This window comes from Triturus cristatus, chromosome 6, assembly GCF_964204655.1.
Source record: "Triturus cristatus chromosome 6, aTriCri1.1, whole genome shotgun sequence".
Lineage (NCBI taxonomy): Eukaryota > Metazoa > Chordata > Amphibia > Caudata > Salamandridae > Triturus > Triturus cristatus.
The window spans coordinates 154,938,642-155,010,730 of NC_140589.1; the positions used below are offsets into that span (position 1 = coordinate 154,938,642).

At 49.6% G+C, this 72,089-nt stretch overlaps 2 pseudogenes; one reads left to right on the forward strand and one right to left on the reverse strand.

The window, feature by feature from the left end:
• Window positions 1-18,249: 18,249 nt before the first annotated feature.
• Window positions 18,250-19,895, reverse strand: LOC146816550 (uncharacterized; annotated as a pseudogene).
• Window positions 19,896-21,598: 1,703 nt separating this feature from the next.
• On the forward strand, window positions 21,599-23,413 carry LOC146816551 (uncharacterized; annotated as a pseudogene).
• Window positions 23,414-72,089: the final 48,676 nt, after the last annotated feature.

The window sequence follows — 72,089 nt, forward strand, 5'->3', positions numbered from 1 at the left end:
GGAATGCCTTTACCTGGATTGAATTGGCAACAGATCATACATGTTCTGACTTTTTGTTTCGCTGCTGCACGCAGGTGCTTGTTGAACCAGATATTCTGTAAGCTGTCTAGCATTGCTTTCTCTCCTAAGTGTGCAGGACTATGTGCGGTATTTATGATCACTTGTACCATCGAATCAGGAAGAAACCATGTTGCTTTGCCCTTAGTCATCCAACCCTGATCAGTCAGTACCCCTCCTTGTTCCGACCATTTCTTTAATTCGTCTAGAGTAGCATGTGTCTGTATGTCTTGTACATCCCTGGAAGGATCCCTTACTGTCATGGCTTTGGTCATTGATGGTATCTGTGAGTTCGTCATGTCTAGTGGGGTCTGAGCTGTCTGTTTAGCAGTTCGGTCTGCCAGATCATTGCCTTGAGAAATGGTATCTGTGGCTTTAGTATGTGCTTTGCATTTCAGGATAGCTATGGCTGTCGGTAAATGTATTGCTTCCAGAAGGGCTTGTATAAGGGGGCCATGCTGTATCTTGGCCCCGTGAGAGGTCAAGAAACCTCTTTCTCTCCATAGTACTCCAAAATCGTGAACTACCCCGAATGCATATTGTGAATCGGTGTAAATGTTTACTCTCAAGTGCTTAGCTCTTATGCATGCTTGTGTCAGAGCGATGAGCTCTGCTGCTTGTGCTGACAGTATGTCTATTCTTTTAGTCTCTATGATTTCAGTAGCAGTGGTCACTGCATACGCTGCCACTAATTCTCCCGCCCCCGTCCTCATGCATGAGCCATCAACATAGAGTGTTAGGTCAGGGTCTGGGAGTGCAACATCTGTCAAGTCTTGTCTTGGTTTAGTCACGGTATGTATCACTTCAACACAGTCATGTGGTGGAACGTTTTCTGTACTAGAGGGCAAAAGAGTAGCAGGATTCAGTATGTTGCATCGTCTGATCTCTATGTGTTGTTGAAATAACGTCAGCTCATAACCTGTCAGTCTCGCTATAGTCAGGTGTTGGGTTTGTGTCCGGTTCAAGAGAACCTCCACTGCGTGCGGTACTTGTACTGTCAGGGGGTGGCCCAGCACTATCGAGTCACTTTGTCTTATGGCTAAGGCCGTTGCTGCAACAGATTTTAGGCACGCAGGCAAAGCCTGGGCTACTGGGTCCAATGTACTAGAAAAATAAGCGCAGGGCTTGTGTTTTCCTGCATGATCTTGTGTGAGGACAGATAGTGCTGTTCCATCCTGCTCTGTCACAAAAAGCATAAAAGATTTGTTGTAATCAGGGGTCGCTAAAACTGGTGCTTGACATAAAGCTCTTTTTAATTCTTCAAATGCCACAGTGTGTTCTTGTGTCCAAGGGAGGACATTAGTAGAAGCTGCCTCCTGTGTCGTCAACTGTATTAGGGGCCTGGCTATGTAAGCATACTGGGGAATCCACTGCCTGCAATATGAAGTGAGGCCAATGAATGCACGTACCTCCTTTTGTGTCTTGGGCTGTGAAAGGCCAGAAATCAATTGAATACGTTCCGGTGTCAGTCGCCTACCCTCCTTGGATAGCAAGTGCCCAAGGTACGCCACTTGCTGTTCACAGAATTGTAACTTCGAAGGGGACACTTTGTGCCCCTTGTCAGCCAGAAAGTGTAAAACCGTGAGTGATGCATCTTCGCAGTCAGTTTCTGATCTTGCTGTGATGAGGATGTCATCTACGTACTGTATCAGTGCTGTAGTGGTAGGCATATGAATACTGTCTAGTTGTCGTTTGAGTGCCTGACTGTAGATGCTAGGACTCTCTGTGAAGCCCTGTGGTGCTCTTGTGAATCTGAAGCTGCGGCCTTTTAAACTGAAACCAAAAAGATATTGACTGTCTGGATGTATTGGGATACTGAAAAATGCGTTCTTCAGATCGATAACTGTAAAGAACGTAGCCTCTGCATCAATAGCAGTCAATAATGAAGAAATGTCCGGGACCACCGGGTACTGTGGGACTACACATTTGTTCAATTCTCGCAGGTCCACAACTAATCTATAGACAGGTGGTGCTTTGGGATCAGTTCGCTTAAGAATAGGAAGAACAGGTGAGTTGCATACGTTTGAATCAGTCTCCACCACCACCCCTTGTGCAATGAGTTCGTCGATTAATTTCAGTAACCCTACTTCAGCCTCAGGTGGGATCTTGTATTGTCGTATCCGTGGCAGCACTACTCCTGCTTTGAGGGTGACCTGGTGTGGTGTAATGTTCATGAAACCTACGTCAGTCGGACCTTGTGCCCATAGGTGCTGTGGTACAGTTTGGAGCCTGATGTCAAAATCTTTTATTACAAAATGTCCCTTGAAATCACGTAAATACAGTCGCACTCCTTCTGGCGAGCAACAGATAATTGCTCCCAGTTCCTTTAATGTCTTTATACCAAGTAAGTTTTCTGGACATGATTTAGTAAGCAGTAAGTCTGTTGTATGTATCAGTGGACCAACTCCTAAAGAGACTGGTTCCGAAACCTCATTAATAATTGGCTTTCCTGAAAAACCCAGGGATATGCTCTTTGAGCCCGAGAGGGGTGCCCCTGGAACCTCGGAATGACTGATGGTAGTTCTACTCGCCCCAGTGTCAATCAAAAACTTTTTATCCTGTCCCAGTAAACATGCATGTACATAGGGACCCTCTTGGTCCACAGGAACTGGAATAAGGGGCAAGTCGAATTCCCTCTCTAGGCTGCTTCATGAATATGCTTGGTATTCTGGATAGTTATGTTGAGCGTGCTGATACATTTGTGCTGTAGCGTGGGTGGGTGCAGGTGCATGGACTGGCGGTGGCGGCGGTGGAAACGTATCTGATGTCTGATGCGTGTTATTATCCTTGGGAGGAGATGGACGTGGCTTTGTTTTACCTGTAGCTATATTGTGTTTCAGGACTGCACATTCATTTACGTAGTGGCCTGGCTTCTTACAATGATTACAGTTCCCTTTAACTGGTGTCGCGCTACTTTTGTTCGTGTTTGTGTTTGCCGGTGCCGATTGGGCCACCAGCATCTTCATCTTTGTGTCTTTCATGCGTCTCTTTTCCTGCTCGTGTTCTTTTCTAATTCTGTTCTGGTGATATTGTAACATTTGTAACATTTGTGAAGGGCTGTTTGCTTGCCAAGTACTCTCAACCTTCAGTACCCTATACTTAATCTCGGGTAGGGAATTTTCTACTAGTTTGCTCACGAAGAGATGGGGATATGATTCGCTACCGGGCTTAAGGCCACTATTGATAGTAAAACATTTCTCAAACCTAGAGTAAAAATCGCTTGTGTCCTCGTCTGGTTTCTGCTTACAGGCTGAAATAGCATCCCAGTCTTCCTTTTTAGTAACTAATAATCTAGGCAAAACTTGTACAAGGAGTTCAGGTAATTCTTTAGCTCGGGGACCCAGACCAACCCCCGGGGCTCTGGCTGTATCCTCTCTTTCCAACACATCCCAGCTAATCTTTTTCTCTCCCACCTCCCAGTCCTTTTCTTTAAGCTTCTCGTAAATACCAGCAGGCAATAGTACTTTCAATAATTTTAGAATGTCAGCATATGTATACTCTCCTAAGCGGAGAATGTCTTTTAGTTTTCGGTGAAAACCCCCCGGGTCTTTATCATGGGAGGGCAACATCTTTTTCATTTCCAGTATCTCTAATTTCGACAAGGGGGTGTAGACATACACCCGTTGTAGAACATTGTTTGTATCTTTTACAGGATGAACTTCTCGTAGGGGGTTCAGCTTGTCGTATAACTGTCGCCTATCATGGGGTGGAGCGGGAAGCAGGGACCTAGTCATGAATTCTATATATTTGTGTCGCTGATCTAGGATGACATTAATCAATTCAGTACCCATGTTCGTCCACCTTTCTAGTACTATGTCGTCCAGCAACTTATACAATAGACCGGGATCAGAATATTGACTCTCATACAATGTAATCAAATGTTGGACCATGTAAACACCAGCTATGCGCTGTTCGTTTGGTGGGAGGCTCAAGAACGTTTGGGCTACTATATCATTATTATATGTATCATATTGGGACACCCACAGGGTGGCTGACCGTGCTAATTCTTGTTCGGTCGGGGTGAGGGGCTGGTCGTTACCTATCCATCTATTCAGGGCCTTTTCGGTAGTTTGGAATAAACTTTCAAGGGAATATCTTTCTTTTATAGCCGTTCCCTGTTTACTGTAATTGAGGCCCTTGGGCCTCTCGAACCGTCGGGCATGGCCCACGTATAGTACTTTGTCTTTGTCCCCGGCTTCGTCATCAGAGGATGACTCAGCCTTTCCGTCCGGTCCTGCTTCGTGTGAGGCTATTATTGCCTTTTGGATTTTGGTCAACATGCTGTCTGTCTGTCCTGATTTATCATGCTGACCGGCATCTATGTGATCACTCCAACCTATATAACAAGGGTGTACGTCCCCGTCACCTTCATCTTTTTCCCTGATCAGACAGTTAATTAGGAAACGAAGGATATAGTTCTTAACAATTACTTTTCGGTTTTGTGTGGCCTCTGCTATGCACTCAGGACCCTCCCCTGTTCTTATGAAATTGTACATTTTCTTTAGGTGTTTATCCATATCTGGTAATTTTTCCAAATATGCGACTGCTTGTCTAAGTCTTAATGAAATCATGAGCATATTGCCCTTTCCTGGATCTGGATCGTATATACATTCGGAGATGTCTACTTTTACAGTCAGCCCCCCTCCTGATGCTGTCCCGGATCCCTCCCCGCCGTCCTCGAGCTCCTGGAGCTGGGCCTGTGTTGGGGGTGCAGGGAAAGATCCGTCTAGGTATGCTGGTGGGGATTCCTCTAGGTAGGCGATAACAAACGCTTCGGATGCTGTTGGTCTTATTTTTCGGGGTACTTGTGGTGGCACTCTAACGGGTCTTTCTACTGGGGTGTCAAGAATTCCTGTCATGCGAGGGGAGGAAAACGGTAACCAGCGAAAACGGACTACATCTCCCAGGATGCTTAGCGGTTGAGAGGTTATGTAAACAGGAGAGCTGTTACATAACTCAAGGAAAACACGCCCTTATGTAAACAGGAGAGCTGTTACATAACTCAAGGAAAACACGCCCTTATGTAAACAGGAGAGCTGTTACATAACTCAAGGAAACACGCCCTTATGTAAACAGGAGAGCTGTTACATAACTCAAGGAAAACACGCCCTTATGTAAACAGGAGAGCTGTTACATAACTCAAGGAAAACACGCCCTATAAAGGGAGGAACCGGGAGGTACAACGCTGTCGGATATTGTGTTTACACTGACGTACCTGCTTAGTGAAGAGCAGTGTTCCGGAGTGGTGCTCCAGTAAGGCAAGAACGGAGGTAGGTCGAGTCGTTACTCCCTGGGCCGTGTCTTGCCCCATCGTCACCTGTGAAGGACCCGGAAGCTCTACCGGATAACCATTGAGCTTCGCTTTTTGACTCGGCTGAGTCAAAGCGCAGTGGCGCTTTTGCTGGTTGGAGTCGTAACTCCCAGCCCGACCAGAGATACAGGGACTGCCAGCTGTAACGCACACCAGGAGGTGTTTGCCGCGTTACAAACTCGGAAGTCCACAGGATCGATCGAGCGGCTGCTCTCGGTTCAGTCTTCTTTGCTTGTGATTGGGGTATCGGTGACGCATCACCAGGAGGTGACTCCGCGTCCCGGTGCAGTCTGAGGAAGAGGTTGAGCGGCTGCTCCCTTCAGGTAGAGACCCCGGCTGGGTGTTTCCCTGACTCCTCGATTCTCCCCAACACTCTTCGTGCCCCTCACAGCCTACCGATTGGCATTGTCGGCCATTTCATTTCTGCCCTCTGTTGGCATACGCCGGGATCGGCGTATATGCAGAGGACGGTTAGGACCATCCGTGCTGTGGGCTGGTAACGTACTTAGCCTGGAGGATTCCAGTGACTATAACCTTTGTTTATTCCTTGTATTATTTTTGCCTTCATTAAAATAACTAAACCTTCACAAGTGGTTGCGTTCTCATTATCGTGTCTGTTAACGATCCTGAGACGTTCAGGGCGTTACAAAATATCCGACCTTAATAACACTAACTGTCTCCCGGTCGATAACAGACATGGCAACACTTGATGATGTGCTGGCTGCTTTAGCGACCGTGCAAATTGAATTGGCTGCCTCCAGGCAAGAAACAGCCGATGTAAAAGCCAGACTGGATGCTATCCAATTGGACCCGCTCACGCCCAGCACCTCCCTCACGAACCAGACCCCTGCGGTAGTAGTGGAAATGCCGGTAGCCGTCCCCTTGGCAACACCAGAGAGGTACAGTGGGGATCCTAACACAGTGCAGGTATTCCTCACACAAGTGGCGCTACATTTATCGTGCAAACCAAGGGCGTTCCCCACGAGTCAGGCTCGTGTGGCTTTCCTTATCTCCTATTTGGCTGGAAACGCGGCACAATGGGCCGTACCTCTGGTGAGCAGGGACGACCCCATCTTATGTGATTGGGGTGCTTTTCGCGAGGAATTCCTGAAAGTCTCCGGCCGCCTCGCCACTCTTCTTCATCCCGAAGGCTAATGGGGAGCTGAGAGCCTGTGTGGACTTTAGGGCATTGAATGCGATAACCGTAAAGAATCGGTACCCCTTGCCTCTCATCAGTGTACTTCTGGAACAGGTCAAGAAAGCTCGTATCTACACCAAGTTGGATTTGAAAGGGGCATACCATCTGGTGCGCATGAGGGACGGAGACGAGTGGAAGACCGCCTTTAAGACCAGGTTCGGCCTTTTTGAGTACCTCGTCATGCCGTTCGGTCTGTGCAACGCCCCGGCAGCCTTTCAGTACTTTTTGAATGAGGTATTCAGAGAGGAGTTGGATATCTACGTGGTCGTATATATCGACGACATCCTCATCTATTCGTCCAGTGTGGAGGAGCACGTATACCACGTCAAGGCTGTGCTCCAAAAGCTGAGGGAAAACATGCTGTTTTGTAAACTCAGCAAGTGTGACTTCCACGTCACATCCGTGGAATTCCTCGGAGTGATGCTGAGTCCAGAGGGACAGGAGATGGCAGAACGAAAGATCAAGGCGGTGAAAGAATGGCCGGTGCCCCAAAGCGTGAAGGACGTCCAAAGTTTCATTGGCTTCGCCAACTTTTACAGGCGGTTTATAGATGGATTTTCAGGATTGGTGGCCCCAATCACACAGCTACTGAAGAAGTCCAAGGAGTTTGTCTGGTCCCCTGAAGCGAACAAAGCCATTGAGGCCCTGAAAAGCGCCTTTGGTAAGGCGCCGGTGTTGGCTCACCCCGATCCGGATCTCCCCTACGTGGTGGAAGCGGACGCATCGGATGTGGCGCTGGGGGCTATCTTGTCCCAACGCAACCACGACACAGGGGTGCTTCATCCCGTTGCGTACATGTCCCGCAAACTCAACGACGCCGAACGCAACTACCATATTGCGGAGAAGGAGCTTCTCGCAATCAAGGACGCCTTCACCGAATGGAGGCATTGGTTGATGGGGGCAAGACATGTGGTATCGGTGTACACGGACCATCGGAACCTACAGTTCATGACGGCCACAAGACACCTTTCTCCCAGACAGCTGCGGTGGATGATCTTCTTTGCGGGGTTCAACTTCCGCATCACATATCGGCCGGGGACGGAAAACCGGAAGGCGGACGCCCTGTCCCGTCAATCTGCAGTTAAGGAACCATTGCCTGCGACCGAGCATTCCATCATTTCCCCGAGGATGGTATTGGGGGTTATCCAACCGGATACTTTCCTGAGGGGAATAAAGAGAGGGATCAGGTCATTCGCATGGCGGAGGTGGCTCCTCAGTCACAGAGAATGGCAGCTGAAGGACGGGATACCCCTGAAGGGCAGGTGCCTATTAATACCCACGCCTAGGCTAAGGAAACAAGCATTCATCTGGTGCCATGACTCTCCATGCGCAGGTCATTTGGGCTTTGAAAAAACGGTGGCTAGCATGGGACGGCATTTCTGGTGGCCAACCATGAGAGTGGATGTCAGGAGGTGGGGACAGGAGTGTCCTACGTGTGCTACCATGAAGGCCGACCATGGCCGAACCCAAGGACTCTTACATCCACTTCCGACCCCGGATAGACCATGGGATAGCATATCACTGGACTTCGTGGTGGGCCTACCGGTAGACCAGGGGATGACGGCAATACTGGTGGTGGTGGATTACTTGACGAAAATGGGGCACTTCATCCCCTGCAAGAGAGTCCCTACGGCCGGGGAATTGGCGTCACTACTCCTAAAGAATGTGGTACGACTGCATGGATTACCTGGGGTGATCGTGTCGGACCGGGGGTCGCAGTTTACTGCGCAATTCTGGAAGACTTGGTGCACTGCGCTGCATGTTAAGACCGCCCTGTCCACCAGCTACCACCCTCAAACGGACGGCCAAACCGAGCGCCTGAACCAAACGCTCAAACAGTATCTGCGATGTTTTGTGGACCAGGGCAGGGAAGAATGGGTCGACTTGCTATGGGTTGCAGAGATAGCCTATAACAACGCCACTCACAGCTCCACACAGTCATCTCCGTTCTATAGCAACTATGGCCAACATCCCAGGTTCTTGCCATTTCTACATCCGTTCAGAGAGGACAGGATTCCCGCCACAGCGGACAGGGTGGCACACATAAAAGACACGTTGATGCGCTCAAGGGCTGTCCTAATAGAGGCCAAGAGAAGATACAAGGCTGCGGCAGACAGGAAGAGAAGGCCCGGGCCACTGTACCGCACTGGAGACTACGTCTGGATATCCACAAGAAACATGAGGTTTCGAAAGAACAGTGTGTTCCATCCCAAGTACATGGGCCCCTATCGAATTACCAAGTGTATGGGTCCCGTGAACGTGAAGGTGTGCTTGCCCCAGTCATTGCGGATACACCCTGTCTTTCATGTATCATTGCTCAAACCAGCACCCTCCAAGCCGTCTGGGACACCTAGGCCGGTATGCGTGGAGTCGGAGGTGGAGTATGAAGTGTCGGGCATACGGGCGTCCAAATGGCGCAGGGGGAAGCTGTGGTACCTGGTTGCGTGGAAAGGCTATGGCCCGGAGGAGCAGTCATGGGAACCGGCTGAAGGGGTTCATGCTCCGCGCTTGGTCTCCTTGTTCCATCGGCGTTTTCCTGCCAGCGCTGGACCCGTGGGGAGCCGCTGAGAGGGAGGATGTACTGTCAAGAATTCCTGTCATGCGAGGGGAGGAAAACGGTAACCAGCGAAAACGGACTACATCTCCCAGGATGCTTAGCGGTTGAGAGGTTATGTAAACAGGAGAGCTGTTACATAACTCAAGGAAAACACGCCCTTATGTAAACAGGAGAGCTGTTACATAACTCAAGGAAAACACGCCCTTATGTAAACAGGAGAGCTGTTACATAACTCAAGGAAACACGCCCTTATGTAAACAGGTGAGCTGTTACATAACTCAAGGAAAACACGCCCTTATGTAAACAGGAGAGCTGTTACATAACTCAAGGAAAACACGCCCTATAAAGGGAGGAACCGGGAGGTACAACGCTGTCGGATATTGTGTTTACACCGACGTACCTGCTTAGTGAAGAGCAGTGTTCCGGAGTGGTGCTCCAGTAAGGCAAGAACGGAGGTAGGTCGAGTCGTTACTCCCTGGGCCGTGTCTTGCCCCATCGTCACCTGTGAAGGACCCGGAAGCTCTACCGGATAACCATTGAGCTTCGCTTTTTGACTCGGCTGAGTCAAAGCGCAGTGGCGCTTTTGCTGGTTGGAGTCGTAACTCCCAGCCCGACCAGAGATACAGGGACTGCCAGCTGTAACGCACACCAGGAGGTGTTTGCCGCGTTACAGACTCGGAAGTCCACAGGATCGATCGAGCGGCTGCTCTCGGTTCAGTCTTCTTTGCTTGTGATTGGGGTATCGGTGACGCATCACCAGGAGGTGACTCCGCGTCCCGGTGCAGTCTGAGGAAGAGGTTGAGCGGCTGCTCCCTTCAGGTAGAGACCCCGGCTGGGTGTTTCCCTGACTCCTCGATTCTCCCCAACACTCTTCGTGCCCCTCACAGCCTACCGATTGGCATTGTCGGCCATTTCATTTCTGCCCTCTGTTGGCATACGCCGGGATCGGCGTATATGCAGAGGACGGTTAGGACCATCCGTGCTGTGGGCTGGTAACGTACTTAGCCTGGAGGATTCCAGTGACTATAACCTTTGTTTATTCCTTGTATTATTTTTGCCTTCATTAAAATAACTAAACCTTCACAAGTGGTTGCGTTCTCATTATCGTGTCTGTTAAACGATCCTGAGACGTTCAGGGCGTTACATGGGGCCACTCTTGCTAGTTCCTCTGAAAGGACGGGATAAATACCAGCAACGACAGTATTTCTTTTTCTTTCAGCCTGTTCTCTTTCTACCCGCTCCCCTTCCTCCTGTAACTTCTTTTCTTTGGCTTTTTCAGACTCCTGTCTACTTCTCTCTGCTTTGTGGAACTCTTTCTCTGTTCTTCTATGTGACTCCTTGCGCCAAAACTCAATGGCATCCTTCTGAGCAGGTCTACATTTTCTCTTCCATATCTCTTCCTCCACCTTCATAATGCATTCAGCATCCCGCGTTCCCGTGATAGGCCATCTATACTGTATCCCTAAATCCTTCGTGTAATCCACCCATAGCTCTAAAAACAACACGGCATCTAAACCATGTTTACAGTACATGAAATGTCCAGGTGTGTCTCTAGGCGGAATGTTAACTGATTTCTCTAATACACCTTTCCTAGTACCTATTTTACGCAGTTTTGAAAATAACGACATGTTGAAATGTAACCAAAAACAAAATCACAATGAAACAATCTTACATACAAACCTGACACATTCAAACCTAACTGAACCTGACTAAGACAATAACATTCATACAGTTGAATCGGTGCACCTGAATACTTGAATACTTGAATACTTGAATGACTCTATGCATGCACTTGTATACTTGAATACTTGAAAACTCTATGCACTGGAATACAGCACAACCATACCGGTCTCACAAGTGAGACACGTCTTTACCGTGTTCATTAAATGAACCCGTCTTTTATGCAACCCCCATAAAACTCACCGGGAAGCAGAACTTGAAGGCCTCGGACACTCGACGCTGCGCATGCGCGGGAATGGCGTATTTTTGGCGGATCTCTAGAAACCTCGGACACAGCTCTCTCGCAGGGTGGGCTCTGGGTCGGGACGATCCGCAATCCTCACCGCCTCGTATGGATGCCTGGTCGCAGTCCGTCTCCTCCGTTGGCCTGAGGGAGTTGGCGGGAAAACCCGCGACGCGTGTACACTTGAAGTCCGTCACGGCTGTAGAAGGGGGCAAAACTGGACCTTCATCTCCGGCGCGTGGGGAAGGGGATTTGTCCCTGTTCGGGCGCCATATAATGTCGTAAATAAAGTATTACGCACTCATAATTTCTATAGGTATCAATAGGATCATGCATAAAGCAAGAGGCTGAGTCCGTGGTATCAGGTTCAAAAGGGCTTTATTCCAATAACTCGAGTTATAGGGAGAATGGTTCCATCACCACAAGGGATCAGGAAGGGTCTTCTGCAACTTTATTCACAGAGTACAGTATATATACATCCCATATTATACGTAAGCAGGAGCGCTTCAGGCAGAGCAAGAGAGAATGAGATAAGAGCATGTGGGCGTGTAAGTAGGCGTGAAGGTGGGTGTCCATGTGGGCGTCCTCTTGATGAGTCATAGGTGAGTGTCATAGGTGGGTGGGTACCTGGAGGGGGTTGCGTGATCAGCTGGAACTTTACTGGAACTTTGCCTTACTTGTGCTCAACTCGAGCATGACGTGTAACTGACGTATAACTGGGGGAAGGTTGCTGTGCAGCCGGGGAGTCTGGAAGAGAGGCCTTCAGTGTCAGGACGACCAGCACATCTTGTATTATCTGATATCTAAAGTCCGGAGCAGGAACTGATCTGTGACATAGGTTGCCCATCACCAAGAGCCGATGTGGCTTCTATTTCTTTATTCACTGCGTGGGCCTTACATGGGGGCTATGGGTTTTTCACTGACGTGAGCTTTGCAATCACTGAAAGGGAGACAGGAAGGCTAGGCTCTATCCTTTGCAGGCGGGTTTTGTTTATTCCTCCTTTTCCAGGCAGGAATGTGATTCAGTAGGAGTAAGCAGATAACCGTGCTCAATACTATCTCGGCACCCCGGACTGGGTCCCTTTGGCTGAGGCCCAAGTGTGCGAGGCCAAGGATACGCAGCTGCAGCTCTCAGAGCGTCTGAGGCCTGAAACCTCTTTTCAGGCTCCGGCTGAGCCACAAAATGGGCTTTCATGAAAATGGCACGAGTGCAGGAAAACATAATGCAAAACGTGTAGGCCTCAGTGCAGATTTGTCGTTTCTCTCATGGGAGACTTGATGGCAGGCCACGTTATAGCATAGGCATCATGGTTGACAGGCCATGGAGGGAAAATGCATGGCGTACATGCATGTACACGAAACGTTGGGGAACACATAGGGGACACATAGGGCTTGTCATAATCTTTATTTTCTCAGAGCCACAGCCAGCATTGCAGACCGAACTGCAATTTAAGCCCGAGAAGAAAAGAAACTCGGTACGTGCGTCACCCCCATTAAATTCGGGGACACACATAGGTTGGCGGGTGTGGCCAGGTCCCATTTAAAATAGTGGCCGGAGTTTGTCTGGCCCCACACACCTCGCCACACTTCAGGCAACGACGACGACGAGACTACGACCAGACGACGACCGCCGGTGTTCTAAGGCCTAGTTTGAACCATCCAAGGTAAGTGTTGGGAGCCTGGCTAACGTGAGGGTGGGCACCGGGGAGAGAGGCGGCACGCGCAAGTTTGTTGTGTGTGTCATGTGTTTTAAATATTTATATGAGCAAGGAAGGGACAGAACAACACGAGGCCCCCTGCCTGACTAACGTGAGGGTGGGCACCAGGGAGAGAGGTGGCACACGCAAGTTTGTTGTGTGTTTGTTTAGAAAATATTTTTAACTCTGCGTGATGCGGCCTGTGAGCAAGGAAGGGCCAGAGTAACACCAGGCCCCCTGCCTGGCTAACGTGAGGGTGGGCACCGGGGAGAGAGGCGGCACGTGCAAGTTTGTTGTGTGTGTCATGTGTTTAAATATTTTTATATCTGCATAATGCGGCCCGTGAGCAAGGAAGGGCCAGAGCAACACCAGGCCCCCTGCCTGGCTAACGTGAGGGTGGGCACCGGGGAGAGAGGCGGCACGCGCAAGTTTGTTGTGTGTGTCATGTGTTTAAATATTTTTATATCTGCATAATGCGGCCCGTGAGCAAGGAAGGGCCAGAGCAACACCAGGCCCCCTGCCTGGCTAACGTGAGGGTGGGCACCAGGGAGAGAGGTGGCACACGCAAGTTTGTTGTGTGTTTGTTTAGAAAATATTTTTAACTCTGCTTGATGCGGCCTGTGAGCAAGGAAGGGCCAGAGCAACTCCAGGCCCCCTGCCTGGCTAACGTGAGGGTGGGCACCGGGGAGAGAGGCGGCACACGCAAGTTTGTTGTGTGTCGTGTGTTTAAATATTTTTATATCCGCATAATGCGGCCCATGAGCAAGGAAGGGCCAGAGCAACAACAGACCCCCTGCCTGGCTAACGTGAGGGCGGGCACCGGGGAGAGAAGCGGCACGCACAAGTTTGTTGTGTGTTTGTTTAGAAAATATTTTTAACTGCGTGATGCGGCCCGTGAGCAACGGAGGGCCAGAGCAACACCAGGCCCCCTGCCTGGTTAACGTGGGGGAGAGGAGCTGTTGTGGTCTGCCAATTGTCTGCATTCGGCCGCACCCGATTAATTCACAAGTCTTTAAAAAGACCATTTGCTTAACAAATCTTTGTTCGTGCACCCCTTCGTAGAGCCCCTACAGTATAATAGCATGGTCGCCATCGCTAATTCTGGTTCCTGTGTCCTTTGACCACATAGATCATGAAGTGCAGTCAGTTCTATTTCAGACTGCAAGGTTAGTTTTATAAGCGCTTGCCATCTGTAATGTATTGTTACGGGACCCTTGGGCCGGTTCTTCGCCCCCTTTGTTTCTAAGAAGGATTCTCACTGCTTTATGAAGAGGTACTCTCTATTTTATTGTTCGGCGTATGTTAGCTTCACATGCGCTGAATACAAGAAATGGAATCAGTCTGATGAAGGCCACCAGGAGAGGACTGGAAGCTTCTTGCTCGGCTACTGTCGACTTCTCTGGGCGCCAGGTTCCTTCTTCTCTCAGTGTCAGGCACTCGAGGACCCAAATAAAGGAAAACAAAAAAAATAGGAGACACTTAGGCTGTTTCTAAGGCTCAGAACGCAGGGGGGGAAGTGTATACCGTCACCAAAGCCTTACTGTTGGTGCCGTGCCTAATGTGCAGGGGATGTTTGTGCGCTATTCGTGGGTGCCCTTCATGCGTGTCCACAGCCCCTTTATTAAAGAAGAATAAATGCCCGGCACTTGCCTCCTTCCACGACCCTTCTGGGCCGTGGCGTGGGGAGACCCAGTCTCCTCGTAGTCCGGGAGAGCAGTGGTCCCGTGGGCAGCGCTCCTCGAGCTGTCGCTGTCTTCTTCGTCTTCCTCCCAATCAGGAGGCCGGTCCCACTGGTTGTTTCCTCCGCAGCCGGCGCTGGTTTCTTCCTTCCCGCTCTCTGGTCCGTTCGCTCTCCACTCTTCGACTCCTCTCGTCTCCGACTCCCATACTCCGCGCTCCCTTTCCTCTTCCCGGCAGTCCTCTTTAGCGGTCACGTCCGCCCAGCCTCCCGAGTCAGCTAGACCGCTGACTCCACTTCCTGGTGTGTCGGTGGCGGCCATTTTGGATTGGTCGCCGCCGCCGTCGGATGGTCGTGCATCAACACTCTGCCTTCCCCTCGGGAATGGACGGTCGGGCCATTCAAGGACAGGAAACCAGGAGAGATAGTCCGCGTTTGTTTGGAGTTTCCCGGGTAGGTGTATGGCCTCAAAGGTGAAGGGCTGTAAGGAAAGAAACCAACGTAAGATCTTGGGGTTCGAGTCTTTGTGAAGTGATAACCAGGTGAGAGGGGCATGGTCGGTCAGCAAAAGAAAAGAGCGTCCCAAAAGGTAATACTGTAGGGATTCCATAGCCCACTTAAGAGCAAGGCACTCTTTTTCAATCGTGGCGTATTTGATTTCTCGGGGATATAGCTTCCTACTGAGGTACAATATGGGGCGTAAATCTCCGGCTTCGTCTGGCTGGGATAGGACGGCTCCAAGGCCTCTTCCTGAGGCGTCGGTTTGGAGGACAAATGTCTTCTGACAGTCTGGACAGATAAGGACGGGGGCGGTACACGGGGCTCTTTTTAGCCGTTGGAAGCTTCCTTCTTGGGGAGCGGACCAGGGAAGTTGTGTCCCTGTGTGTGCTTTTGTCAATAGATCGGTGAGAGGACTGGCGATTTCGGAAAAGTGTGGTATGAACCTCCTATAATAGTCCACCAACCCAAGGAAGGAACGAATACTTTTCCTACAGGCTGGTCTGGGTATGTTTGAGATGGCTTCTATTTTGTTTATTTGTGGTCTTATGCACCCCTCCTGGATATCATACCCCAGATATTCTATATGGTTGGTGCCAAAGGTAGTCTTCCGTGGGTTGAGTGTAAGGCCTGCTTGTTCTAACGTTTTTAGGACCGCTTCTAAATGTCTTAGGTGGGTGTCCCAGTCAGGGCTGTATACTCCAATGTCGTCTAGATAAGCAACAGCGAAGCGTTGATGCTGTGCTAATATGGTATCCATTAAGCGCTGAAAAGTAGCGGGGGCCCCGTGGAGGCCAAAGGGTAGAACTTTAAACTGGTATAGGCCTGAGGGTGTTGAGAAGGCCGTTTTTTCTTTGGCTGTGGGAGTTAAAGGGATTTGCCAATAGCCTTTTGTTAGGTCTATGGTGGACATCACTCGGGCATCCCCTAATCGCTCGATTAACTCATCTACTCTTGGCATGGGGTAAGCATCAAATTGCGACACAGAATTTACCTGGCGGGAATCTATACAAAAGCGAATGCTACCATCCGGTTTTGGCACAAGAACGATTGGAGAAGACCACTCGCTGTGAGAGGGCTCGATTATGTCGGCCTTCAACATGTCTTGTAGTTCCTGACTTACTGCCTTCCTCCTGGCCTCGGGGATGCGATAGGGCTTCAACTTGACGGGTTGGGTTGTTTTTATAATTATGTCATGTTCTACTAAGGTCGTTCTCCCTGGGGTCCCCGACAAGACGGAGGAATACTTAGCACAAAGAGACAATATTTGGTGTCTCTGTTTTTCCGTCACTTGGGCCCTTGTTGTATGGGAGTCTCTTCTTTATGTCCTTGTGGAGGAAAGGTTACTTCTATTGGTCTGTCCACGACAATGTGGTGGATGGGGACATTGGAGGCTGGGGTTCCGTGAAGGGGGTCCTCCCAGGCTTTGAGGAAATTTACGTGATATATTTGACCTGCGTCTCGTTTATGGGGGACGTCTATTCTATAAGTGACAGGAGTCACTTTTTGTAGTATTTTGTAGGGGCCTTGCCAAGTAGCTAGGAGTTTTTTTTCGAAGGTTGGTAGAAGGATAAGTACCCGATCCCCGGGTTTAAATTCCCTGAGTTTAGCGTGACAGTTGTATTGTTGTTTCTGTCTGTTTTGTGCTCTTTCCATGTTGGCATGGACCTCCTCCCACAGGGAGGACAACGTCTCCTTCAGGGAGGCGGAGTACTGAAGCAGGGGTTTCCTTTCATCCTCTTCCTCTGTCCACTGTTCTATGGCCATATCTAGGAGCGTTCTGGGACGCCTCCCGAACAGACGTTCGAAAGGAGAAAACCCAGTTGAACTTTGTTCATGTGTCCCGATAGCAAACATGACAAGAGGTAGTTGTCGGTCCCAATCCCTACCTGCCTTGTCTATACTCTTCTGTAAGATGGTCTTTATTGTACGGTTATACCGCTCTACCAGCCCGTCTGTCTGGGGATGGTAAACTGACGTGCGTATCTGCTTTACTTTGAGTATGGTGCACACCTGTTTCATTAAACGGGACATGAATGGCGTTCCTTGTTCAGTTAACAACTCAAGGGGAAACCCCACCCGAGAAAAGAAAGAAACCATGGCATGGGCGACTGCTGTAGTTGTGGTGGATGATAGAGGGATAGCCTCTGGATATCTCGTTGCATAATCCACGAGCACTAAGATGTACTGGTGCCCTCGGGCCGACGGGATCAGGGGTCCCACCAGGTCCACCCCTACTCTTTTGAACGGTATATCTATGATTGGTAAGGATTAAAGGGGGGCTTTGGGAATAGAAGGAGCGTTCACTAACTGACAACGGGGACAGGCTGCACCGTACCTGCCTACTTCTTGGTATACCCCGGGCCAATAGAACTTAGGCAATAAATAATGTAAGGTGTGTTCTTTACCGTAGTGTCCACCCCTAGCCTGGCAGTGGGCTAGACACAACACCTGCTCTCTGAACGGACGCGGAACTAACAGTTGTTCCTTTCTGTTACCCCGTTCTTGGGAGACCCTGTAAAGGAGCCCACTTTTCACACAAAAGAAGGGGCCTACCTTATCTGGATGATCTTCCTGAACCTGCTCCCAGGCGTTTTGTAGTGTGGTATCATCTCTCTGGGCTGTTCGGAAGCTCCGTCCTGTTTCTTGAGGTGGTTCTGAGGAGGTAAAGATAGGTGGGGATAAGACAAGCTTAGTTTGTAGATGCAGGGCCCGCTCTCCTCTTTTCTCCCTACGTGTTTTTGGTGTCTTAGGGGATGCCGCTTGTATCTCAGCATTGTGGAAAGGGGCGTCAGTCAACCATGTCACTGGGGTCGGGGAGGGGGTGTTGGCCTGTAGATATTCATGAAACCTAGGAAGATCTGTTCCTAATAAGACGGACTCCGGTAGATCTGATACTACCCCTACTTTCCTCAGCAGGGATTCTCCCTCTATGTCCAACAGAACCTCGGCCAGGGGGTACAGCTTCTTTTCGCCGTGAACACAAGTTACTTGTATGCACTCGTCTTCTATAAGTTGTGATTCACGTATAAGGGCCTTATCGACTACTGTGTGATGGCACCCTGTGTCTAAAAATGCTAGAACCGGTTTCCCGTTTGTGTATTCTTTTTCTGTATCTTTCGGGGTTTTTCTTGTCACCATTACACGTCCCCGAGTGTACCCTACCTCCATAGGCTCCTGAGGGGAAAGGCGGGAAGGGCAATGTCTAGCTATGTGCCCCCACTCGGCACAGTGAAAACATTGTGGCCCAGGTGGGGTCGGACCGGAAGGGGTTGGTTTAGGTTGGGGCCTTAAGAAGGTTTGACCTCTCGACTCCGGGAAAGGTGTGGCTGCTTTGCTTGATGTCTTTGGCCTATCTGGGTTCTGTTTGAAGGGGTTTTGAACTCAGGATAACGATGGTATGCACAAGCAAGGTCCACGGCTACTGCAACAGAAAGATTGGGGTGTTGCCTGATCCAAGCCCTAGTGTTATAGGGAAGTGCTTCCAAGTATTGTTCCAAATCAACCTTTTCTGTGATCTCGTCCGGGGAGGAGGTGGTGGGTTGCAACCACCGATTGCCCAAATCCCTAATTCAATAATATAGAGCCCTTGGATTGTCACCGACAGTCCATTTTTCTTTTCTGAAACGGGACCGGTAATATTCCTCATTGCAACCTAATCGTTCTAGGATGGCCCTTTTTATATCCGCATAACTGGTGACACCGGCCGGGTTGGCAGCTTGGTAGGCGGCCTGTAACTCCCCTGACAGCAATGGCGCAATGTATTGTCCCCATCTCTCGGGTGGCCACGCAACTGTGGAGGCAACCCTTTCAAAATTCACAAAAAAATAGTCCGGGTCATCCCGTTGTTGGAACTTCTGGAGTACTGAACCTGGGACATTGGGGTGTACCCGGGCACTTGATATAGCGTCTCTAAGGCGTAAAACTGCAGTGTCTTGAACCTGTTGGTTTGCGGTTAGGAGGGCTGCTTGATCCTTTAAGGCAGCCTGTAGAGCCTCTCTTTATTTTTGTGAATGTTTAGTCTGCTCCTCAAAGACAAGCTGCAAATGGCGCTGCCCTTCTGCTAACTGGGTAATGATGGCCTCCATAATAGGGTTCTGCCTTTTTCCAGACAGTGAATCCCACTTCTGACACCACTTTTTGTTACGGGACCCTTGGGCCGGTTCTTCGCCCCCTTTGTTTCTAAGAAGGATTCTCACTGCTTTATGAAGAGGTACTCTCTATTTTATTGTTCGGCGTATGTTAGCGTCACATGCGCTGAATACAAGAAATGGAATCAGTCTGATGAAGGCCACCGGGAGAGGACTGGAAGCTTCTTGCTCGGCTACTGTCGACTTCTCTGGGCGCCAGGTTCCTTCTTCTCTCAGTGTCAGGCACTCGAGGACCCAAATAAAGGAAAACAAAAAAAATAGGAGACACTTAGGCTGTTTCTAAGGCTCAGAACGCGGGGGGTTGGGGGAAGTGTATACCGTCACCAAAGCCCTACTGTCGGTGCCGTGCCTAATGTGCAGCGGATGTTTGTGCGCTATTCGTGGGTGCCCTTCATGCGTGTCCACAGCCCCTTTATTAAAGAAGAATAAATGCCCGGCACTTGCCTCCTTCCACGACCCTCCTGGGCCGTGGCGTGGAGAGACCCAGTCTCCTCGTAGTCCGGGAGAGCAGTGGTCCCGTGGGCAGCGCTCCTCGAGCTGTCGCTGTCTTCCTCCCGATCAGGAGGCCGGTCCCGCTGGTTGTTTCCTCCGCAGCCGGCGCTGGTTTCTTCCTTCCCGCTCTCTAGTCCGTTCACTCTCCACTCTTCGACTCCTCTCGTCTCCGACTCCCATACTCCGCGCTCCCTTTCCTCTTCCCGGCAGTCCTCTTTAGCGGTCACGTCCGCCCAGCCTCCCGAGTCAGCTAGACCGCTGACTCCACTTCCTGGTGTGTCGGCGGCGGCCATTTTGGATTGGTCGCCGCCGCCGTCGGATGGTCGTGCACCATCACATGTATGTTGTGGTGATTAGGGTTCTGTGTGCTGCTGTTTCCGCAGGGCCTGCCACTTACCCTGCTGGGGCAATGTTCTCAATGAAGATGAATTTCACAGGTTCCGGTGAGTCAAGTCATTGCAGGCTTACCGAGGCTTTGTAGTTCTTGCACCCCTTCGTAGAGCTCCTGCATACGATGTTGCGTCCAGCTCACCCAAGATAAGTAGGCAGGAAATTAATAAAGGATTGTGCGGGCCAGAGCAACACCAGGCCCCCTGCCTGGCTAACGTTTGGGTGGGCACCAGGGAGAGAGGCAGCACACGCAAGTTTGTTGCTTGTGTGATTAAATATATTAAAATGTGCGTAATGCGGCCCCTGAGCAAGGGCCAGAGCAACACCAGGCCCAATACCATCATAGTAAATACTGTAATATGCAATGCACAACCTTTAGAAGAAAGAGCAATTCCAGTGATACATCTAATTCAGAAACAGCCATTTTCCACTGTGATTCGCTTTGATGCCTGATGGTCTAACCTTTTGAAAGATAGAAAGCATAGTTGTAAAGCACCATCTGAACATAAACTATAGACAGGATATCTTTAGCAAAAAAAACGTTATTTTAATGTTGGGCTGCATTTCTCCGCAACCCACTCTAAAAAAGTCGCTTAATATATTTGCACTCGTCAAAAACCACATCTTTGAGAGACCTATTGCGCAAATTATACTCTGTGTAATTCGCTTCTTTGTAATGCCTCTGTTGACATTTAAGCGTATTGGAACAATTTACTAAATAATTCTCATCATTTTTGTGTAGTTATCTGAATCTGCTTATATGAAAATGCGAAGCGCACAAGAAATGACCCCAGTAAACTAGGTTAGAAAATTTGGTTGCTGAAATAGCAAACCAGTTATCATTCTTTTACAAAACATGTTTTAGTAATCATTGTGATACTGCAGTGGCAAGATTTCAACTTCACAAACTCAAACACTTAAAGCATAGACTTCCATAAACCTTGAAAATAACAGCAGGAGAGGATGTAGTCTAATGGTTAGGGCGGTCGACCTCAAATCTGGCGAACGGGGTTTGAGTCTCGGCAATGACACTGAATTATCCTGTGATTCTGGGCAAACCACGTAATCTACCTGTCCCTACCAAAAATGAATGTGACCTTGTGTAACACATCAGGTCGAGTTAGCACTATATAAATCTCTGAGGGTAAGAGCAACAGCAGTGAAAACCAGCCTAGCTTTACTCAGAGCGGTGCCATCATGCTACGTGATTTGTGTGGAGTGACCAAAACAATGAACATGTCACCCAGCTCTAACGTTCTTCAAATGACATCACATGGATTCTAAATGAACTATGAGAACTGCCTGCCTTGCCTACAACACCCAACACCCCCAGAAATCTTCCATAAATTACCCATACCTGGAGAGTCACAAAACGTGCGATTCCAAAAAGTTCTCTCTGTGCCCCGCAGTTCAAGGCCTCGCGCCAATTAGCTCCTGTGACCAGAACTTGTTGTTTCTGTTACTCATTGCAACACAAGTGCGCTCTTCTCTATTTACACAGCAGTCACCTGACCATGAAAATGTTGCCTTTCTCATTATTCTCTCAACAGTACGCAACCGGTTTCTAAGGTTTTTTTTTGTATTAATCTAGTTTGCGCAGAACAACATGCCCCGCAGAATAAAGACGGCAGAAGATTATGTGCTGGAAAACAAAGATTTCATGGTTGAAGAAGTGCGTGGGCAAAAGATGTTAATTTGCAGGTTTTGCAGAGTGACTGTCCCAACAGTAACTGGGAAGACTGCAGGCCGAATTGCTGAACATCTTGTCACCAAGACCCACTTGAAATTGAAAGAGCCACCTAATAGTGACATCCTATGCCAGATGTCTCTTGCTGAGACAATGACACGCTTCAAAAGAAAATGTGAGGAAGAAAAGGATGTGGCACATGAATTTGTACGTGCCCTAGTGCAATCCGGAACCAGCTTACACCAAGCCGATGGACCGATTGGGAATCTGTTCCGCAAGCATGCACCAGCATGCAAAACATTACCAAAAGCAACACAAATGTATGAGAAATACCTACCAGAGGTGTTCCTTGCAGACATTGAACATATTTCAGAGTTACTCCAAGGTGATGTAAAGATCTCTGTTACCATTGATGAAACTCCAGAGATGCGTGGCGACCCAGTAGTGGCAGTGCTAATCACATTTTGTGATGCAAAAAATGAATGGTACAGACGTACCATCATGGCAGATCTAGATGTACTGGAAACAGGCAACGCAGTGTCACTTGGGATGCTGCTGCAGAGAGTTCTTTCCAAGTTTAACAAAGATTGGAGTGATATTGTTTGTATTTGCAGTGATTCAGCTACGTATATGAAAAAGTTATGTGATGACCTGTCAAAAGCAATACCTGAGCTGAAGTGTTTCCCTGTAAGAGATCCATGCCACTTGCTAGATGGTATGCTGAAAGCACCTCTACAATCTTCTGAGCTAATGAAGAATGCTATTGATTTTGTAGTCCATTCAGGTGCACTGTTTCGTTATGCGCGGGAACTAAAACGCAAATATTTCTCATTTTGTGTTTTGTGTGGCAGCAAAGAAAGAGTCATCCCAACTGTGTCATTTAGTCGGTGGTTCTCAGTCCTAGAGGCCGTGAGTGCAATATTATCTATGTGGCGACCGTTTACTGAATTTTTGCTTAGTGATGATGCAAAAGGCAAGAAATGTGAGGATCTTCGGGTGCATATTGATAGTGATGTCAAAAAAAGTACACTCTACTGCATTCTTAGATTTTTACAAGAAAACATGACTGCTGTAGTGGACATAATCAAAAAACTAGAGTCAGAAAACACCCTGGTCTACCAAGTGTTCAGCATAATTGGTGTAGATGTCAAACATCTCCTCGAGAGTAGGCTAGGTGACACTTTTAGTGACTTTGGCACTGCAACATGTTCCCTGTTAGAATGCTTGCCACTTGGTAAGCAGAGAAGTGTTGAGGACCAATTCAGGAAATTTTAATTTACTATGCATGAGAAATGGCTAGCTATGATGCATAGAAATGTCCCATCACCAACCATGGCGTTTGAAGTGAATGAAGCCTCACTTTGGTACTCTGCACAAGTGTTAGATCCCTTCCGTAAAGGGGAATTTTCTCCAGACTTCAAAAAGTACAGCTTCATTTTTGACCGCTTTAATACCTCTTAGGGCATATGCGCCCAGTTCAACGCATATGTTGCAGAATCTGGCCCAGAGAATGTCAACCTTGAGGTGCACCAGTATTGGCATGGAAAGCTACGTCAGTGGCCAGAGATGGCAAATTGTGTACTGGCTGTTTTGGCGTTGCCAGTCTCATGTGCCAATGTCAAGAGGGCCTTTTCGCAAATAAAAGTGTACATGGGAAGGAAAGAGAGAGCGCGAATGACCAAAGAATCACTGAAGAAATATTGTATGGTCTACTACAATAAATTCGACTTGTAAAAACGTATTTGGACCCCATATACACTGTACGTACACTGTCTATATACCATGCATCAATGAAGAAAGCAAGCAATAATAAAAACAAAGCGTTCCATAAACACCGGTAAAACACCGTTTCAGTTGTTTTTTATGGCGCGAAAATGAGTAATCACTGAAAAGCACTGTTTTTTGGAGGTATTGAAATCACTGGAAAACACTGAAAAAACACCACCAGAATTTACCGAAAATAGAAACTGAAAACAGGAAAGCCTAGATATGTGCAAGCGGGAGTGCTGCCGAGCTGAGGTGTCTGGAAGGTTTGTAAAAGCAGATGCAATTGTTGAGGTATGATGGGCCAGAGTGCCTTGAAAGACTAGGTGAGGAATATGAAATGTGCTCATGTGTATGGGTAGCCAGTGTAGCTCCTTGAGGTGAGGTGAAATGTTTGAGTGCTGTGGGAGGTGGAGAGTGATTCTGGCTGCTGAGTTCTGGTTGTTCTGCAGTCTACTGATAAGATGCTTCTTGATCCCGGCATAGAGGATGTTCTTGTAGCCTAGTTTGGTGGTAACAAGAGTGTGGGTGATGGTTTTTCTGGTGTTGACTGGGAGCCATTTGAAATTCATCCACAGCATTTTAGAGGCACGAGGCAGTGACAGTGTTAACTTGAGCTGTGATGTTGAGTTTGTAGTCAAAGCTGATCCAAATATTCTTGGCATGGGTGGTGCAGCTGGAAGTAAGTGCTAGCTTTGTCAGCCAGAATATGGAATTCCACAAAGGGGAGCTGTTCCCAAAGATGTCAACTTCAGCCTTGTCTGTGTTCAGTCTCAGACAGTTGGTCTCCATGCATCATTCATTGGTCATTGTGATATGTATATTCTAGAGAGATTCAATTAAGGGGAGAGAGGCACCGAGAGCGTGTGGGGCTTACAGTTTTCGAAACCCTGTTTGTGAATGGTGAAAGTCTGTGCTTGTGTATCTCTTGTATGTAGGATCTACATATATACTTGTGCAGTTTGAGTAAGTGGTGTATGTGTCTGCACCTGTGGTGGTTTTGTGCATGTGTGCGAGGCATAGCCATTCTAGTGTGGGTGTTGTGTTTGAGCTCGGTGGTAGTGTGCTTATGTGTTGTATGTATGGTATTTATGCATATAGTGTGTGCCCTTATGTGGTGTGTTTTGTGTTCATTAAAAGGCCGGATGGGTGTGCAAGATGATGATAGTGATACAATAACACAATAACTTATTTAACGGAAGCAGGCAGCATGTATGTTTTTAATGTGTATATGATGCAGCTTTGAGCCCTGAAAATCAAGGGACCATACATACGCTCTGCAGCTTCTGTGCACGGATCATCACCATGTGATTCCTCACTGTAACAGTGAGCCTTATCAAACCTAGTCCTATGTAGTGAAATATAAAAAGACAATAACCTTTTTTTGGAAATGTGACCAAAAAGAATAGATGAAATTTTGTCTTAAAAATTGTACATATTTGGTTTTAATATAGCTGTATAAGGTGCATGCTATGATGTACGAAGAAACTATCCATTTCTTTGGAAATCCCATTTTGTTTCTGGGTAAACCTTTAAGGAGGTTCATTTTAAAATATACCTGTGGAAGAAATTATTCAGTTCTGAGGTAGGTTTGAATATTTACCATTAATGCCACCCTGTGTATATCATGCCAATTTGCATAATCCGTGGTAGCCCTTTATTGAAATTAATTATGATCCGTCCCATTGCGCGTAGATGTGATTAGACAAAGATCACTATACCCAGGGCCACTAAAAGTATGTGACAGGAGGGCCAAATTATGTGGCAGGGTTGACTAAATTATGCTGCAAGAAAAGGCAAATGAGGCAGTGCAATGCAGTACATTTTGCATAGTATTAGTTTATTACATTATTTTGTCATTTTTTACACTTGATAACACTGTCTGGGAATAGGTTGCAATGCATTAGTATAAGTTTAACAATAGCAATAAGCAACAAAAAGGTGACCAATCAACCTTTGCAAAGGGCCTTCATTGTGCTGCACCATGTGTTGCAGAATTTTTAGTAAAGTTTGATCCCTTTGAGCTAGAAACATTTTATTTTTACTCTGCAAATTATGCAGCAGACGATGGCTATATGGCTATAACAAGGAGGTAACAGTTCCTAAAGAAAGAGAGGACAATACCTCCACAACCAAACTATGGTTCTGAGTGACTTGTGAGTGTCTCCAAATAACGGTTGAGTGTGCTTGAAGTGGTGATAGACCTCCTGATATCTTTTGTGCCCTCACACACTCTTGCGAGTGTAAAGCATCATCATTGGGCAGTGCTCCTCGTGGGGGTGGCGCTGCAGTCCCTCACAGGCCCTACAAGAGGGCTGTTTGTTGGACATCTTTTTAGGAGGTGGTGTACTTGTGCATGCGGGTGTGTGGGCCAAGTGAATAGGTGCAGGTGAAGTGAAAATTACCTCTCGGTACCTGGATAAGTTTAATAAAGGGTCCTTGAGGTAAATTAAAAGGGTATTGGGGTTTGGAGACTATCCTTCAGACTAAATAAAGGGAGGGACTGGTGTGTTCCCACCGCTCTCAAACCGTGAGAAAGAGTGTGTGGTGTACTAAGAATAAGTGATGGTCGACATGTTTCGCGCAATCTGTTGGTCCCTAGTAGATCTCTGTGCGCTTCATCAGGACCGTGTGCATAAAGTGATAACTAGTGGGAGTCAGGAAAAGACACCCTATACTCCCACTTTACCTATCGTCAGGTAGGATAAGACGTCTCTGCGTCCGAGACACGAATTATCCGTGATCTCAAAAACCAGACCCTATTGGAGACAAAATGAGAAAATGAAAAAAGAATCATACTGGGCTGGATGTGAATGATTCAAACAGGTCAGTTAACATATGAGGTGTGGAAAGAACGTTCCATTGCCTGGTCGGGTCCACTAATTGCGTGGTCCTGTCTTTCATAGTATAATGTGCGCAATTTGCGTATCTAAATAACTAAAGTAGTTATTGGTAAGGTTCTATTGTGACCAACTATATGCAGGAGGATCTGCGGGTGAGAGCATATGGTTGTTGGCATAGACACAAAGTATTAGGCAGGCATTCAGAAAAAGTATAGATAATGGGTATCAGTACATCACCCTGTCGTTGTAGGGGGGTGATGGAGTGTTAGCTTCATAAGAAAGTGGTGCTGGTCTGGTCACAATAGGTGTCTTAGGATCGGTAGTAATTAGACACACGGGGTGCAGATGTAACTTGAATTACAATGGATGGATGCGCTGTATCCAAAGTAATTTAAATGCTCGGAACGCCGGAGTGCATTTAAAGTGAAATACATTAGAGGCGCGCCACTTCGTTAGTGTGTTCCTTAATAATGGTCATGGCACTTCTCCTCAGGTTGATGACATGATTAGATCATTTGTTAATAGTGTGTCATCAGTGGTTCATAACCAAGTACAATAGAGGGGCGCTGTGGTGAGGGCGTGTTCCCTACTGACAGTGAATGCGCTTCTCCTATGACTAATTGTTTGGCCAGATCACACGGTGCCAGAGTCGCATCGTATACATATTGACAGGGGGAGAATTAGTAGCATTCAGGGTTATGGGTCATGAGCGCAATCGGTGTGTTCATCCTCTTAAAAAAGCTGCGGTGTTTAGCCAAAACAGGATTAAGATATAGGAGGGGAATCATCCTACGACTAAAACAAATCATGCACCAGACAAAATTAGTGATCATACCATCCCCACGTTGTAGAAGGGCCGCGTCGGCGTGTTGTCAGGCTGCCAAGGAAAGAAACTGTGTTTGGGAGAGAGCAAGGTATTTTCATTACACCCAAATTTAAGCATCTCGTAAAGCGATGCGGTTAAACGACCCAGTCTACAGAGTTTGGCAGCGGAAGGAACTCACCGTATCTTCCTTGTGAGGGCGCCTGTATACCTGTCGCCTCATCAGGTACGCCGGTGGCAGACACTCAAAGTCGAGTGAATATAGGAAGTCACTTCCGTGTTTGCGGGAAGGAGAGGGTGAGCGGGTCATGACGTGGTATCGGCGCACGTAGTAACGTGGCGTCATAATTGGTGTAGTGCTATTCTGTCAGCCATATTGGGGGATGTTAAAATACCATGCATGCTTATGACTCCAGTCAGGAAAATAACAGGAGGTGGTTCCTTTTTTGCAAAGCATAATACCTAGCAGATGCGTAAAAGAGAGATAATTCCCTCGTGTGTAGACTGATGGAAAAACGATCTGAATTAGGCAGATTATCGTGAGTAAATTGGTGAACCCTTTTCTGCAATTAAAATATAATCTATCTGTACAAATATCTCCTTTTTGGTGTGGGAGGTAAAGTATGTATGATGTGTGCCTGGTAGATTGCCAGACCCAGCCATTCTCATTTGTTATGCTTAGTGTCCCATATGTGCGGTTATGTGTGCGTCCAGATGGTGTTAACAATGGGATGGCATGTCATCACGGGTGCCTTACTGTCATGAGTACAGCGCAACAGCGCTGGTGGAATGGAGAGGTCAGGTTACCATTGCTCAAGACACTAGTTCTACCCACGGGATATCGTCATTCAGTCCTGTTTCGTTACTCTTAAGCCTGAACACCCATCGTTGTTCTTGTCTGAATAATGCAGAAGTGCTCCGCTGAGGGTTAGAGTCAATTATTGTCCATCTCAGGCTTTTAGGTGTATGATTCTTCTCAAGACAATGTGTCTGTAGCTTCGTAGTTGTTTTTCGGCATCGGATTGTACTCTTATGCTTGCCGATGCGGACTTTCGCCGGTCTCATGGTCATACCCACGTATTTCATTGAGCAAGGGCATGTCACTAAGTAAACGCAATTCTTTGTGTTGCAGTTCGTGTGGTGCTTTTGCTGCCATGGCCTCATTATTACCAAATCTATCTCTTTAGTTGGTGTTGTCTGGGGGCAGACAGAGCATGACCCGCACGGATAGTGTCCTACTACCGGGGGCAGGGCCCACAGGGTAGATTGCGTCTGAGCAGGTTTTGTGAGACGTGTGTGGATCAAAATATCCTTTAGGTTCTGCGTCCGCTTGAAGGCAAATAGGGGTATAGGGCCTGGATCAAAGACTCCTGTTTCCAAAATTTTCCAATGTCTTTTAACAATGTTCTGGATAGCGTTTGAATTGGGTGTTAATGTGGTCACACATGTCATTGTTTCCGTTTTTTTCTTTTCTTTCATTTCCAGAAGGGCTTCCCTATGATTATTTCTCGCTCTTTTGTGTGCCTGATTTATAATTCTCTTCGGGTATTGTCTTGCTGTCAGATTGTCTGATAGAATTTGGGCCTGGGTTTCGAATTCATTCAGGGTGTTACAATTTCTTCGAAGGCGCAGGAACTGTCCCACCGGGAGGTTATATCTCAATGCCTTGGGGTGGTGACTCTGATACATGAGAAGACTGTTCCTATCAGTAGTCTTTTTGTAGTTGGTGGTAAGTAAGTTGCCATCCTGTAACAAGATTCGTAGATCCAGGAATGGGATGCTATCGCTTGACATCGAGCCTGTAAATTTAAGAAAAGGGTCCAGTGTGTTAACCCATCTGAAAGAATTCCGACATTCATCTTCTGTCCCTTTCCAGAAGACTAAGACTACGTCGATATAACAGCGCCACAGTAGAATGTCGATGTTGTATGGGTTGGTAGTCTTCAGAATGTATTCAGACTCGAAGTTCGCCATGTACAAGCAGGCCAGGCTTGGTGCGAACGTGCTCCCCATGCTCGTGCTCTGTATCTGGTGGTACAGTTTCTTTTCATAGGCGAAGAAGTTATCTTTTGAGGGCAATGGTTGCGCAGTCACAGATGAAGTTGATGGGCGTCTCATAGGGCCATGGATCCAGATCGTGGAGAGCACGCTCCAGGACACTGATGGTGGAGTCCTGGGGTATGTTTGTATATTGTGCTTCCACGTCCAAGGTGACCAAGAGGTTGATCGAGCTGGGGTCTTCAAAGTTCTGAATGAGATTGAGGACCTCAATGGTGTCTCTCAGGTAGGTTGGGGTTTTAACAACCAAAGGTCGGAGAAAGAAATCACAAAATTTGCTGCGAGATTCTAGGAGTGATTCAATACTGGACACTATCGGGCGTCTCGGTGGGGGATTTAGGCCTTTATGGATCTTAGGGAGGTTGTAGAAGTAGTGGATGCGTGGATATATAGCAACTGCGGAAAATCCATAATTATGTGAAAAACCCTACAGCGGCAAAATTACATAATTCCAGTTGCGCTGGCTATCACCTGGGAATGGGCAATATACTGTAACAAGATATCAGAATAGGAAATTCTCACATTTGTAACCTTGCCATAGTGGTAAGAATACATTCACCCCAGCACAATATCTTATGTGAGATAACACAGTTATTTGCTTTACCACAGCATCTACCAAAGATCAGACAAACATACTTAGGTCCTCATTCAGAGGTAAACTTACACCATTCGTAAGTTTATTATTTTTAGGGGTATTCACAAACTACAAGTTTAATTTTACTAACAGTCATTTTATGACTCCTGAGTCTCCACAGTTGTGGAGGCCTGTCCTGTCTTTTTATGTGCAGAGTTCTCTGCCCCGACTGTGGAGTGTCCGCAGCCTTCAAATTACTATTAGTAAATTTAAACTTGTAGTTTGTGAATACCACCGACAACCACCTTCTCTTCAGAAAACGACTCAAGAATTGGCTCTTCCCCACATAAGCACCATACGCAATCAGAAATCTACAGCATATCCCTCTGTATATAAGCATTTATTTGTACTATAGATATGTACCTATATATGTGTTTTGCTTTGTATAAACATGTTGAATAATTATGTTTACAAATAAATAATAATAATGATAATTTTTAAGTACAACACTTGAAAACCAGAGTTTATCGAATGCATCTTTAATCTACTTATACTTACTTGCTTTATGCATCTATATACCTTCCATATACGCAGATCTATATATTTATTACTTTCCTAAAAAAAGAAGCATATTCAATGCACTACCCTATTTCTCACCCTATACCTCTATCAGTATCTTAAAAGTACATATACTTACTTCCTTTATGCATCTTTAAACTTTCCATGTACTTATGGATCTATATATTTATTACTTTCTTCTAATTCAGCATATCCAATGCACTACCCTATTTCTCACCCTATACCTCATTCAATATATCTTCTACCTCAACTCTCTGACTCATCTCAAACCTCTTTCTACTACTCTTTCCAATGTACTACCCTATTTCTCACCCTGTACCTCTATCAATATATCCTCTACATCCACTCTCTCATTCATCTCAAACCCCATACCTCTACTATAATCCCCAAAATAGCCCTTTCTAGACTCTCCCCTACTCTACCCCTCCTTGCACCATCTGGCACCTTTTTTACTATACTGATCCACAACAACAAGCCCTTCTAAACTCTTCCCTCTGACTCTTCCCCTCCACATCCCTTTTTACTCATCCCAAGCCTCCCATTACTGTTATGACCTCCAAAGAAAACAAGTCTAAATCCTTCACTCTTCTATCCCTCCACTATTCTTTTCAATCAAAATAACAGACTAACATGTCCACTTCTCAACTTCCATATTTCACTATACTAATTCACCACTAATCCTTTATGGGTTCCAGAGTAGCGTGCTACTCGCCAAAAAAGCATTTCAACACCCCATCAGGGCTAACAACCGCTATATAAATGCAAATCTTTTCCCCCCTTCTATCCCTCCTCTATGCTTCTCAATCCAAAGAACTGATTAATATCCACCACTCAAATTACTTTCATATTCACTATACTAATTCACCACTAATCCTTATGGGTTCTGGAGTAGCGTGCTACTCGCCTAGAAAGTGCTTCAACACCCCATTAGGGGTAACAAGCGCCATATAAATGCAAACCTTTTTTCCCTTTTTCTATCCCTCCGCTATCCTTCTGAATCCAAATAATTGACTAACCTATCCACCACTCAAATTACTTTCATATTTCACTATACTAATTCAACACTAATCCTTTGTGGGTTCCGGAGTAGTGTGCTACTTGCCAAAAAAGCGTTTTGACGCCTCGTCATTGGTAGTAAGCACTATATAAATGCTATTACAATACAATACAATACCAAAGAAAAAGTAAACTTACACAGCAGTGTAAGTTTACCTTTGTGAATCAGGCCCTTATTCTACTAGGTACTATAATTCCATATTAAATCTTAGGTAATGGGCAGACATTTATGATTCCGTTGTGGCTGCTCATCCAATTAGCTTTCTAGAAAAGGGACCTCCCCTAAAGAAAGCTGCAGGTCAGGTAGAAAAGGGGGAAATACAGTAACACAAAAAATAATAAACCTCCCACTGGACCTCTATTTCTTTGTCTTCTGAAATGAATCAAAATGGGTTACATATTCATTTAATACATAATGCCAAAAGAGAGTCACAATTACTTCATTCCATAATTGTATTTATTCATTTTAATTGACTATGTCGTCTTTTCATTAAAAAACATCCATGTTTATCAAACAATTTTATATTCACATTTTTTTTCAAAAAATGTTTGCTTTTTGATTTTTTTCTAAAAGAGAAAGACAACAATTTTATATTGTCATGTACACAATCAAGTTAATTTTCATAATTGGAATCTCTATAACAAACAAATCATATCCAATCTAAACCCAAAAGCAAATTCACACTCACTCACACCAATCGAACTAGCAAACAACCCACAAACAATTCATGAACATAATGGTCAAGAGGGCATACAGATATTATAATTATCATGACCAAGTCATGGGGTTGGGCGCACACAGTATGGTCGACGCACGTTTTGGTGGAATATGTCACCACCTTCCTCAGGACCTTCACAACACAAGTGTACCTTCAACTAGTTGTAGGGGTACCTAGAATGTAGGGGTACCTAGAACAATTAAATAATATGTATAAAGTAACCCATCGGCTAACAATCATTTGTACTTGATTGGACCAAAATTACATCCCCACAAGATGAGAAACAATCACCACAGTATTTTAGAAATGAGGGAGCAAGAAAAAGAATTATGAAAAGAATATAAACAAAAGCGTGCCTGTGCTACCAGAGACACACACCAACCTTCCATCCTCAGAGTACGGAAGGTGCATGACCAGGTTTTTCCAAATACAACTACGTCACCGAGAATATAAAAGAGATGAAAGAGAAAAAAAGTGGTTTTGGTGTAACACAAAAGAATAAGTGCCCCGAAGTTCAATCACATGCTTCAAACGACGCAGTGCCATGCATGCCCTTAGGTTACTGCGGGCGTAAGCAGATGACTTCTACATAGTCGCCTTACAACCTAGGCCGCTACAAATAGGTTTTTTGGATCTGTGCAGGAAGACTCATCCTGGGGTGAAATTCTATTGGACCTGCGTATTCTGGTATTCAGCAAGAAAAATGCAGAAGGTATTTATTAACTAGGGTCAACCCTCTCGTTTGTATTGAGCAGTTTATTAGATCTATTTATCAACTTACCTTACCATGGAGTATTCTCCTTATTTATTCTTCTCGGATGCTCATTATTCAGTTAGTGGGCTAAACCCTCATTAATTCGGCGTGGTGTCTTGCAAAAAGTTGATATCATTTTGTTCATTACAGTTATTGCGAATTCTCATCGTATTTTGTTGACCTAATTAAGAATATACACACCTATTGAGTGGCACGGTTCCTTTATATTAAGAGACCATGTGGAGGTAAATAATCCTATTCTTTATTAGGCCGCTATTTCGGACATGCCGGTTCACTCTTAGAGGCAAAATCCAATACTATTCGAAAGACAAAAGACAAATAAAGAACAGAACCACAAAGGAGGTATTCACAGCAGCTAAATCGTCATAGACAGGTCTATAATCCTGTAGCAACCATGGTTACAATGGTGCTTGAGTCAGTTTAGTCTCAAATTCTTTAATTCAAGACCATAAGATGGGATTTACTTAATCTTTCAGCAACATCGGCGTAAGCTAAGGGAAATCAACACGAAAGAGTTTCTTTCCCTACACGCCAGATGTTCTATGTGTACCCATATTATAGTTGTTATTCCTGAATTATATGGAGGTACGTGCTGGTTTTATTAGGTCTCGACCTGGCGAAAGCAGCGCATGCACTGCTCTCACAATGCAAGTGCTTTTTGGAATCAATACGGATTCCGAAGCCGTGTCTCAGCTCCGCCTGCAGTTTTCATTTGTGCGCGTCAATTGGCGTCACAAATTATGCAAAAGGTAGTGCAATGATTGCACTGGAGGCATTTCAATCCCTCCTGGTTGCCACGCCCAGCCCAGCGGGAATGGACCTCTTACCGGCGGTGTGACACAGTAGGCTTATTATTAACTTGCTGCACTATTTTTTTTTGCATGCGTTTCTGTGTGGAATGCATTGTATGCTTGTTTTTTCCGTGTACGCACTCACCTCTTGCATGCATATTTGTGCGCTGGGGCTCTGCGCCTGTCTGTATCACGAGTATGCAAAAGTGACCTCTTGCAGGGATGGCTTTGGGTTAAGGGTTAGTGTCTCCGGTCACACACAAAACATTTCAGGCAGGCTTTATTGGGGGTTACTTTATCGTAAAGATCCACTCTGGGTTTGGAGAGAGGCTGGACTAGTGCCGGTCTGAGACAGACCCCGGCAGTGCTCGCCGAGTCCCGCATACCTGGTTTTGGAGGAGGGGGGGGGGTGGTATCTGTCCGGTACACTGGGCACGCACACCTCTTCTCCATATGCGCATAGAGAGGCCGCTGCTTCTTTCAGACCACAGACTCTCACTGCACAGGCTGGCTCCGGCCTGTCGGCGCTGAGGTAGGCGCTGCCGGCTGGTGCCAGGCGCATGTAGTACTCACCTCTCGCGGACATGGCTCGCAGCCTGCTGTTCCAGAACTGCTTTCCCCGCAGGAGGTGATCATGGGCTTCACTCTCCCAGGCCCAGGAGACTGCGGCGGTGCTGGGGTGGGGGCTGTTGGAGGTGTGTGGAGTCTAAAGTAAGAGTGGTGAGACTCCAGAGTGAGGCTGCTGGAGCAGCAGCAGGCAGCCCCGCTCCATGGCAGTTCGTGCAGCAGGCAGATCCGGGCTGGGAGGGGCCGTATCCTCCCCCTCTCCCGGTGTCGAGATGTACTGCGGGCAAAGAGAGCCCGGCGCTTAGCAGGAGCCTGTGTGTTTCGTGCAATGTCTGTCTTGACTACACGTGTCTACAGGAGTTTGTGTGTGTGTGCAAGCACATGCGATAGCGTGAACGTTTACATGTGTGCATGTATGTGATGAACGCACGTTAATAGGTGTCCATGTCTGCCTGCGATATTGGTGCTTACGTCATATGTGCTTACATGTGTGCATGTGTGTATGTGGCTGTTTAGAAGACACATTTTTGTTAGTCGGATTCTGTTCATCCACAGTGCGTACACGTGCCTGCTTTCCGTTGTTTTGCATGCTCCTCTGTGTGTGTGGGTATGAGTGTGCCTGTCTGAGTAACTGCAAAGCCGAGAGACAAGAGTGTGAGTGAGTGCGACTCTGTGTGTCCTATTGGTGATACATTCAATTTATCTATCTGTGTATTTCCATGGCACTGTGTGCCTACATGTGCTTGCAGTATGAGGATGGGTCAAATACTCTGCACTCACAACTACTCCTTGTGAATACGTGGACTGTCTGTCCATACACAGGTCACAAGCGCATGGTCGCTTTCCACGGCCTAGGCTATTTCCTTCGATTAATCTGTTACAGAACCACTCGTGCCTGGTTACTTTTTAATACTTTTAGTTACGTTGTCTTATTTTAATCTGTTTCATTAAGAGTCCAACTGGCTATTATAACTCAACTGGGCAGTTACCAACCTCGGAAACCAGCGGAGCCCCCTAACCAGTATTGACCCTGTGGCCCTGGGAAGCACATAAAGCTTTAACTAAGAAATACAGAACTACTGACGTAGTGGCCGCGAGGACTGGGGACAAGAGAGCACAATGTGTATAAGACAACTATTGTCATCTGTTCCATTCACGAAATTCTCAGTGCTTCTGAGCTGCTCTGGACAGATGCGCAGCAAGTAGATGAGATGTGAGGTCCAGTAGCTAAGCTGAATATGAGAATGAAAATACCCCCTTTATTTAAATCCTAGATTCAGTACATGCCCAAATTGTGTGATCCTGCGCAAATCACTGTATTTGGTCCAGCGCCTCTCATGAGAGAAGGCGAATGTGGTGTGACTTTTTTATTTATTGATTTACTTCATGTATAATAAACCGTTACAGCTTCATGTGGCCAAAAAAGGATAAGAGACAAAGCTTGTGACTTACAGTCTTCTGCCATTGTATACTCACTCATCGTTTTGCAACTCCCTTAGTGAACAAGTCCCAAATGGCATATATGTATCACAGGGTTGTTTGGGTCCAGGAGAGTACAACAACACCACATCTGGAGCATCAAAAAAGGCACATTTTGGCAAGTAGTCATCTTCACGTCACTCATATCCTAGCCCCGACTTGCTACCCGACCCCCCATGCAGCAACTTAGGAGAAGGTAACAATGATGGAAGGTACTGCACATAGTAGTGAGGAACAGCATGATGCAGTCGACAGTCATTGATCAGTTCTCGATGGTAGAGGGTCTGACCCATCAGAGTCTTGCTGGAGGAGATAGCTGTGCAGTGGTCCCCATATATCCTTAGGTGTGGAAGCCCTTGGGAGTAGCTCAGCATATACAGTCTATTGCTCCTGACAGTATAGCAGGTCTGCCAGCCAATCTTTGAATTTCGGGGCTCGCCCCCGTCCCCACCTGCAGGCCACCCTGCGCTTGGCCAACAAGAACGACACAGCAAGAAATTTACGATATGACCTAGGTATTTGTGCAGTATACCCCAACAGGGCCAGCAGAGGGTCTCTCCCCAATGTGGTATTCGTCATCTTCTCGAGCACCTGCTAAATGTATGAAGCCAGCCCCCGGTCGTCTACACCGCTCACAGTTATCATTATCAAACAATTTATGCCTATATTTTTTAGCGGGCGTGTAATACAGGCGATGCAGGTATTTATAATGTATTACTCGCAATCTACAGCTGGCAGAGATTTGTGAAGTTTGGAGACAACAGTATTCCCATTGTTCATCAGTCACCTCCCTCCCTAGCTCCGTATTCCAGTGTGTGCGGGCTGGAGTGATGACCCCCTTTTGTTGTGCGCGTATGCTTTTATAAAGCCTAGATACTAGGTGCTTTCCATCCATGGACCCCAGCATTTGGTGTAGTGGGCGAAAGTTTGCTGGTTCCCGCGGGAAGTCTGGAATGACGGTTCGGATTCCCTGTCTGAGCCGGATGTAAAGGAAAATATCTAGTGATGAGGGTTGAATCCCCTGAAATAGCTGGTCAGAAGAGCGGAATATACCGTTGTGAAAAAGCTCACCCCATTTAGTTATCTTAATCCGCTCGCATAGTTTATGAAAGCCTTTTTCCTGTAACAGTGGCATGCAGGGATGATAAGACAGCGGAAGCCGCGACGAATATAGAAAGGAGGAATCAAGAATTTCTGTAAGTCGGTGCCATGCATCATCGTGGTGGGTGGTTCCGTGCGAGAGCGAGCGGGAGAATATATAACACCATCCAGAGGTATGGAATCCCCGAGCCAGTCCTCCGTCGCCACCTGCGGCATGTAGCGGGGGGATTTATCCAATAGTAAGCATAATGTGCTTGCGCACACAGGAAGTAAACTTCAAAATCTGGAACATCAAACCCGCCCTGAGCATAGGGCTTTGTGAGTATGGACCACTTGAGCCTCGGTTGCTTGCCTCCCCACAATAATCTAAGTAATTCGGTGCGAAGAGTTTTTTAAAAAATAGGAGCCAGGATGGTATTGTATATTCATGAAGAGGTATAAGAACCGCGGGAGAACCACCATTTTTATCAGAGAAGCCCTGCCCGCAAGAGAGAGAGGTTAAGCAATCCAACGAGGAATATTATCAGAAAGGTGTGTGATAGCTGTGCCATAGTTGAGCCGCAGGACGCTGTCCCTTTCCCCAGCCAGCCGTATGCCCAAATATCGAAGATCAGTAGCGCACCACTCTAACGGGAAGTCAACAGCAAACGTAGGGACCGCGGAGGTCAGAGGAAAGAACTGAGATTTCTCCCAGTTAATGCCAATCCCGGATAGTCTGCCAAAGACAAGGAACTCCCGCAATAAGGGGTTAATGTTTTGCTGGGGATCCCTGATATACAGAGTCACATCATCCACGTAGAGTGAAATCAAAATTTGGCGCAAGCAACAGCGAAAAGCTTTATTCTGGTGGTGTTGGCGGAGCTTAGAGGCCAGTGGTTCGATGGCTATGGCAAATAAAAGTGGGGACAACGGACACCCCTGCCGGGTGCCTCTTGTGATGGAAAAAGCGGGAGAGAGGTGTCCGTTTATCAGCACCTTTGCAGTGGGTTGGTGGTATAGTAATCTGATCCATGAGATGAACAAGGGGGGGAATCCCATTTGCTGGAGTACCCCGAAGAGATAGTCCCACTCCACGGAATCAAATGCCTTCGTGGCATCTAAAAAAACTGCGGCTAGAGGGAATTCAGATGCTACGTTCTGCAGCAGGGAGAACAAGGTACGAAGCTTATGAGTGGTGGCTCGTCCAGGCACGAACCCCGACTGATCAGGTAAAATCAGCTTATCCATCAAGAGAGTTAATCGGTTAGCCCGCACCTTAGCTAATATTTTCGTGTCGCAATTTAGAAGCGACAGCGGTCTATAGGAGTCACAGGGCCCAGGAGCTTTACCGGGCTTCAGAAGGGATATGACAAGGGCCTCCCTCATCGATGGGGGAAGTATGCCCATTTCCAATGATTCCTTGAATACCTCCTTAAGGACTGGCGCCATGATATCGATATAGCATTTATAAAATTCAGCGGCGATGCCGTCTAGAGCCGGTGCCTTCCCACTTTTTAGCTGCATTATGGCCTCCCTGAGTTCGTCGATCTCAAAAGGAAGGCAAAGAAATTCCCGCTGTGTATCACCCAGCCACCCGAGCGCCACATCCTCAAGGAAGCCATCTAGCTCCATGGCCCCACCGCGCTGCGTGGTATATAGTTCTCTATAATGTGAGGTAAATGTGTTCAGTATGTCAATAGTGTCCCGCTGCTGCGACCCCCCCAGGTCTCTCGACCTCTAATATGTGAGTGGAGAAGCGAGGGCGTCTAGTGACTTCAGCCAGTGCCTTTCCCGGATGTTCCCCTTCACCATATCTACGGGCCACCCAGTACCGTTCTCTGAATTTCACCTCCTGTGCCGCAGTATCCTCATATTCAGTCAATTTCTCCCGAAACGCAGTCTGCACCTGTCCTGTCTCCCCTCTCCCATCTGTGTCTCTAAAGCCTTCAAGTCTGCTTCCAGTTTCCTGAGCGTGCCTTTGTTATCCCTTAGTACGCCAAAGCTCTTGGAGATACAGAACCCTCTGATAGTGACCATGAAGGCTTCCCATATCGTTTCCACGCTGTCCACCGATCCCTTGTTTCTTTTGAAGAAGTCCTGAATCTCTTCCCCGAGTTCACTCTGAAAGACTGCATCTAGCAGGGCAGCAGGTCCAGCTACGTCTGGGTGTGTCATATCCCGGGGGTGTGAGCGTGAGTTTCACTGGGCAGTGATCTGAAAATGTACGAGCGGGGTGTGCAACGCTACGAAGAACCGACCCCAAGCCCCTGGACAGCAAACAGTAGTCTATGCGAGCCCATGTCCCAGTATACGTTGTGAAATGTGTACCCTCCTTGACCTGCGGGTGCAGGTAGCGCCAACTGTCTATCAGACCTCCCTCATCCAATATCCCCCGTAATATCGTCTGAGAGTTATTGTAGAGATGTGCTGCGGTGTTCGATCTATCCAGAGCCGGGTTAAGGGCTACGTTGAAATCTCCGCCCAGATTATGTGGGTGGATCCTACATTCACAATTTTTCCCGACAGTGGTGAAAAATGACATTAGGACCAGAACATGTTGCTATCGTGATCGAATCCCTGCCTAGATGCCCCCATGCTATGGCAAACCACCCTTGCGGGTCCATGATCTCACCTGCCAATGCAAACGGCATCTGCTTTTTGATTATGATAGCCATGCCACGAGCATAGGAGGAGTAAGAGGAGAATATTCTACTGCCAGCCCACTTGCTAGCAAACGTGGTTGAAGATTGCAGGTTAATGTGAGTTTCTTGAAGCAAAGCTATTTGTATCTGCTGACGATCCAGATAAGCTAAAATTTGTCTGCGCTTTAGCGGGTCCCCCAGTCCCCTGACGTTCTAAGACATTACCTTCAATTGGGTCCTATCCACCATGTCCCCCATACCTTCTGATAATGTGATACCTGCCGCATTGCAAAGCTGTGCATAAAAACCACTGAGCAAACAGTGAGTTATTGTGCCAAAAGTAATGCTGTAGGTGATATTCATCCAAACATTCGCTAGTCCCAAAACCCCCCTCCCCCTCCCACTGAAGCATCCCAATCATGCCAGTTGCATTCAACCCTCCCACCACCCCATTACCCATCAAACAAAACATTTCTGTGAACGTCTCTAGCCAATAACCAGAGTGAACCAACAAGGGGGATCTCCCTTAGGGGGAAATCTTGCTAGGTGGCCCACGGGTACCTATCGTCGTTCAGGGCGTCTATGCTGTCGAGCAAGTCCCTAAACAGACAACGAGGGTGTCCGGCTGTTTCTGAATTTCGTGTCCCAGCAGTAAGTAGGTTTCGCCCCTACCATCACGTATTCCCGGGATAAAGAGTCATGTAATGCAGGTGGCCGCCGTGCCGCTGCAGCGCAACATCTGAAGCAGCTACCAGCAGCCTCGTATCCTGGTGTCCATCAATCCATGTTCAGCAAGCGTTATCATGGCGAATCGTCCGGTGAAGCAGCAGCAGCTTTCCGTTTCTGAAGTTGCTTTAGGAAATCTTTGACTTTTTGAGGCTTTGTGTAAAACATTTGTTTTCCCTGGTAGGTGGCTTGGAGACGCATAGGGTAGAGAAGAGCATAATCGATTTGTGCCTGTCTTAGTTTTTGTTTAACTGGGAGGAATTTGCTCCTTTCTTCTTGTACATGCGGGGTAAAATCAGGGTATATGGTGAAGGGTACCCCTTCAAAATGTAGCTGTTTCTTGTCTCTTTCCACCTGTAGGGCCGCATCCCTATCCCTGTAGTTCAACAGGCGCTCTATGATGGTTCTTGGCGTACTGCCGGGGGTGGTCTCGGCCCGAGGGATCTGTGTGCTCTTTCGACGACAAGGTGAGGGGAGAGAGCTTCCGGCCCCACCACCGCCAGCAGCAACTTCTCTATGTAGTCCTCCATCCTGCCCGTATTGGCGCTTTCCGGTATTCCCAGTACGTGAACATTATTCCTCCTGCTCCTCGCTTCGATGTCCTCATTCTTGGCAGCTATGATCTTAAGCAATTTGTCCATCTGTGTCACTGTGCTTTGAATGCGGGCGGTGGTGTCTTCGGCCTCCGAGATGCGCATTTCAGTATCCTTTATACGGGTCTTGTGACCGTCAATCTTGTGGGCTATCGCGTCCATGCGCGTGCTCAGGTTTCCACCTTGTCCGCTATACTGGCGAAGCCCTGTCTCATTTCTAGGAGGATCACTCTCATATCGTCCCCTTGCGTGACCTGTGGGTCCTGCGGCAGACCGTCTGCGCCATCGTCCGCTGCCGTCTGGCGGGTTCCCTTCTTCGCCTCAAAAGTGAGACGAGGCTGTCTCGCATCTGGTTTCCCCATCGTAGACCGCCCGACTTTGCAGGAGGCGCGGCGGGGTCTTTGCAGGGAGGATGGTAGCAAGGAGAGGGGGGTCTCCACAGGATGTTGACCTAACTACGTTGCACTCCGCAATCAGCACCGGGGGATTGCACCACCAACCAGCACTCCACAACAACACTGAGCACAAAATCCAATGGCAGGGGCCTGCGCGACCCGCAGATCCGTCCGCCCAAGCGGTGCACAGTGATTCTCTGTAGGGTATCTGCCATCCACTAGGCCCCCACCACACACCAGTAAGTCGCCAGCAGTACGTTGCACAGCGTTCCTCCCTCCAAACAGTTTAGGCTCGGGTCCGCGCTGTAATATTGAGTGGCTGCTTCATATAGCCGGTCAAGTCCGTATTGCGTATCAAATTTCTGCCCCCCGGGGCCGCACGCGCCCCGCTTCTACACCAAAGCAACAGTCCCCGTGAGATGGGCACAAAGCCCCGCTGCCACGAACGGCCGATTCGCCATCCGCACGGTGGACAGGGGCTGGGATCCACTACCCTCCAGCACCCAATGCCTGCTCCAGTAGCACAAATTCGTGGTAGGGCCGCTGAGGAGGCTCAGTGCTCGTCAGTGCTGCGCCGATGCAAAAGGGCACTCACCGTTCAGCAGCTGCCGCCATTTCAGCCCCGCGGCCTGTACACCTCGTGGGAACCGCGGTGCTTGCGTGCGCGCCGTCACCCTGCGGGAGTTCCGGGCTTCTCCGGGAGTCCTCGCGGTCTCACCTTCCTCCAGCGATTTCAGCCGCGATCCGCGTGGGAGGCCCTCGCAACCCAGGATGCTTACTCTCCAGGTTGTGCAGCTCTTGATGCCGATCTCAGATGGGCGAACCTCGGCGTCGGGACAGGATGAATTCAGGATCACGGCGCCAGAATGCGGGTGCCTCACTCAGTGGCGGCCATTCCGATTGTGCGCCACCTAGCGCCCCCCAAATGTGGTGTGACGTTTGGGAAATGCTTCAGGTGCCTCTTTTCCGCCCACCTGAGAAAATATTGGCCTGAGTGGAAGAGACTTATATTGCGAATATGCACATTGAATTGCCTTAAGACAAATTAACTTGCTCTTCCACTTGCAGTCTAGACTGGTGTTCCCTGTGCTCAAGCACACACCACAGGCTGGTGTTTGCCCCAATCAGAAGCCTTAGCACTCGGGCCTTGGAGGTCACAGGCTCTGGACAGGCCTAGGTCCCCAGTGAAGCACAGGCTTATGGCTAAACCTGTCTGATTCAGAAGCTTTTCTAAGGAGATCTGTGAACCGTTAACAGGAGGTGAGAGGGGAGCTCATAGGCACACATCACTCCTCTCCCATGCAGTTTTCTCCCTTTTCCATTGTTTCAAATAAATATTTCTACAAGAACTGATTTTCCTTTATGTGGACGTATATGTGAAGTTGTCACCTGACTACTCACTCGACAAGAAACTGTAAGGACGTTATGGCTTTGTGCATATGTACTGATTCTGAGCCATTTTTTAACGAGATTTCTTCAATTCTATATGTGGCTTGGAGAGCAAGCAGGCAAATGCACTACTATATCATCCAAGGTCCCAGAATGTAGCTTCTAACCGACCAATTTTGTATATATCTATTGTATGGTAGTCTCCAGTATCTGCATACTGTAAGTTGTGAGGACACTTTGAGATGCACTTTATTAGTCAGTGAATTTTGTCTTAGACTGTGTTTGTTTTAGCACTTTCGAACACAGTTTTCAGCTTTGTGCCACCCACATCTTAACGACTTCAGACGGATAAAAGATTGTATTCGCCATTGCAGGAGCTCTGCAGTTGGTACATTCATCCACTGAGCTATACAGCAGTTTGACCCCGCGTGAGAATGCCTTGGTGGTCCGGAAGGCTGTAAAACCTTTTGGGGTTCTCCGTTGGGCAGGTGTTAGTGTATCTCACGTGATGTCCTCGACGCTTGTTCGTCACAGTTCGCGTGCTGTTTCCCGAGCAGTTAAATGCCTTCCAGACACACTTCTGCGACGCACGTGAACTCCAGATGTACATAAAACCCCTGGAGGGCACCGAAAGGAACGGATGCCCTTTGCAGCAGTCAAGAGCAGGCGTTACCTAGCTGGTAGGATGTTTACTATGGAAGCAGAAACACACACCCCCACTTTATTATCAAAACGGTGTGATCCTGGCATTCCTGGGAAATTACTTCACAGTCCAGTAAAGGGCACACTTAAAACACGTTAGTACGGGGGGAGGAGCCTAGCGCTTGACCAAGATGGCCGCGTGAGCTCAGAGCTCCCGAGACCCTCGCGCCCTCCGTCGACTATCCTGTCTTTAATCCTGTCGGTATGCATGGCATCGTGTGGATGACCTGTCAGGGAGGCGATTGATGCTACCCGCGGTCGGATCGCCCACCGGGAACCGGACTTATGCCTGGCGGAAGATTGCGGCCTATCTCCGGGGGATGCCAGGGGCTAGAGTTGGCAGGATGCCCGCCTCCTAGTTGAACAACAACGGCCAGGCGAGGTGTGAACTGTCGGACGGAGGTCCCCGTCCTTTCACTTTCGCTTTCTCTCCCTTTGTCAGCCCTGCCCCTGGAGAGCTCTTGGTGGCTTTATTACCCTATGGACGCTCTGCAGGCTACTCTGGCAGCCCACTGCAGAACTGATCACTCCTGAATCCTTTCGTTGAGAGGGACCCGTCTTATCTGAACCGACCTGCCTGGTGTCAACCATGTCGGGCAAAGCAGAGGTGGATCGGCTGAAGGCTAAGTCTACTAGGCGGGGAGCCTATACCCAAGTCAATAGCATGGACCGCTATGCTCTGCAGAAGGGATCACCGAGTGGGTCGAGCCAGTCGCTGGATACCCAGAAGGCGACCTCGCCTTTGGCCCCGGAGCTCTCACTACAGGATGTCATGGGCGCGCTCGAAGGGATGCAGACTTCGATTGGGAGACAGTTTGATGCCCTGGCGCATAAGGTGGACGCCATCTTGGTGGATGTCAACTTGATCCGTGCGGACTTGGGCAAAACGAATGAACGGGTTAAGAACCTGGACCTCAAGACCACGGGCCTCACCGATGATGTCACGGAACTGCAGACCGAGGTTCGTAAGCTGAGGACCGAGAGTGATCTTGCCGCCCGCCGGCTGGAGGACTTTGAGAGCCGGGCCAGGCGCAACAACGTGCGCGTCATCGGGGTCCCGGAGTCCTCGGATGAGGCTTCGGTTGACCTGCTTGTCGAGGACTTGGTGCTTAATCATCTGCAGCCTAAGGGTCTTGGAAAGTTCTTTGCGGTTGAAAGGGCCCATAGAGTGCCGGGTGGGAGGCCCAAGGCGGGTGCCCCGCCGAGGCCGATCGTCGCCCGGCTCTTTCATTTTCGAGATCGGGACGCTATCCTGCAAGCATCGAGGGTGACGGGCCCGGTCCCCTTCCAGAACGCGTCGGTGAATTTCTATCCGGACTTCACCCAGCAGGTGCAGAGGCAGAGACAGGGCTTTCTGGGGGTGAAGAGGCGGCTCCGGGAGAGGGATCTGAAGTATGCCATGCTCTTCCCTGCCAGATTACGTGTGGTGCACGAAGATCGGACATTCTTCTTTGACTCTCCTGTTATGGCCGATGAATGGCTGGACGCTTTGCCCCGACGACGGATGGGGCGGACACTGCCGAGGATTCAGACAGTGGCCGGGATGGGCAGGGCTGATTTCTCGGAGCCGGTCTGACTCGATTTGGCTATATTTGAAGACTTGAATAGAGTGCAGTAAATGCGGAGGGTTGCGGGAGGACGAGGGGTGCTCTTTTCCTCCCTTAGGGTACTTTTTGTAGATTTTGGGTTTTTGTAGGGCGACAGGCACACTGCAAGTTGGGGGGGCTTTGTAAGCTGCAGCAGGGGTGCAGGGTGGGGGGGGTTTCTGGGATTTTGGGTTTGTTGTTGGGGGGTTTATTACTGCAAGGCATGGTGATTATTTCCAGGACTGTTACATGGTGGCTCTTCGGGTGTGGGGTGGGCCTCTTTACGTTTGAGGATGGGGGGTAGGGGTTTAAGTGTTATAAGCTGGAATGTTAATGGTTTGGGGGATCGCATTAAGCGTGGGATTGTTTTGCAATTCTTGAAACGGTCAATGCCGGATGTTGCCCTGCTGCAGGAGACACATCTTATAGGTAATACGTGCTATGCTCTGAATAGGAAGGGTTATAAATTCATAGCACATTCGGGATTCTCTTCCGGGTCCAGGGGTGTGGGCATTCTAGTCAGAGCCTCGCTGCCATTTGAGGTGGACTCCACCATTGTTGATGATAGGGGGAGGTTTGTGGCGGTGGCGGGGCGGTGGGAAGGAAGAACTTTGGTTTTGGTTTCGGTTTATGTCCCGCCGGCCCTGCAGGCCTCCACGTTCACAGATCTGGGTAGGGCCTTGCTGGATCTCCCGGGGGGTATGCTTGTGGTGGGAGGTGATTTCAACGCTGTTGGCTCCGGTTTGCTGGATAGACACCCGCCCAGAGACACAGGGGGGGCTCAGAAGTGGCTTCCAGACTTCCTAGACACGCTTGGCCTGATAGACTGCTGGAGGCTCCGGCACCCCACACAGAGCCAATACACGTTCCACTCCGGGGCACATGGTAGCCTTTCCAGGATTGATTACCTACTCACTCTGGCTGCGCATGCCTCATTGGTCTCCGAGGCGAGGCACATGGCGCGTGGTATATCGGACCATTCGCCAGTATGGATTCGGCTGGATCTAGGTCGGGAGGGAGGAGGAAGGGTGGCCCCTATCAACCCGTGGTATTTCCGAGACCCCAAGATGCGCAGCGCGCTAGTAAAGAAAGTAGATAATTTCTTCAAGGACAATCAGGGATCCGTGGACTCTGCGGTGTCGCTGTGGGAAGCACTTAAGACCGTGCTCCGAGGGGAAGCCCTCTCCCTTGTAGTAGCTGCCAAGCGGCGGAGAGATGGCGAGGTTCTGCAGGTTGAGGAGGAGATCGCGGCTCTGGAGGGAGCGCTAGAGGAGGAGGTTACAGAGGCCTCACTGCATGAGCTTTGCTTGAAGCAAACTGAGTATAGGGACCTGGTGACGAACGCCGCTAAGACCCTCAGTAGGGAACAGCAGGGCCGTTTGTATGATGTAGGTGACAAGGCAGGGAAGCTCCTGGCTTGGCTGGACAGAAAAGAACGGGTCAATAGAGTTGTGCCAGAGTTGACGGGAGAGAGGGGAGAGGCGATCGTGGAACCTGAGAGGATTGTAAAGTGTTTCTCGGACTATTTCTGTAGGGTTTATGCTTCAGTGTCGGACAGGCCGCCCGAGGACTCGTGTGACCTCCTCCGTGATATCGAGTTGCCCTGCCTCTCCGATATAGATAGGGACGATCTAGATGGTGACATAACGGTTGACGAGGTGGCGGGGGCCATCCGCGCGTTATACTCGGGCAAGGCCTCGGGACCGAACGGCTTGCCGGTCGATCTGTACAAGCTGTTTCCGGATAGGGTCGCCCCTCACCTGCGCGCCATGTTTGTGGAGGCGCGGGGGAGTGGGACCCTCCCGTTGGACCAGCGACTGGCGACGATTGTGGTTATACACAAAGAGGGCAAACCCCGAGATAAGTGCGCCTCATATAGGCCTATCTCACTCCTTAACGCAGAGCCGAAAATTCTGGCCAAAATCCTGGCGACCCGATTGATTAGGGTACTCGGTGACTTGGTCCACCCGGATCAATCCGGCTTCATCCCGCACCGAAACACAGCGTTAAATCTTTGGCGCCTCCATGGCGTAATCGCCAGGGCGGGCACGCTGCGTGAACCAGCTATTGTGGCGTCTCTCGACGCCACGATGGCCTTTAACACGGTCGAATGGGCATATTTGTGGGCCGTACTGACCAAGTTCGGCTTTGGCCACGGTTTTGTGAGCTGGGTGAGGTTGCTGTATGAGGAGCCTCTTGCGAGTGTGGTGGTGAATGGTCGGGCGTCGACTCCGTTTCAGCTTGGGAGGGGTACTCGGCAGGGTTGTCCCTTGTCGCCTTTGTTGTTCGCCCTCGCCCTTGAGCCGCTGGCTGCGTGGATACGTTGGCACCCGGATATACGGGGCCTTAGATGGTCGCCTGAACACGAGGACCGTATTTCGCTCTATGCTGATGATATCCTGCTGTATCTTGCCTCACCCAAGAAATCACTTATAGTGGTCTGTGACGTACTCACATCATTTGGTAGGAACTCGGGTCTCGTTATCAACTGGAGTAAATCGTATTTGTATGTTCTTAGTGGCGAGGTACCACCGATCCCTAGAACATGCTCGATACAGGTCGCTCAGCAGGGCTTCGTGTACTTGGGGATCTTTATCTCCATGGACCCTGCTGTGCGATATGAGAAGAACCTGCTCCCCCCCCTGGCACGCCTGAGGCGGGATGTTGAAGGCTGGCGGAGGCTGCCGCTCTCCCTCGTTGGGCGTGCGGCCCTGTTCAAAATGATGTCTCTTCCCCGCTTCCTCTACGCACTGCAGAATACTTTGGACTGGGTACCGGCCAAATACTTTCGGGAGGTCGAAGGCCTCCAACGAACATTGCTGTGGGATGGGCGGCCGCGAATAGCTATTGCAAAGTTGACGCTTCCATGGTACGACGGGGGCATTGCGCTCCCAGACATCCGACGGTACTATTGGGCCACCCAGCTGAGCGCGATTAATCATGGGTTGTATGGCCCTGCCCTCAGCCCTGGGTATGCCATGGACAGGTGGCTGCTGCGTGGTGGTAACTACTACAGGGCGTTGTACTCGCAGGTCCCTAGACTCGTCCCTCACGGGGCCCACTGGTGTGGCAGTGCGTGTGTGGAAGATGGCAACTGACTCGCTGGGCTGGAAGGGTACGTCACACCCTCCGATCAGTCCTCCTAGAGGGTGAGAAGGTGCCTGAGTCCTCTCCTTTGGAGGACCGGGTCCTTGATGGCCATATGCCCGAAAGCACGATCTCGCTCATCTATAAGAAACTGATCAACGTCCGGGCGGACATGCTTCTGGGGTTGAGGGACCAGTGGACTAGGGATGGCCTCGAGTTGGACGATGAGGATTGGCAGTCTGCTGTTTCCTCTCCTAAGGAGGTTGCGATCCCGTCGCGTCTGAGGCTGGTGCAGCTTAAAATACTGCATCGAGTGTATGTGATGGGGCCAAGGCTGATTCACATGGGATTCTCGGAGGACGGCCTATGTAGGAGGGGATGTGGTATGGTGGGGACTTTCCTGCATATCATTTGGGAATGTGGTGTCATTACGGAATTCTGGAGGAGAGTCCATGCAGTGATGGGGGAGGTGACGGGCGTTGCTATGCAGCCGGAAGCGCGGTGTTGCCTCCTGAATGTCTGGGGGCCCACTGACCACGATGCGGCACAGACCCAATGGGTGACTCTGGGCAACATGGTCGCTAAGAGAGATATCGCGCGACTGTGGGGCTCCGCGGGGCCCCCCACATTGACCGCGTGGAAAGAAAATATGGACTGGAGTATGCTAAGGGAGAAGACGGTATATTGCGCTAGAGGCCGCCCCCGGAAGTGGCACGCCATCTGGGGGCGGTGGAATCAATACAGGGGGGGAATATGTGTTGCCCCGGATCTGGATCCTCCCGAGGAACAGCTTTCCTCCTGACCTTCTTTCCAGCTCAGTATGGTTAATGGACCCTTTTTTTGGCCTCTGCTCTCCCCCCTTCTTCCTCTTTACACTGTACTGTAACTGGTAGATGAGTGGGGTCCGGCCTCCCCTGGGGGGCTTTCACCATGGGCTTTCACTGTTCTTGCCTTGCTGGGGTTTGTTGTGTGTTTTGTGTTTACTTAAAATTGAACCTTTGCACTTCTCCTGTCACGCTACTGGGGACGCATCTTTGTTTCTATATATCGATGCTGCTGAACCTCCGGGTTGTCGGCTGAATAGCTGTGTCCTCACTTTTGAAAATAAAGGTTTTAAAAAAAAAAAAAAAACAAAAAAAAAAAACACGTTAGTACCAGTATGAAGAGCGATATAAAATCTGGGCTGGGTAGAAGCAGCGGCGCGGCCCAGAAGCATCGGCGTCCCAGTGCGGGCCCCCTCAGTGTTTGTTTAGGGGCTCCTACTTAAGCTCGCTGTAGCTTCTTAGGCGTGGACTCGGTCGTGAAGTGCTTGGTTGGCGCAACAGAGCTGCGCATCTCTTTTTTAGGTCGAACGGCGCGTAATTACATGACGTGGCTTAATTGAGGCTTGCTGTCTTTAACTGTGCACCCCTTTTAAGGGTCCTGTGCTCCCAAGGACATCCCAGGATCGGCCCAGTTAGCGCAACCTAAGAGGGCCCATGGGTCTGTGCACCTGCATCAGTAATGTGCCCTACTGGTAATTGTGTTCTCGTGGGCCCCTACAATGGGTATTACTAAAAATGCAATAGGTCTCGCCTTTCATTAAGTTAAAGCCATTTGCTTTGCTATACAATACCATTAGCAAAGCAAATATCTTTAACTTAATCAAAGGCGAGACCTATTGCATTTTCAATGCTTGTTGCATATGCAAACCATATTTAGGTGGTAGACTAGTGGGAGACAATCACATGAGACCTGTGTACTGACCCCTTCATGTGTAGTTTCGTAAGTGCAGGACTTCTTATACCAAGGTGCCCCAGCCCTGAGTGTAACTGCTACTCTTAAAAACTATCAAGAACTTTATCGATAAGCCAAACATTACCTGATCTCTGTCTAGGGGCCAACATGCGGGCCATAGTACTAAATGGAGGTACTGACAGTTTGCAGCGTAACCAGCATTGGCGACCTATATCAGGCAGCCCACAAGGCCTTAAAGGTTAAGAGACCCCCCCGTATCCATAATAAGCGTCTTTTGCCACTTACTGACGCTCTTCGTAACTCTGCAATCCCTCCGTCAATTCTGCAGCAACAGCTAGCTGCCACACATCTCCGCCGCCATTTAAATACAAAATTCAAAGACAGGGCGCCACATGTAACCTGATGACGCCGACGTGAGTACCAATCGGTCCCACTGGCATATTGCATGAAACTATGGGCGCCATTTTGGTATGTGCAAGTGCTAAGTAATCTATACGGTTATGCATCCAGGACAGTATGTTATCCAAGCAACTACATATACTTGAGCAAAGATAACACACTAAAAACAAATAAGGAGTATATAGCGCAGATCCCCCTTAAAAATCTGAGGACAGCAAACAAATGTTCTCATTATTTATAAATATCGAGCAAATACTTACTTTAATCACGCTTCCTAGATTTAGTCGCACAGTAATCAGAAGGTAGTCAGAGTTGGTACAGCATACTATAGGTCTCAGCGGTTAAATAAATGAGACCGGACTTCAAACACAATAGGGATTCTGAATGGACCTATATGTGTAAATCCATGTTATTTATCTACAAGGGTCACAATCCTTAAAAGCTCCCTCCAAAAATTTCACCGGCGCCATTTTGGTATATTCAAGTGCTAAGTAATCCATATGGTTATGCATCTAGGAGAGTATGTTATCCAAGCAAATACATTTACATGAGCAAAGATAACACTCTGAAAACAAATAAAGAATATATAGCGTGGATCCCCCTCGAAAATCAGAGGACCGCAGAGAAATGTTCTCATTATTTTTATATATTGTGCAAATACTTACTCTAATCGTGCTTCCTAGATTTAATAGCATAGTAATCAGAAGGTGATCACAGTTAGTACAACAAACTATAGGTCTCAGCGATTAAATAACCGAGACCAGACCTCAAACACAATAGAGATTCTAAATGGACCTATATGTGTAAATCCATGTTGTTTATCTACAAGGGTCACAACCTTTGAAAGACCCCTCCAAAGATTTCACATCTCCTAACAACAGTATATGTTACAGATAGGTAGTGAAACCCATGTGCTGAAAGAATTGGGATACATCAAAAAAATCCGGGACCCTATTGTTCTAAGTCTCGTAAGCCCACATTGCTGGGCGGTGATAGGAATATTTATTTTTGAGTGATATTCCAAATTATTTCCTCAGTAAGCCCTCTCTTCACAGTATCAAAAAGTAAAGATCCAGAAGGTTTCCCTTCTTTTGCGGGTCAGTTCCATTGATGATCCTGTCTGTGATTTAACCTTTTCCAGGATACACCATTTCAGTTGAGTCTCCGAGTGATTTTTTCCAAGACAATGTTGAACCATAGGGGCTATCGTCTTTCTAGTACGAATAGCAGATTTGTGATCGCTGTATCTCACCCGGAATTCACGGCCTGTTTCCCCTATGAATTGTCACATGTGCATAATAGCATGTAAATGATATTAGTGCTTCTACAATTAGTAAAATCTTTGAGTCTTAGACTTTTACCATTGTATACACAAGAGTCTGTTACCATGGCTGTCTCACACGCGTGGCAAGAGCCACATTTGTGATTGCCCAGCACAGGTGGTAACCCCGATGGTTCCCTGATCTGACCTTGTCTGGACTTGATTCCTTGTATGAACTAGTATGTCCTTTAGGTTTCTATATCTCCTATAGGCTACTATCGGTGGTCTCAGATGTTCCTCATCGTCGTGTACATTCAATATCTTCCAGTTCTTGTTTAAGATATTTTTGATTTTATAATTTAACTGTGAATGATTAATCACGCACACAACTTGATCTTGGTCTTGAGACTTACGGGTAGTGCCTTTTAGTAATGCCTCCCGATTGTAATATTTGGCTCTTTTAAAAGCAGTTTTCACTAGCCGGTAAGGATACCCCCAGTCTATAAAACGTTGCTTTAATAAATCGCCATGTCTATTATAGTCTCCAATGTTGGTACAGTTTCTGCGCACCCTCAGAAACTCACCAAATGGGATTGAATCTTTCTGACTGCTGGGGTGGAAACTCTGGTGCTGCAGAATAGTATTCTTGGCTGTTGGTTTCCTAAAGAAACTCACCTGCCGCATTTCACTCAGGCCTGAGATAACTATGTCCAGAAATTCCACCTCAGAGGCACAGTACTTCGCAGTGAACTTTAGGTTAACATCGCTGGCATTCAGTCATGCGATGTATTCCTGTAGCATAGTTTCTTCCCCACTCCAAAAAAAGAATATATGGTCGATAAAACTTTTCCACGTCTGACTTTCCCATGGAATGGCGCTACCGCATTAAAAATGTTCTTAAGTTCATACTCCCCCATGTAAATATTTGCTATGCTCGGTGCACAGGAAGCCCCCATGCTGGTGCCCTTTATTTGTTGGTAGGTGAGCCCATTGAACTCCAAAAGATTGTTCTTCAGCACCACCTCTAAGCATTCGAGAATAAAAACATCAGGTCTGTCACCAGGTGTTCTGGCCAGAAGTGCAACGCCTGACATTGAGGGATGTTGGTGTACAAAGCCTCAATGTCAAGGGTTACCAAGATTTCACACTCTGGGTCAAAGGGCATATTTTTTATCTTATTAATCATATCTTCCGTATCACGGATATATGATTCGTAGTTGTTGGTTAGGGGACAAAGATATGTATCCACATACTTCGACAGAGGCTCTGTACTGGCACCTATTGTAGATATGATAGGGCGCAGGGGAGGGTCTGTTACATTTTTGTGAGTTTTTGGCAGCCCATACAGAGCAGGTACTACTAGGCATGGTTTATTTAAGGTACAAATTCCTGTTGGCATATCTGTCCCTCTTCCAGCGCTTTCTTAGTCATGAGTTGAATCTTAGTACTCAGTTTGCTTAGGTCGCTAGGATGAGCCTTCTTGTAGTGATCATGCACTGCTAACATGTCATAGACTTTGTTATTAAAGTTCTTCTGATCCATAATCACTATACCCCCTCCCTTGTGACAGGGCTTGATAATTATATTGTTCTTAATGCTGCTCAGGGCCGGATAGTCAATTAAAATGAATAAATACAATTATGGAATGAAGTAATTGTTGCTCATCCAATTAGGCCTGCACCGCTATTATCTGAATAGTATAATGCATGTCCTATCCTACAGTATATTACTGCATGCATCATACACAGACTCAAATAAATAGGGCCCGGACTCCCCAGAGAACTAGTGGCAACCTGCATTCTCCCGCTACTGTATCAGTTTCAATGCCCAAGAACGACATGCTGGTAGCTGGGCCCACCGCCTTACCTGGGGCCAGTGGCACTCCTAGCTCTTCAAACAGAGCCACCAGCTTGCTCAAAGCCTGCCCGCACCTTCCTGAAGTGGGGGGGCCCCATGATCATAAAATCATCCAAGTAATGCACTATCTTGCTGTGCCCTGTTCTTAAGACAAATAACCACTGTAGCATAGTGCTGAACATCTCAAAATATTTGCATGACACTGCGCAGCCCATTGGCATGCACCTGTCATAGTAATATTGGAAATTCAATTGGAAACCCAGGAGATGATAATCATCCGGGTGCACTGGCAAGAGCCGAAAGGCAGACTCAATGTCAGTTTTTGCTAAGAAAGCATTTGGCCCTAAGTCGCGCAGCCTCTGTAAAGCCGCATCAAACGAAGAGTAAGTCACAGAGCACAGGGACGGGTCTATGGCGTCATTCACTGATGCTCCCTGTGGCGCACATAAATTGTGAATCCTTCTGCAGTGTCCAGGCTCTTTTTTGGGCTCCACCCCCAGGGGTGAACATACAAATCCTGGCAGTGGCGGAGTCATGAAAGGACCCGCCACCCGCCCTAGCGCCTTTTCTTTGTTCACCTTAAGTGACACTACTTCTGGATGCATGCGTGCTGACAATAAGTTCTTGCAATAATCTACTGGGGGCACTCCGTGCGCTGGGATGCGGAAGCCTGAAGAGAACCCATCGTATAAAATTCTGGCTGCTTTCCTGTCAGGGTACTGGTTTAGCCAGAAAATCAGCTTCCCTAAATTTACCGGCGTAGGTAAATTATTGTGTAGGTGGTGGCTTGGATTCCCTCCCTTTTTATTTGGACTTCTTGATCCACTTAAACTCAGGATGGGAGGGGTGGCCGCAGTAGGCGCATGCATGCTTGAACTTGCATGTCCCTGGGGCCCAGGTGCACGTTTTACGGTTAAAGGCCCAACATGTCCCTTTCTTCTCGCCTGTGCCTCCTTGGGAGGTCCGAAAGGGCTGCCTCATGGGAGTCTTATTGGTCACGCTTTCTAACCATACATATGGTCTGGTACGGCCTAACGCCCCCTCCTCCCCTGACGGTGACAAAAACCAAGAAACTTTCTTGTTTTTGGAATAGGGGGTCGTCGACCCCCGATCGTATTTATTAACATACAAACAAGTTATATTCATAACATACCATAACGCAGAAATGACAAGACAGGATTCGGTACATTTGCTTAGATCCTAGCTTTAACAAAAACTCTAATACATAAATGTTCCTATCCTAGTCTAACACATTGCTGTTCACATTTCTGCGTATTGTTCTGGGCCTACGGCAAGGTCAAAATGCTGGCCCCTCCCCCTTACACCGAAACTGTCCCGCGCACCCCAACCGGGATGCGCATGCGCCGGAGGCCCAGCTGACCCGGAAGTACTTACCCCCAGGCAACCCCCAAACGTTCAGGACTTACTCCAAAAAAGGGGCCATGCAGACAGCGCAGCTTACTTACGCCCGCGTGCGGGGTGGCTAACCAGCCAATGGAAAGCGTAACTCCCCCCTTTGTCCCCGCACCGTTCCAACCAACCGGTTGTAACTGCCCCTGGAGTCTGGTGAGAACCAAATGTCCCTCCCCTCTGGGCGGCTCACGTAATGAGACGCCCCAAAAGATGAGTCAAATTAGTCTGTCCAACCTATGACCTTACCGCTCGCCTAGGAATATCGCCTAAAAACACGACAAAAAAGGCATCAAAACATATCTACAAATTGGTAACCTGTGGAAAAAATTTACAGTAAACATACACTTTACAACGAAGCTCTCAGTTCAGGGATGGTGGGTGGGGAAAAAACAGTTAAAGAGCCTCCCGAGGGAGGTAACGCACATCCGCCCGATGTGCAGCCGGGGGGAGGAAAGAGAGAATGATCCCAGAGCTCCCCCCGGTTTTAAAGTCCCGAGGGTCGCCCACGCCCCCGGAAGTGATCGGATCGCTTCCGGGGCGCGGGGGAGCCTCACGTGACCCGGAAGCGATTCAATCACCTCCGGGCCATGATAGCCAGCGAGTGACCAGGACTGGGGGGAGGGCACAGTTCCGGTGGGGGCACGGCCGACCACCATAATGGCGGCGGGGCCGATGCTGGCCCCGCCTTCCTCTATGGTCTGGTACGGCCTAACGCCCCCTCCTCCCCTGACGGTGACAAAAACCAAGAAACTTTCTTGTTTTTGGAATAGGGGGTCGTCGACCCCCGATCGTATTTATTAACATACAAACAAGTTATATTCATAACATACCATAACGCAGAAATGACAAGACAGGATTCGGTACATTTGCTTAGATCCTAGCTTTAACAAAAACTCTAATACATAAATGTTCCTATCCTAGTCTAACACATTGCTGTTCACATTTCTGCGTATTGTTCTGGGCCTACGGCAAGGTCAAAATGCTGGCCCCTCCCCCTTACACCGAAACTGTCCCGCGCACCCCAACCGGGATGCGCATGCGCCGGAGGCCCAGCTGACCCGGAAGTACTTACCCCCAGGCAACCCCCAAACGTTCAGGACTTACTCCATAAAGGGGCCATGCAGACAGCGCAGCTTACTTACGCCCGCGTGCGGGGTGGCTAACCAGCCAATGGAAAGCGTAACCCCCCCCTTTGTCCCCGCACCGTTCCAACCAACCGGTTGTAACTGCCCCTGGAGTCTGGTGAGAACCAAATGTCCCTCCCCTCTGGGCGGCTCACGTAATGAGACGCCCCAAAAGATGAGTCAATTTAGTCTGTCCAACCTATGACCTTACCGCACAGGCCTGCATAGTAGACCGACTATCAGGCCCCCCCCCAAACCCAAGGTCATACTTACCACCGGAAACCCTCCAACCAAGCTAAAATATTGCCCAGGAAGAACTCGTTACCCAACCGAGAGAGGTGAACTCCGTCTTGCACGTAGCATACGTCCCCCTTAATGCAACCATGAGCAATCACCTGTAATCTAGGGGTCCTAAACAGCCTGTCTATTTTGTTATTGACCCTCTGCACCGAGCGGTTGAGCGCCTTCACCGATACCCCCCCACGCCATTCAAGTCGCGGTATCATGTGTGACCACACGATAACCGTCTCAGGGCACTGCTTTGCCAGCCATGCCGACTCCGACAGCACCGTCTCTATCAGGACCCTCCTGTTGAGGTGTACCAAATCATTGCCTCCCAGATGCAAAATGATGGCGTCGGGAGGGGCATCCAAAGAGGTAAGCATGTGACCTATCCGTTCCCTGAACCTGTCAAAACGTAAGCCCCCATAGCCGAAAAAGGAAACCCTGAAACCCAAACGCTGTGCACGTGCTGCCCCATTGCTTGCCCTGAAAAAACTGCCCAACCGGGACACATAAGAATGGCCAAAAACACAGGCATGACGCTCCCGCTGTGCCTTCGGGGAAATCCTTGTGGACTTGACTGTGTTGCTGTCTTGGTGGGGCGTCGCCGTCACTCTACCCGCGTGGCAGGCAGAGGGAACTGGTGATAGACAAGAAAAGAATGCCGTCAGTACCGTTAACATATGGAGTCACAACATATCCACCCGCACATAACGCCTGAAGCAATTGGAAGCCCACCGCCCAATCCTACGCGCCGCCTCTTCCCCGAGACCCTGCACAACCGCCTCGGTGGCGGCACCAATCCTGAATGAATGTGTCCCAAAACTACCTGGGTCCAGACCCGCCCTGCCTATTGCCTTGTCTAAAACCCGCCTAAACTGGAACCTTGTCAGCGGATCCCCCCCCATGTGTATCAGCAGTGCCCCCCCCCCTATCACTCGGCCTGTGTGACAGGAAAGCCTCCACATGATAAACCGGGCAGCAGGGATTGCCCGGCGCCCGGCGCCTGAGAAACACTACCTGACCTCTGCCCTGCTGATCAGTCTTTGAACGCCGGATTGTAACTTGCAAAGCACCGTTGTGGAAATGAATGTCACCCACCTGTAAACCACCCTCCAGGTCCCTTTTGTTGCTAGCCACTAGCTCCCCTATTCTAAAGGCCCCATAGAAAGCCAATGTAAAGGCTGCCCTGAACAATAAGCATTCAAAAACACAGTTGCAGATCTGTTCTAGCGCTGTCAAGACTGCAGTCAGGGTATTCAAACCTATAGGGCGTCTAGTATCCGGCGCGTTCCCCTGCAAACGCTGCCAGCCCTTCAATGCCTTACGCACTATGAATGATTGCGTAGGGTCCCGCCCGCCGCCCAGCTGCGCAAAGAATGAAATTGCAGCTATGTGTCTCCTAGCTACCCCCACCGACTTCCCATTGTCCCGCAGGGCTTGCAAGAAGCAGCAAACCCCGCCCGCATCCGCCCAATCTGTGCCCCCCTGACTCTGTAGGAAATTACAATATGCACCAAACGCCCCTTCGTATGCCTTGCGCGTTCCTGGTGCTAGACTTGCTGCCACCAAGTCTGGTAAGTGTGGGCACCAATCTGCCAGAGCTGCTCGGGAAACGGTGTTGGGCATGGTGCTGCTCCCGGGAGTTGTACTCTGAACACCTGCATCTTGAAACGAGACAGGGCGTCGGCAGCATGATTCAACACCCCCGGGACATGTTTCGCTCTAAAAAGCAAATTCAGCTGGAGACATCTCAACACAATTTCCTTAATCAAACGCAAGATCATTTTACATTTTGCCGCCTGGTTATTTATACACTCCACTACTGTCATGTTATCAGACCAGAACACCACTGCCTTATTGCGTAATTGTTCAGGCCAGACACACAATGCCACCCAGATGGGGAATAATTCCAGGAAACCAATGTTAGACGTTAGTCCATTGTCCACCCACCATGCTGGCCAACGCTGCGCCACCCACTGAACGCCCAGTATGGCGCCAAACCCCTCACTACCCGCGGAGTCCGTCATCAAACCCAACTCCTTGCAGGAAGTGACAGGGCCGGGCCACAGGACAGAGCCATTGAAATCCCGCAGGAATGCTAGCCAAATCCGCATATCCTGCTTGACCTCGCCGCTCAATCTGGTGTGGTGGTGTTTTTGTTTAAGGCCTGACATTGCCTGTGCAATGGACCTGGAAAAGGGGCGTGCCATAGGTATAATGCGTAGCACAAAGTTCAACTGGCCCACCATCTATTGTAGCTGGTGCAACGTTACCCTTTTTGCTTCCAAACATTACCTCAGTGTCTCCCCAAACCTGGCCACTTTGTCAGCAGGAAGCCGTGAGCATCCCGCGACTGAGTCCAGTTCAATCCCTAAGAACTCTATGACCGGGGAGGGGCCCACGGTTTTTCCCTGCGCCAGGGGTACCCCAAAGCTCTTCATTAATGCGCAGAACTGCTCCAGTGCCTGCCCACACCCTGCGCCCCCTGGAGGCCCCAGGAAGAGAAAGTCATCAAGGTAATGCAGCACATGGCCATGCCCTGTCACCTGTCTAAAAACCCACTCCAAGAATGTACTAAACATTTCAAAGTAGGCACATGACACCGAACACCCCATTGGCATGCACGTGTCCATGGAAAAAGTTGCCCTCAAACTGAAAGCCCAGGAGGTGAAAATCGCTCGGGTGTACGGGCAGGAGCCTGAAAGCAGACTCTATGTCCGATTTCGCCATCAATGCGCCCGGCCCCAGACCCCTCAGCATCTCAATCGCCTGATCAATAGATGCATAACGCACCGAGCAGCAATCATCATCAATGGAGTCGTTCACAGACTGCTCCCGTGGCGCTGACAAATTATGAATCAGCCTGAACTCTCCAGGGTCCTTCTTCGGGACTACCCCCAGGGGTGAACACACGAAGTTATGCACTGGAATGCTGTCAAAGGGCCCTGCTACTCTACCCAATCGACATTCCTTTGTAATCTTGGCCTCTGCCACCCCGGCATTTTGGGTGACCGATACTTGATTTCTGCAGAACGAGGGACCCACAAAATTCACTACCGGGATTCTAAAACCATCTCTGAAACCCCCAATTAAGGTTTTTGCAGAGGTTGCGCACCTACATCGGTTTAACCAGGGCATCATGGCGTGGAGGAGGATGGGAGTCCTAGTTCTGGTGGAAACCCCTACCGTCTGGTTTCTTCCCCCCCCTATCTTTCTGCTTCTTAAGGCACTTTGCCTCGCCATGCCCTGCGTTACCACAGAAACTGCATGCATGCCTAAACCTGCATGTCCCTGGTGCCCTAACGCAGGAGCGTCTGTTGTAATCCCAACAACATCCCTTCTTTCCGCCCCCCCCGCCCTGCGCAGCTGGGGGGAACGCCCGAAAGGGCTGAGGTTTTGGCAAGTCAGTGACAGCCTCCACTGAAAGTCCGCCCACATGATCCAACCAGGAAATCCTCTCTACCTGATTCCACTTTAACGTAGGATCAGAAGCCCTGATACGCCTGAACTTCTTATCATACTCCAACCACCCCGAGCCCCCTTTAGTTGCCTGCGCCGTGCTAATCCTAGACATTTAGCATGCCATCGCAGGTGCCTCCTCAGGGAAACGCTCTGTGACCACTGCCATGTAGATGTTGTATGCCAGCATCCAATGCCTAATGTTCTCCTCAACCCTGTACTTTGACATTTCATTAGCCCACTCCCGCGCAGGCATATAATCCTTTTTTCTCCTCATCTCCTCCCTCTCCACATCATCTATCAGGAGTGAAAAAATATCGGTATAGGTCCCTTTCCAAATGCGTTCCTTCACCTCCTGCGACAGGTGGCGCGAGAGCGATTCGTAAGACGTACGTGCCTCACCCATGCCCAACATTGGCAACGTCTGTGGCTTACCCTGCGAAGGTCCCGGGATTTCCTTGGGGGCCCCAACCGCCGGCACGTCTTTAGGCTTTGCTAGTTCGACCAGCTGCTTCGCCCGTTCCAACGCGTCCGCCCCGACAACACCCGCCGCACTCACGTTCAAACCCATGCCCCCCAGCCAGGGTAGCACAGCTGCTAAACTGGAAACAAAATCGTGAGGCAGCGTTGGCACCCCCCCCAGGTGCGGGGGGAATAGGTACCGAAAGCGCAGGCAGCGCCGGGACTGGCAGTGCTGGCGCCGGGGTAGGATTTGCCGGTGCCGGGGAAGAGGTAGGGAAGGATCTGGCATCGCTGGCACCGGAACCGCCGGGATTGGCACCGCTGGCGCGGGAATGGGGATAGGGGGTGCAGGCGGGACAAGAGGCGTTGCGGGGAGCAAGGGAACAGGCCCCCCTAGTGGGGCAACAGGCAGGGGCTCGCCCTCCGGTGCGTTAGGCAATGCGGGAAGTATCGGCAAAACTGGGGCCCCACCACTATCGGGGACAACCCGCGGGCCTTTCTTAGCTCTACTCCTCTTTGGCAAGGGAGGAAACGCTTCCCTTGGAGGTAAAGCGTCCCTGCGCGACCTCCCAGATGCCCCCTCCTGCGCATCCCGCCTTTCTGCCAGCTGTGCCATGGTACTATCCATCTCCCCAATCTTCCTCATGAGCGCGTCTAACACAGTCGCTATACCTGGGCGCCGCTCGCCGCGCTTAGCCTTCGGGGGCATGGCTACCCGACTACCTGCACCAGACTTTTACCAAAGATTTTGATGGAGGAAACACGCGGGCCACTTCACCCTCGCTACCGGAGCCTCACTACTGGCTAACCCAGCAGGGCAGGTGGGCAAAAGGCTCCAACCCGCTTGGCTCCCAGCAGCGCCAGGGTGCAGTCCACAGACCGTGTCCTCAGGCACTCTCCGATGTTACTGCCGCCTCCCACCGATGAGAAGGCACCTTCCTGCGCCTGGAGCTGCCTTTACCCGATCTGCTTAGTGCGTATAACAGCGTGCCTTCCTATGATGCAGGAACAAAAGAAAGTGATTAATAAAATACAACAGCATTCAACCTCCAATGGTATCCAAGACCGTATAAATGTTACGTAAAACAACCAAAATTTTTGGCGACCTGATGCCACCCTACCTGCCCCCCAGACGACAGTACTATTAAATGAGACACAAAAGGACAAAACGCTGTTTAAATTGCACTAGCAACGGTGAACCAGACCGCAACACTTGAAGCATCTGGTAATGAGGCACTCCCTAATGAAGGTTTCACTGCTAAGTCTCTTCTGAAGCCTGATTCAAAATTTTTTGGCGTAAGAATAAATAAATACGTTCTTAAACCTGAGACTACCCGTTTTCTGTATTCGTTCCGGAACCGCCCCCCCGCGCTGCAACCAAGAAGGGAAAGGCGCGCTCGTGAACCAGCGGGGCTTATGATCACCCGCGCCCGGGCAGAGGGAAGCGGGAGCGGCGCCGCGCAGCCTCCGGGGGCCGGCAAGACCAATAAGTTTTACACTCTCCGACCACGGAAGCCACACGCTACGCCGCCCGCGCTCCCCACCGTACCTTCAAGGGGAAGAAATACCGTCCAAAGAGCGAGAGGGCTCCAGACTCAGGCGAAACCGGCCGAAGTGCGGCGCTGCTGGGGAGAGTACTGAACAGTAATCCCCGCCTGTGTCCTCCCCACGTGGCTGGCCGCAGCGTGTTCCTCGCCGTGGTGTTGAAAACGGCCAAAGACTGCTTCGGGCGTCCCGCAATCCCCCACAAGCCGCCGCCAACTGGGTCCCGTCGATCGTCGATTCACGAAATCCACACCGCAACGAGCACCTGGAAAACCAAGAAAAAACAGTTAAAGAGCCTCCCGAGGGAGGTAACGCACATCCGCCCGATGTGCAGCCGGGGGGAGGAAAGAGAGAATGATCCCAGAGCTCCCCCCGGTTTTAAAGTCCCGAGGGTCGCCCACGCCCCCGGAAGTGATCGGATCGCTTCCGGGGCGCGGGGGAGCCTCACGTGACCCGGAAGCGATTCAATCACCTCCGAGCCATGATAGCCAGCGAGTGACCAGGACTGGGGGGAGGGCACAGTTCCGGTGGGGGCACGGCCGACCACCATAATGGCGGCGGGGCCGATGCTGGCCCCGCCTTCCTCTTAACCTCCGTTTGATCCCAACCCATGTCTGGGTCCTCCACCTTGGCCCACCTAAAATCTCTGTCATAATCCAACCAAGCTGCTCCCCCATACATGACCTGAGCCTTTAGAATTTTGTTAGCATAGCATATCAGGGGTATAGCCAACTCTGGCTTTTTCTCCAACACTACTATTGAAAAAACATTGAAACCAAACAGCCAGTTGGTAATTGATTCTTCCACCATTGGTTTTCTCTCCCTGAAGAACCCATCCTTCCTGTCTTTCTCTCTATTTTCTTCTTCCCTCCTCTTTGGCCTGATTAGGGAAAAAATGTCTACAAATTCACCCTTCCAGATCTTCTCCCTTGTGTCCAGCGCCCCATGCGCTGCTAACTTACCCCGCTTTGATAACACAGTTTCCGTACCGCTCATTATTTTACATTCTTCTTCTAAAACTTTACTTGAGCACTGCCTTACCTGCAGTGGGCCCTGCCGTTGCTGGTTGTGCGGGGGCAACTTGACCCACCGCCTGCGTAGGCGTGTCCACATCTTTTTCTTGTGTTTTTCCTAAAAGGGCCACTTGCTTGCTCAACTCGGCTAGGACCCCGCCTGTCCCTGCCTGTGATGCCCATGGTGCCACCGCTGCGCCGCCTAGTGCTGGAGCCCCCAGCTGTGCCAAAAGAGTTGCTACTGTCGCTAATATACTAGCATTGGCTAACTGGCCCCCTTCAGCTGGCGCGCTGGGGACCCCTTCTTTCGGTGCTCCACCCTGTGGTACCGGTGCTACCATCGGTATTGGTGTTATTACTGGTATAATTTCTGGGACTGTGGGTATTGGGGTATTGGTGGCCGGAGTCAAGGCCTTAATAGCCCCTCTAATTTCAGCCAATACAAGGCTCACATCATCCCGCCCCTCACCTGGCACCCCACTCACTGGGCGTGGGGGCGCTTCTTGTGGGGTCAGCGGTGCCATATTGGGCACAGGCACCGGGATTAACGTAGGTAAGGGGGCCACAGGCCCTGGTGCAACAGGCGCAAGAGGCAGTGCAGGCAATGGTTCTGGTGAATGAGCTCTGGGCGCCGTAGGCTGTGGTAATACTGGCTGTAACACGGGCACTGGAGTAAGTGGCACCGGTCCCTCTAACTCCTTACCCCCCTTCCTCCTCTTGCTTCCCCTGGTCTTTTTTACCAAAGGGGGGAAGGCTGCTTTGGGTGGGACTATAGCCCTACGAGGCTGCTCCCCTGATACTGGCTCTGGGACATCCTCACTGTCTGACTCAGGAGCCTCCCCCCCAGTACTCTCAGGCCATTCCTCCTCTTTCTCCTCGTCCCTGTTCAGTTTAGCCAGCACCAGCTTCAACAGCTGTGCTATTTCGGACTCACCCTCCTTTCTCTTAGGGTTACGCTTGGGAAGCATTGTAACTGCTGTGTGATCAGACGGGTGTTTGTCTAATTGCTATATGTGTTGCCGCGTGCCCTCACTCTCTTCTCAATTCCACTTGAATTCACCCAATCCCCTTATTACCAAAACATTAATACCTAAATAACTCACACCATTGCCGCCTGTAACTCTGCCCACGTGCTAATGAGGCAGCAGTCTGTTCAATTTATAACCGATGAAGGCTTCTTCTAAAGTTATTCCAAACTGCTTTAGAAATCTTCCCCCTGATTTACTGGTACAGTCACCCCTGCCGCCTGTAGCTCTACCCCCGCGCTAATGAGGCAGCAGGTTCAAGTTAAAGTCGAAGGAAACTTCCGCTCAATTTCCACTAAAATGCTGTATAATACCAAATGGTACCAATGTAGTGTTCACAATGCCGTTTTTTGCCCGCCTAACTATGGAGCAATGATAGTCACTTTGGAATCCCCCAACCGAGCACGGGAACAATTGCAGCCCCTCCTTACGCGCTGCAAACCCCTACGCGTCTCGGAGCCGGTTCTCTGCTGCACTTCCACCCTCCGGCTCTTTAAAAAAGGCCAAGCGCTCCCCCGTAAGCCAATCCCAGCTGCTCGTGCTAACAGTACCTCGCACAGGAATTGGAAAACGGGGCGCGAATCACACGCCGCGCCCAGCACTAATTACAACGCTGAATACAGGCAACGCCTTCGCGTGTTAAAACGACGCGCACCACACTAATTCCGGGTTACGCCGAAGCGCGTTAAACGACACGCTCCACCCTAATTACAGGAAACGCCTATGCACGTTAAACGTCGTGCCCCCACACACTCGAGCCTTAGGTATGCAGTCACACTCCTCCCGCTTCCAACCGTACTGGCAGTGGTAACGCTAACGTTATTTACTAGCAGCGCTCCTCCCGCTATGTCGCCAGCCACCCTCACCGCTACCCAAGAAGGAGCCTGTGCGCGACACCAATCTCTCCCGCTACAAGCGCCCAGAATGTTAAAGACCTTGCTCGCTACGCATAACACCGCTAACAATAAAGAAGCGTCAAGCCGCTACCGGGGACCAGCTGAGAACGCAGCTCACGAGTTGAGGTACCACAGGTCGCTTACCGAGCCCCGAAAGCCACACCGCGCTCCCCACCGCCCCAGACACCTCACCTGAGCAATCCGCGACGATGCACACCCAAAACACGACGCCAGCCGACCGACGCCAATCACAATGAAAAAACCGCCGAGCACACCAACGCAGGATCGCAGCAGTCCGAGGGCGAGATCGCTACTGTCCTCAGGAGGTCCAGGGCAGGAGCAGGAAAGTCAGGAACAGAGGAAGAGTGGAGGTGAGTACGGGGCCTAAATAGCCCCCCCTGGCTCCACCTCCCCCCCCTTCAGGAAATCCGCGTTGGGCCCACGTCGTGGTGCCCCGGAAGTGCTACCTTCGGCCAGCAGCCAATTAGGCTGCTGGCCGGGCTAAGGGGGTGTGTGTCATAGGGACTGGGGGGCCGGGCCCTAAGTGCGCGCTCACCAAGGGTTGCGCTTGGCATAGACCTCTCAGAGCCCCCACAAAGAAACACCCATAATTGAGGTGCAGAAGGCTGCTTACAGCCCTGGGCCTTGGTGTCACTGCACCGGCTGCATCAATTACAGGTAAACCCCACTCCCCCAACACACACTGCTGAACTGCAGCTTGCTGCAGACATAAGCTAGAGTTGCCACCTGCAAATCTTTTTACCAGTAAGACCTGTATTTTATTATCTCGGCCAGCAGAAAAATAGAGAAAATCCCCTAAACCCGGTAATTTGCCTCATGTCACTACAAACTTAAAATAGTAATTATAAAAACAGTGCACTTTAAAATGTGTTCTAGATGTTCCTTAATGACCACTGACTGATAATCAAAGTTAACTAAGTGAAAAAAGATCACAACCTTCCGCCACCAACATGGAGAAAGCACTTAACAGGAACGTTTTCCATGACCTCTTCTGTTGTGACTGGGTGGGCCAAGGTCATGTTTGGGTGGGCCTGGCCCGCTCAGCCCCCCTGCTAGAACTGGGCCTAATGGAAAGCCTTAACCCCTTCCCCACTCATGACGGAACCACTCCGTCATGAGCCACGGTCGCCGTGTGCTCATGACGGAGTGGTTCCGTCATGCTGCGGCCGTTGGCGGCCGCGCCGCCCACGCGGCGCTAATTCCCCGCCTGTGCGGGCGATTAGCGCAGTGGGCGGAGTCATGACGGAACCACTCCGTCATGAGCACAGCTCAACCGCGGCTCATGACGGAGTGGTTCCGTCATGAGCACCGCGCCACCGTGCTGCCCCCATACCCCCCCCCCAGCGCTGCGGCGGAATTCCCGCCGCAGTGAAAGGGTTAAATAAGTCATTCCACCTAGAGTTTTCCCAGCACTTTTATGGAATTTTAGTAATGTCTCACAAGACTCATTGGCCCACCTTTCGTACCCCTTCACGCATGCCCACTCCAGTTTCTGTTTTGGAGGGTCGCCTTCCTTATGGCCATGACCTCTCTTAGACACTTTAGCACGTTTCAGGTACTCTAAAATAACCTTTTTTTCCAGACGAAAAAAATCCGGTATTTGTAAAGCGCGAATTACTCACCCCTAAGGGTCTCAAAGAGCTGTGGGCCGTCGGGTGATTAAGTGAGCTATTGCCTAGATTCACATGGTGTTGGGCTGTGCTGGTGCCGCGTCGTGGATCGAACTGTGAGCCCTGCGCTCCGGAGTCAGCCGCCCTGGCCACTGCGCCACACCACTCCACCAGATGAACAATAATGACGTCCTTAGGACCAATCTAAAATTTCTCCCTAAGGTAGTGTCTTCCTTCCATGTGAATCAAACGAACAAACTATTGGTGTTCTTCCCACACCCAGATTATGTAGCTGAGTGGCCAATTTATACACTAGACATTAAAAAGGCCCTCCTTTACTACATTGATAGGACAAGCACCCACCCAGCCACAACTTTCCTTCTGATTTGTTTTGCATGGTTATCTTTTTTCTCTTTCTCTCAGCTCCATTTCACTCTCACCCGTCATGTGAAACTAAAAATCTACTGATGGAGCCGATGCCCATGCACATTACCAGCAATAGGAAGTGTCACTATACCTTGTGACTCAAAACACTTCTTCGAACAAAGATAACTTGCACACGTCCGAGCCCAACACTAGGTGGCAGGAGTATGCACAGCATGTGAATCTACGGCACTACATGCCAAGAACAGATGCTTAAAGGGTAAATAACATTTTCATTTCATGGCACGGGTAATGCGGTGCCCATGTCCCACAAAAGGTTTTAAACATGATAGGTTCACATACCGGGAGACAGGAAATATATGTTCAAAAAAATTCAAGACAAAATCTGTTGATCTAACTGTACATTGATCTGTTAGATTCTTGTCTTGGCACTGACATAAAGTGAAATACCTGTGAGCCCTGCGTTAAAAAACCTGCCCTAACTTGCTTTACCTGCCTTATGTCTGATGCTTGAGACTTGGGAAAGTATTCAACGGGGTCCACCTGGCGAAACGCCTTTGTGCATCTGAGTGGCCTCAATATTGCAGGTACAGCACGGGGGCTTTCAGTTTGTTACTTCTGTCACCATGTTTTGCAGAGGAAGCATCATTTACCACCACACCACTGGGCACAGTACATCTTTCATGTGTGCCCACCTAGTCTCCTGTCCTTACCTTTAGTTCTGTTATGGGTACCAACCACTCTATACAAGTCCCCAATGTGCTGTGTATACACTAATGGTGCGGAGTCCTGGGCTCACACATCCCTGCCCTGTGGTACCCACCATAACTGATCTCATCCCGTTGATTCACCAAAATGTCAAGGATAGCGAAAGTGACATCACACTGTATCCACGATGACATCACATGGTCGACCAGCTGTTCTACTAGGTGAAGGGCAATGAGTGGAACTGAATAAAGTAAACAAGGCTATTCGCGCCATGTTTACTTCCTGTCCCTGTGGCTGCCTGCGTGACCTCTGAGAGGGGACACGAAGGCCAGCGGCAGCGAGTGCTCCTTCAGCCAGTGGCGGCTGGCGGCAGCACGCGGCTGACCTTTCCATCTTGTTTCACAGCCTCACACCCACAACGCAGTAATCTCTAATGAATGCCCAGCCAGCCCTGTCTGTCTTACCCGGGATCTAGCACATTTCCTGCATTACAAGTGACAATTATCTAGGCAGCGATACCCCGAGTATGAACGCTGATTGGTCCTGTTCACAGTTTGTCAAGCTTGACTTTGATCTTCAAGGTACCTGATAGTCACGGCGAGTGCAGATAATTAACATCCCCCGCCCAGACGCCATTAGCGGTGCTAAATCCTGCTCATGTGTTCGTCATTTGGGGCAGTCTGGGCGCCTCTGGCTTGTGTGAGAGCCCGCCGGCCCCCGGTGCGAGAGATCACGCCTCGCCGTCCCTTCCACGTAGCAGCAACGTGCGCAATACACGTCAGTACTACTCAGCACGCGTAATCATTCTCAGCGTGGGACCGATGACGTGTCGACTCGGCCCAGAGGGGCTCGAACCGCGGTCTGCAGCTTGCACCCACCACTCAGCAGCCGGCGCTCAACTCGCTGAGCTGTCTTGTTTGCTCACCCACCGTGGCTCATTTCTAAAGCACTGCGCGTGCACTTAACGTCGTACAACGTAACACAATAGATCAGAGGTCTTCAAACTTTTGGGTACCGAGACCCCCTGTCAACATTTTCAGTTGTAAGGACCCCCTCCTGACAAACATTTCTAAACCTGTAGGCAGGGCTACTGGAATTATGAGGCAGGTGAGGACCAAATTACACGACAGGCTTGACTAAATTGTGTGGGAAGAAAATGTAAATAATGTTATGTGATGCCGCGTTATTTTGGGATAGAATTGCTTCATTATTTTGAATTTTTTTACATACAGTAACACTGAGGAAAGATTTCACCCCATCAGTACCAGTTTATAACCAAAATACAGCAATTAACATCAGAAAGCTTTCTAGTCAACCTTTGTGATGGGTCTTCCACGCCATAGGAATACTTGCTGCCATATTAGAAGCTCACCTGGCCCTGGCCGGGAGCAGCAGGGGTCCCTTAAAACCCTGGCGGTCTTGTGCAGAGTTAAGCAATTTACCCATGCCGCTTTCCTCACACCCCTCCCTTCCATCCCTCTCCCAAACCCGGATCCCTCTCTCACTTTGCAGGCCATTTTCTTTCACCCCTTTTTACAACTTCTGAACTCTACCCATTCAACTTCTCACTTCACCCTTAATCACCTCTTGCCATTCTGTCTTTTCACTGCCCTCATCTCTAACAGTCTCTCGCATTTATCTCATGGCCTCTCTGGCCCGTCACCTCCCATGCCCATCTGCACTTCTCATTCACCTCAAGTCTCTCCATTCAAATTGTTGTGTATTTGTATCTTACACCTCTCCAGTCCCTCATTCATCTTTCACATCTCTCCTTTGTTCTTCCACACCTTCTTGAACCAATGTCCCTCTCCCCTGTTACCTCAGCACCACTGCTTAATTTGAGTAGGTGGTTTCCGGTGCTCCGCACTGGCACCTAATTGTGCACACTGGCACTATGACTGTCTGCCACATGGTGGCTCTATCTGTGTAATTTAGAGATGAGCAGAACAGCTGTTTATTAATTCAATATAGATTAAAAACGATAAACTCCTGACATCCATGACATTCTTATAGCTTTGGGGGCTTGAAATAGTCACACTTGTACAAGTGTTATGGTTGGTAGTTGCATATGTATTGTCATTGGCCGCACAGGCAAGACAATGGGTGGGTGGTTAAAGTTGCAGTGGCCTACTGGTGAGGTCCCTGGTGTAACGTTCTGGGCTGGGCCTGTGGCAGGGCCCTGGGCGATTAGGCTGAGGCAGCGCTGGCGATAAATATCAGGCCACACCGTTACTCTGGTTGGAGACCTCGCCCCCGAGCGGGCCGGCTCCCTTTATTGGTTTCCGCAGGCCACGCCTGGCCTGCGGATGACGTGTGGTCACCGTGATAGGAAACACTAGACCTGTCGAACTATTACATCCCTATCCAACTTCATTCAAAACAAACTTTTTCCTTTCCTATACATGACAACAACATTGCGTTCAACTGGGTACAGTCACATGTGCAGTGCTACTTGCGTGTCCCCTCGTCCGCCGCTCCTGGGCACTCCTCAGCAGGCAAAGTCTCTCAGTCTTTGGCTGGGCCCTGGATTGGGTCTCAGGTTGTACCTTCTGGGGGAGCTTCTCAGGCATGGGCTTGCGGGGGGTCCGCCAGCTGGGGTGGGACTGGTTGGGGGACTCGCGGAGTTCTCACCCTCCCCGGGTGTGCCGGGGGGTGGGGTGGCTGTGTCCTTCCGTGGCCGTCCCCGGGTGGTCTTGGGGTACCTCCTTGAACCACGAGATGTTGCGGGACACTTCTTCGCCTCCCCTTCTGGCAGAGATCATGGTTCCTTGGTTGGCGGTGACTGTCCAGCTCCCTGGTTCGTAGCTGGTCCGGAATTTTCCTCCTGGGCGGCGGTCCCGTAGGAGAACGGTGGCCCCCGGGCGGATGGCCCTCTCGGCGGCGCGCCGCCGGTGGCTCGCGTGGTTGTTGCGGCGGGTTCGTCGGTCTTGTGTTTCCGCTTCTCTCAGTGGGGGCGGCACCCAGCCCGGACACGAGGGGAGTAGATCTCGTCGGGGCCCATGGAGCATCAATGCCCACGGGCTTCTCTGAGTAGTGCTTCTGTACTCTCGCAGGAACTCGTGGAGGCGTTTTTCTGGGTCTGCCTGTTCCACCTCGGCAATTCGGAACACCTTGTTCAGTGTGCGCATGAAGCGCTCTACGTCTCCGTTGGCCTGCGGCCATTGGGGTGTTATCCGACGATGGCGTATCCCTCTCTGTGCCAGAAAGGTGGCGAACTCAGCCCCCTGAAATGGCGGTCCGTTATCGCTGCGGATTTCCTCTGGGAACCCAAACATTGCAAATGTCTTTTCGAGGATGGGTGCTACGTGCACGAAGGCTGTGGACGCCACTACCTCTACTATGGGGTATTTTGAGAATCCATCTACCAAGACCAGGGTGTGCTTCCCCCCCGGGAAGCTCCCGAAATCGATGCTGACCCGTGACCACGGGGCCGGGCATGCGTCTTCCGTGATCACTGGTGCCGGCCGTTCTGCGCCTCCCGTCAGTTGACGCAGCGGGCATCGCCTCACATATTCCTCGACCATCTTCTCCAGTTCCGGGAACCAGAGCTTCTCTCTCCTCCGGGATTTCATTTTCGTAATCCCCTGATGTCCTCCATGGGCTATTTGTGTGGCCTTTTGTCGTAGTCCTTCGGGTATTACCAGCCGAGGTCCTCGTAGCAGGATCCCATCCGGCGTGGCGCTAAGCTCGTGCCGGATCTGCCACATCTTTGTCGTCTGTTCCTTCTCTCCTGGACCCCAGGAGTTGGCCTGCCTCAGGAAGTGTGCCCATGATCCTTCTTGCACTGCCTTCAGCGTTCGGGTGTACACCCCGTCGGTCAGGGCTGCCACTTTTATGTCTTCCAGGGTCATGTTCCGCGGGCAGGCTGCTTCCGACACTAGCTGCACATACTGGTTGGTGTCGTCTTCGTCTTCTGACGTGACCGTCTTGTCCGGGTGGCGAGATAAGAAGTCCGCCGGGTTCTTGGCGCCCGGCCGGTACACCACTTCCATCTCGTAGGGCTGCAGTTGGACCGCCCATCTCTCGATGCGAGGTGGGGGACTTGGTGATGTTCCTTTGAAGAGTGGCACAAGTGGCTGGTGATCGGTCACCATCGTGAACGGCTGTCCCTTGAGGTATAAGTGGAAATGGTGACAGGCCCACTTGATGGCGAGGGCCTCCCGCTCTATCTGGGCATATCGTGCTTCGGTGGGCGTGAGAGACTTGCTGGCAAACGACAGGGCGACCCACCTGCCTGGTTCACGCTCTTGTGTCAGCACGGCGCCGAGCCCGACGGGTCTGGCGTCGACCAACACCTCTGTTCGCTTGGTGGGGTCAAAGTACACAAGCGTCGCTTCTCCCAGGAGGGCGTCCTTGATACCTTGGAACGCCTCTTCTTCCTTCGGTCCCCACTGCCACTGGGCATCCGACTTGGTAAGGGCTCTCAGTGGCTCCGCCCGCGTGGCCAGCCCGGGAATGTACCTCCCGCAGTACGTCGCCATGCCCAGGAAGCTGCGCACCTCTGTGGGCGAGGTGGGCGCGGGTGCACCCGAGGTGGGCGCGGGTGCGCCTTTGATCGATTGCGACTTCCGGGGGTCTACTTGGATGCCTTCCTGATTGAAGACGTACCCGAAGAATTCCAGGGATGGTTGGAAGAATTGGCACTTCTCTCTGTGAAGTGTAGCCCCGTGCTCCTGGAGCCGCGCCAGAGTACTGCGGAGGTGTCGGTAGTGGTCGGCCACTGTCGCTGAATGGATGAGGATGTCGTCACTTACGTTCAACACTCCTGGGAGCCCTGACAGCATCTCCCGTATGGTGTTCTGGAATACCTCCGCCGCCGAAGATATCCCGAAGATTAGTCTTTTGTACCTCCGGAGTCCCAGGTGGGTGCTGAACGTCGTGATGTAGCGACTCTCCTTGGCCAGCGGGAGCTGGTGGTATCCCGCGTTTAGGTCAATCTTCGAGAACCACTTGGATCCATTTACATCGGCTATAATATCGTCC